The following is a 70,788-nucleotide window of genomic DNA, read 5'->3' as shown; positions in this document are numbered from 1 at the left end:
GGGTGGTTTAGGATTTTCATTCTCACACACGGTGCACAAAGCAGGACTCAATCCTGGGTGTAAACTAAACAAGCTGCCCATGGATTCTGGCAGCCAGAATGAGCCATTTGGTGTGAGAGCCCAGACCTGCCCCTGTCCCAGAGGGAGGGGTGTCATCTGTGACAGGCTGGAACACTGACTTATCAGCTCTTAACTCCCAACCTTTCATCAACTCTTATTATCAGTGCCTGTGAACATAGTTTAAACCATACTGGACTGGACCAAAGGTCCATCTAGCTCTCTGTTTTGTCCTCTGACAGTAGCCAATACTAGGTGCTCCTAGAGGTATTCAACAAGGCACCACTGGGAGTTGAACCCAGGATCTCCTGTTTACAAGACAGGTGCTTTAGCCAGCTAAGCCATGGTGCCTGCCTGTGGCTAAGGGACACTCTCTGCCCACACCTGACTCTCTGCCATCCCCAGTGGGGACTGACAAGCTTTCCATGTGTTTGGATTCTGCAAAGCAGAGAAGCAAGTGAGGTTTTCCTTGCAAGCTGTATGTGAGTGAATCTTTGGCCAGGTCTGCACTACAAAGTTATTTCAGCATCATTATATTGCTCAGTTGTGTGAAAAACACACAATGCTCCCTCGGTCGGCACTCTTCTCCTGTGTCCCAACCCACAGCCCCTCCTATTCCCAGTGCCCCTCAATCCCAACCTCGACGAGAGGCCTAGAGCTTTTTGCAGCCAACTTAAAATGACAAATTGTCAGTGTAAATGCTGCTGGTCATTATATCACCATAAGTGGCCACCTCCAGTATCCCACAATGCCCGCTGTGAACTCGCCTGCCCTGCATTCCTGCTACAGAGGCTGGGCCCCTCCCCTTTCATAGCTCCAGAAAGTTCTGACAGCTGAGCCGCTAGCTACACCAGGATTAGGTTGATATAACTGCATTGCTTGGGGGGGAGGGGTTACATTTTTTACACCTCTAAGTAATGTAGTTACACCGACCTAATTTTGTAGCGTAGACCTGTACAAACAATCACTCACACACCTTGGGAGTAAACCTTCCCCTGCTCCTCTGCTTTACAGAATCCAAACACGAGCAAAGCTTGTCAGGGCTCAGTGGGGATTGGCAGAGAGTCAGGTGTGGGCAGACATGATGCTTTTAAGTAACAGCAGGCACCAGGGCTTAGCTGGTTACAGCACCTGTTTTGTGAACAGGAGATCCTGGGTTCAACTCCTAGTGGTGCAGCGAGGAGTGGCTTTTGGTGTACCTGGTGTTGGCTACTGTCAGAAGACAAGATTCAGAGCTAGATGGACGTTTGCTCTAGCCCAGTGTGGTTTTTCTTATGGTTTAAATTACACTCGCAGGCACTGACAATAGAGTTACTGAAAGTTTGGGTGTTAAGAGCTGGTAGGTCAGTGGTCCAGTCCCCTCAATGCGGTTTCACCATTTCCACTCGCTAAACTCCCTCCCACCCTTCTGGGCTCCTAGAGCAGGGGACTGAGCCTGAGCCCAGACACGGACACTGCAACTTTACTCCAGCCCAAGCCGCATGGCCCTGATTAATCCGACACGGGCCAGCCGAGGGTGTTTCATTGCACTGGAGACTCCCAAGGACTATCCCAGGAACCGTGTACAATGCAGGCTTCTCCGAGATAGCACAACGACAATGGACACTGCTTGACTCACATCGTAGCAAAGGAGCTTCCTAGCAAGTCAGAGGAAACTATGAAAGAGGGGAAGAGACATCATGATTTGGCCTCTCTCCGCCACAATTCAGTAGCTGGAAACACACCTGGAGGACAAAGACTGAACTGAACTGATTCAGAAATCAGAATAGAATAATAACAATAATACTTTCAAACCAAAGACCCCAACCAGACTAGTATTGGTTTTTCAGCAGAAAATTTTCAGTTTGGGGAATTTTGTTTTCTCAGTCAGACCTTGCCAAGGGAAGCAGGGAGAAAATGTTGGAGTTGCCTTCTTCAGAACAGCTTGGCCTAGACACTAGCTCTGGTTCACTGCTCTGGTCTTGCTCGGGTTGAGGGTATTTTAATAATTTGGGCAGGTCCCAGGGTGTTTGGGGGAGATGATGAGGATGTTACCTTTTGAGATAAAAACTAAGAAATACAGCACTAGAGAATTTTTTTTTAAGAAATCTGGGATTTAGACATTTTATTTAAAGCAAAGGAGTTCTGAGTTTCTGTTTGCAAGAAGCAACATTGTTTGATCTGTCATTGTACCAAAGGGGAGATGATTGTCTACAAAGGAGGGGTGATGACTAAATGCATCCAATGAGAATGGGATTCGAACCCATGCGTGCAGAACACAATAGATTAGCAGTCCATCACCTTAACCACTCGGCCACCTCATCTGAGCTAGCAAAAAAGAGACAGGAGGAGAAATCTTAGGCCAGCAGAGCTAGGGACAATAAGGAGTTTTTAAATACTAAGCGGAAGCAGAGGCTGAATGAGCTCCCCCCTCACATCTAGTGAGGAGATGGGGGAAAGACTTCAGGAACAGACCGTGTTTGCACAGACACACCTACTCTGCCTAGATATGCAGCATGATGGGGCCGCTTTCCCAAAATGACCAGTTTTGGCTGGTGGTGGGTTACAAATCACTTTAGGATTGAGTGGAATGAAATGTTATTATCCTTCCTGCATGAGTGAAGGGCAGCAGAACATACCTAGTCCGTCCTGATAGAGGGCTGGGTGGGTGGGTGGGTGAGGAATAGCTTTTATTGGACTTTATAGAAGTGATTGAGGACATCACCCTAAACCAGGGGTCCCCAAACATTTCACACTGTGCCCTCTTAGCCATGGCTGTGGCCCCTCGGAAGCCGCGGTCAAGAACCGGGGCTGGTAATGGGGCTGTTGCTTGCTGGGGAGAGGGGTGCAGACAGGGGTAAGGGGGTCGAGGCCGAGCAGGGAGCCAGAGCCCCAGGCTGAGGGTGGGGGTTGGGGAAGACCTGGGGCAGAGTGGGGCTGAGTGCTGCTACCTCCATGGGGGCTGGCTCAGGCCCTGAGGTGCCCCCATGAATGTTCCTCTGTGTCCCCCTAGGAGTCATGCCCCACATTTTGGGGACCACTGAACCCTACTCACTAAGCAGGGGCTAGTGATGCCAAAGCCCAGGGAAAGGGAGAACAAGTGCGGGGCCCCCAGCACTGGAACCATGTGAAGGGGCTGCAGGAGAGGGGCAATGGCTGGTGGCCCAGGGAGTTAAGGGCGGAGGGGGCAGGAGTTAGGGGTGAAGGAGGTGCAAGGGTTGGGAGTGCAGGAGCTAGCAGTAAAGGGGGAGTGGGGATCGTCCAGGGGCAATGGGGAAGTGACAAAATACAAGCTTTGCCCAGGGCACCATTTTCCCTAATGCTGGTCTGAGCAAACAATTGGAAATGACCCTTCAGTGAGACCAGAACCATCATGTAGAAAAGCTCCTTTGTTAAGTGGTGGTGGCTGAGGGCTTAGGGAGATGGGTTAGAAAACAACAGGCATCTTTCTGTAGTGGTTTGATTCTTGCCTGCTAGGCAAGGCTGGTGTGTGGTGTCTCCATGGCTGCACTTTCAGTGTCTGATCATCCACAGTGCCCCAGGGAGCCAAGTCTAGACATATTCAGAGGCTCTATGCCAGGGTTTCTCAAACTTTCTTTCATTGCAACCCCCTTCTGCCAAAAAAAACTTACTACATGGCCCTGGAAAGAGGGACCAAGCCCCTCCCCACTGAGCAGAGGCAGAGGAAACAAAGCCTGAGCCCTGCCCCAGTTAGGGGAAGGCAAAACCAGAGCTTGAGGGATTCAGCCCTGGGTGGTGGGGCTCAGACTTTTGGTTTCAGCCCCAGGCACCAACAAGTCTAATGCCAGCCCTGGCGACCCCATTAAAACAGGCTCACATCCCACTTTGGGGTCCTGACCCACAGTTTGAGAACCACTGCTCTATGCTGATGGGAGAGAGTTTTCCTGTGGGTGCAGTTAATCCACTTCCCAAGAGGTGGCAGCTATGTCAGTGGGAGAAGCTATATTGGTGGGTGTGCAAGCTGTGGTGTTTACCACATTTAAGAAGTTTAATCAAACCCCATTTTTAAAACCACCTGTGGTCTGGGAATGGCAAAGGACCTCGATGAAGCAGGATTTGTCCTTCAAAGTCCTGGACATCACGATTCTATACTTTTGCTGTCATGGGGGTATAGCTCAGTGTTACAGTGCTTGACTACAGTTCACGTAGTCCTCAGTTCAAACCCCAGTGTTCTCTTATAACCCTCTTTCTTTTTTTTCCTGTCTAGCCGGCTTGCTGCGTAGAACGAACGCTCCTTGAGTGGGGTGATCCACAGGGAGTAGCTCAAACCTCCAAAGTGCCTGGGCAGGGGCAGGACATTAGCGCAGCAAGGGAGGGGTGTGGCAGTGACATCACAAAGGCCTTTTAGACTAACAGATTCTTTGCTGCTTCTACAGAACCAGACTAACACGGCTCTGATACTTGACTCAAGGAGCGTTCGTTCTAGAAAGCAAGTCGGCTAGACAGGAAAACATCAGACGCTGCTCCCAATGCTACACTCAGTTTTTCAGAAATTAGTCAACTTTATGGCCAGAAGAGACCATTAGAGCATCTAATCTGACCCCCTGCATATCACAGGCCTCCTGTATGACACAAGAGCTACTTTTGGGGCAAACACATTCCAGAAAGGCATCTAGTCTTCATGAAATGACATCAGGAGATGGCGAATCCACCACTTTCCTTGGGAGATTGTTCCTGTGGTGAATCATCCTCGCTGTTGAATATTTGTGCCTTAGTTGTAATATGAATTTGTCTCTTTTCACCTTCCAGCCATTGGGGCTTGTTATGCCTTTCTCTGCTTTAATACCCAATCTTTTCTCTCCATTAAGGCCCTTCAACACCCCCCAGTACCCAGTGCCCAGACCCCACAGCCGGGGCCCCAGACACCCCCACAGCCCCAGCCAGGGTCCTGCCAGATCTTCCCTGGCCCCCAGTCCCCAGAGTCCCTGGCCAGGGCCCCAGACACCCCCAGAGCCCCACCAGCCCCAGGGAGAGCTGGACACGGGCGAAGGGGAGAGAAAATGGGGCACAATCGGGGGGGGGGGACAGGGAACTTCTCAGGGGTGGGGGGAGGGGGGGTCACCCTGGGGGCTGCTCGTGGCTCTCTAGGGAGAAAGGGGGCAGGGCGGGGGGGGCGGGGTGTCCCCACGGGGGGGGCAGCGGTAAATCCGAGGGGATCTCAGCCCCCCCCTTTCTCTCCCCGCCCCTCGGGGGTCACCGGCTCCTCCCCCCCCCCCTTTCCCACGGAGGGGCCGGGCATGGGGGGGTTAATGAAGGTCTCTCCCGCCGCGATCTGCGCATGCCCAGAGCCCCAGCGCCACAAACCCTTCTCCGGCCCGGGAGAGGCTCCAACGGCGCCGCACGAGCCAGACAGAACCGCAGCGCCCCGCGCGCGTCCGCGCTCCCGTTCCGGCTCCCTCTCCGACGTCACTTCCGCTCCACTGAGAGCCCGGAACTACATCTCCCAGCCTGCCCCGGGGGCGCGTCCGCCCTCTCTAGCCCGGGTGACGGAGGGGTCAGGAGCTGGAACTGCGCATGCTCCGTGCGAGCCCCACTGGGGGCGGGAGAACAAAGCTGCTGCTGCCGCCTCCGCATGAGCCGGTGAGTGAGAGACCCCGGGGGGGGCGGGCACGTGACTCTGCCCCGGGGAACCTGGGAGAAGCCTCGGAGCCGCCTCGGCCCCGGGAGCCGCATCTGGGATGGGGGGGGCGGGGAGTTAATTGGCTCCTGTCCCTGTTGGCGCCTCTCGCCCCCGGTACAGAGTCTCTCCGGTTCTGCCCCGTTTCTCTCTCGGGGTCTCGCTCGGGCTGTAACATCCGGGGAGATTCGCCCCCCCCCCGGGGGCAGATTAACTTTTTGTGTCCCTGGGGCAATGGGTCGGTTTGCAGAGCGAGGGGCCGGCTGGGGGCGAGGACGCGCAGGGCAGTGAGCGGCCCCGCTCAGCCCAGCACAGGGGCACTGGTTGCAAACCCAACATTGCTGGATGCACCTGCCCCCCCCCCGCCCTGTGCTGCCAGCCTGCCCCTCCCCCACTGCCCCAGCGCCCCCTCCCCATGATCCGCTCTCTCGGCTCCCCTGTCCCCCCCCCCCGGGTCTCCCCCCCCCCCCGTTTTACCTGCAGCGATTTGTCCTTGTCCGGGTGGGAAATTGTTGCCCTGGGTCAGTCCCCAGCACGTGGCTGCCCCTGGCGTGGGGGGGGGGGTGAGATGCCGGTTCTCTGCCAGGGCGGGAGGGGCACGTGTCCCCCGTGGGGGCTGCCCGGACCCCGGTTTCCCAGTTACTGCCCCTAACTACCACCACAGCCACCTGCCCATCCCCCACTGCTGCCCCCTTCCCTCCTCCAGGGACCTGCCAGCTCCCCCCCCCCCCTTTGCCCTCTTAAAGCAGCTCCTCACAGGGCTCCCTGCTGCCTGTGGGGGTGGGAGGAACCATCACTTTCTGTATATGTATTGGATAGTAATATAAAATCCAGTCCAACAGCCCCCCTTTTCCCTCTAGTTATGTAGCAGTAATATAAAATCCCCTCAGATCTCGATGGTGTTCATAGACTATCAGGATTGGAAGGGACCCTCAGGAGGTATCTAGTCCAACCCCCTGTGCAAAGCAAGAACAATCCCCAACTAAATCCTCCAACAGATTTTTACCCCAGTTCCCTAAATGGCCCCCTCAAGGATTGAACTCACAACCCTGGGTTTAGCAGGGCAGTGCTCCAACCACTGAGCTATCCCTCCCCCCTCTCATGTTATCACTTGCGTAGTTTCTGATATGTATTCTCTGCAAATCTAAAAATTATCCTAAGCCCCACTTTTTCTCTAATTGTCTATTTCTAAATGACTATGGCCTGAGATTTTTCCCTGTCTCTCTAATTATAAAATACTAAGAAAATCTCAGATTTACACCTTTTCTCAGATTCCTGAACATGGATATAAAATGTTGGCAAATGTTGCCCATTTTCTCTCTATTCAGTTATCAGATATTGATGTGAAACACTCAGATTTTACCTCGTATCAACAACTGAGATAAAATCCTTCTGATTTTCCACTTTCCTCTCTAAACGTATTTAATACCCATCAAATCCAGAGGCCTCCCCCTGTTTGGGGGATCAGTGGTTCCCAGCTGGTAACAGGAGAGTTGGCTGGACCCTTTTCTTTTCTCCAGCTGGCACTGGGTGAGGAGGTCACTCTGAGTGCAGCGTCGGTCCAGAAGTGTCCCAAAGCCCATGACAAATGGCCTCTGGGAGGGGTTGCTTCCCGCAGTGCGAAGATGTAGCTAGTGACAGGGCATGGACCTTTCTTACCCTCCAGGCCTTCCATTCTCCTGTTAAAGCAGCACCCCCCAGGGATCCCTCTGCCCGTGTGACTGGCCAGCAGGAGGCAGTGATAACTTTCTATCCACTTAGCAGACACAGTGTGGTAACACTGTTGCTGGGGTAGGGGATGGGGTGTCTGTGTGGGGAGATTGGAGCTGAAGGGGCATTGTGGGAGGGGGAGGCCTCTGGGTGACTGGGCAGGGGGTACCCTACTCAAATTGGTGGGTTCTGGAGGTTTGGGGGGGGAGGGGTTCTGATGTGCCCAGCCCTGAGGCTGTGGGTCCTGGAGGTGGGTATCGCTGGGGACACGTTGGTGCAGAACAGTGAGGGTGGGCGTCTCTTGGGGAGGCGGGGCAGGGGGCTGGAGGGAGCCTGGTGCTGTGCCAGGGGCTTAGTCGTGCCCAATGCACAGAACTGGGTGGGGGAGTCCCAGGCGCTAGGTCGGGATGCCAGGCAAGCAGAGGGAGGGTCCCGTTGTAAAGCATCAGGGGGTCCCAGGCAAACGGCCTGGCAGGTCCTGCTGGAGGACAGGTGGGGGTCCTAGGCAGGCAGTAGGGGAATCCTGGGCAGGCAGTGAGGGACTGAATTCCGAGCGAGGGGTCCCCTGGGGGGGTGGTCCCAGGCTGTTGGGGGCTCTTGGTGGGGGGGGCCTTTAGGATTCCCAGCCTGCCAGTGATGGTCTGGTGGGGGTTCTCTGGCCAGTGGGGTGCTGAGGGGTAGCTGGAGTTCCTGTTCAGGGATTTTGGTGGTTGGGTCCCAGGGAATATCTGGTGGGACTCTGGCTGCAGGGTCTGGGCTCTGGGTACTGGGGGTGTCTGGGGGGCCCTGGATGGAGGCTCTGGGGGCTGCTACTAACCATGCTCCTTCTCTCTGATCAGCTTGTGCCAGAATCCTGACTCCAAGCACATCCCAGCATTCCCCAGCCAGGCCCAGTCACCATGATAACTTTCTAGCCACTTATCAAACATCTTGAAAACTCCAGGACCTTCCAGTTCCATTGGGAAAATTTGTGCCCTGAGTCCTTATACTAGATCTTGAGGGTGCGGCAGGTGGGAAGGGGGCTAGAAATGCCACACAATGGTCTCTTCCACAGCGTTCTGGACTCATTCATTCTGAAATCTGGTTTCATTGAGACCATTGTTAATCCAGAGTCACTGCATGGAAAGACAAGGAGTGACTCCAGATGGACAGTGGGGCAAATGAGATCAGCAGTTCTCCCTGTGAGGAGGGGCTCTCATTAGCTGCTCTCCCCAGAGAGCTAAAGGAGGGAAGCTGCTCAAACGCTCTGTCCCTCTCTGCCCGGGATATTGGGGTTCAGCTTCCTGGGTCAGATGCTGCAGCCTCCATTGTGATCTGGGAGACCAGGCTTAGCAGCTGCTGCTCCCCCAGCAGGGGCTCTGTGCTGGGATGTGACCTTAACTAAAGCTGCTTCTCTGCCTGGCCCAGGGGATGACTTTCTCCAGCTGGTCCTAGCCCCTTGGGGCAGCCCTGGGCCCTGTTAATACAAATTCTACCACAGACTCCAGGTAACTGAAAGTCCTCTGGGAAAGTGCTGGGGACTAGCAAGAAAGTGACTCTGCACAAACAGCCTCTCCTCCCATTAGCAATTGCCAGGAGCAAATCCAGCCATGGGAGAGCAAAGCCCCCAGGAATGGGAGTGTCCCAGCCAGAGGGGCAGGGAGAGAGGACAGGGGAAGGAGAGACTGAAATGGGCAGTGGGAGAAATGAGTGGGGGGGAGAGATTTCCAGCTCTCTAGTCCACCCAGACACATGTATTGCAGCATCCCTGGGCAGAACCACTTTCCAGTGATCAAGAAAAGGATCAGACAGAGGAAAAGCTGGTTCTTGACTCCATATTCCCCCTGCTGGGGTGTGACTGCCGAGGGGTCAGTGTCCGAGGGAATCCCCCACAGTGACTCCTTTGGTTCTGCTCTTTTCTAGCCTTGTGTTCAGAGACTTAGTTATGCGATCGGGGGAGGGAGAAGGGAGGTTAAAAATCTCTCTGTGGGCTTAGCCTGGCAGGAGGGGCCAGCTCCACACTGTAATAAAGAGATTGAGCATTTTCCCAGGATGGCAGAATCTAGGATGTCTGTCTGCAGGGAAAGGGCCTTGGGGAATCATCCTGTGAAATTAACTAAAGCCTGTTCTGTAACCCCCACAACTGCCCTTCTCACCCTCCCACGCTGCAGAATGACGTCCGTGTTTCACTCCAGCTCATCCCATCCTGCCATCGGACAGGGGAGAGAAATGGCTGCAGAGGAGACTGTTCAGGTAGGGATTGTCGGGGGGTTGCTGGTGGGTTCCTGCAGGAGGGAGAGGGACAGCAAATACACCGGAGATGGGAAGATTTGCACAGTCTGGTTTGGAGCCGGGCAGGAAATGCACAGGGTGGGGAAGGGAGGAGGACAGCTTGTGACATTCCTGCTGGGGGGAGTTTAATGAGTGGCCCATATTCTAGGAACAAACCCATGAGATTAGGAGGTGGAAATACCCTAATTTGTGAAACAGAAAATAACCCTCCTACATCGGGCTAGGAAAACTGACCAGACTCCCAGTGCTGGAGCCTGACCTGACTAACCAGTGGCTGCTGTGAGATATGAAGGGGACACCCACTAGTGAGGTTTAGGGGAGATTCCCCTCCTTTCGTATCCAGCTCTGCACAATGAGGAGGGTGTTGGGCTTCCTACCGGAGATCTCTCCCTGGTCCCTGCTAGGGGCTCCATCTCCTTTATCCGTCTGTGGCTAGTAGGAGTGTGATGGATCTGCTGGGAGAGAAAAGGGACTCTCTATTCGTCCCCTTAACCTGGTGTTTCCAGGATGCTCTGAGTGGGGTGGAGGTGGGACTCTGACTGTGATCCACCCAGAGCTTGCATTTGATTGGCTTCTCTCCCCCACAAATAGTGGGGCTGTGAGTGGGGCATCAGGTACTGAGTGTTGGACCCTTGCTCTTTCAGGGGCCAGTGACCTTCGAGGAGGTGGCTGTGTATTTCTCCAGGGAAGAGTGGGCTCTGCTGGACCCTGCTCAGAGAGCCCTCTACAGAGACGTCATGCAGGAGAACTATGAGAATGTGACCTCGCTGGGTAAGGGTTCCTGTCCCCTCAGTTCTTGGAAGGGGAAATGAAGAGATACGGTTCATGCCAGCCCCACAATGCTACCTCTACACTGTCCTGTCTCTGCATCACCCCAATATGCCAGTGACCCACACACTGCCACAGACCCTCCCCTGCTGCAGAACACAGGAACAATATTGCACCGTGTCAAATATCTCCTGTTTGCATAAGTAAACTTCTTTGAGATGGGGTGACCAGACCTGCACGCAGTGTTATGCTCCTACAAAGCACATGGGATCTTTATAGAGGAAGGTAAACACACACACACACACACACACCTCTCTCTCTCTCTCTCTCTCTCCCTCCCTCCCTCTGCCAGAGCAGTTCATAGTTACCAGTCTGTTGTAGCTCGATTCAATCTAATGGCCAATTACACTGAGCACAAGTGTGGGGCTGGGCTCTTGTCGGTCGCAATCCAATGCTCCGGGAGTGTGGCAAGATGAACCCAAAGTCCCATGGCCAAGCACCCTGGTTCTTATAGGGTTTTTTCCTTTGTTGAAGTCTATGGATTTTGCTGTATCAGTTTGTGATCGGTTACTTCTTAACTGGTGTAAACATTCCAGTGCACCTCTGAGAGGGTCAGCCTGTCCTTTGTTCTGATTTAATCAATTGTCCTCAGGGGTGCCAGCCTTGACCTCAGGGTCATCAATCTGCCCTTCGTTATGGATGCGCGTTGTTGATTCTTTGATGTCCTTTAAGTCTCTTGACTCCTTCTTCCTTGACTCTGGCTATAACAATGGCCTTTACATCTTCTCTTTTCCTGATGCATACATCCTCATTCACACAAACCCACTGAGAATACAAACAGTAGTGTTTTATATCGAGCAAAAAGGCATTGCAAATGAAACCTTGCCTTCAATGTTTCTCTAATCTACTTAACATAGACACAATAGAGAATCCTATCTCTTATTTACTAAACCTTAAAACAAAGACATGTAGATTTAACTAGAGTGCCTAATTTGTAATACATAGAGGAAACCATAGTAGACAGTGTAACTTATCCTAAAACAAAAGGTGACCATAATCAGTCAGAAGGATTGTTCTGGTCTGTCATTCCTTTCTGCTATTCAAACAGGGTGGCTGACAGGATGAAATCAAATCATACATTAAATTCTCACAGTACATTATAAAATCCAGCTCCTACAGCCGTATTCGAGATGTGGGTGCACCATAGATTTATATACAGGCAATATGATATTTTTTGTCTTTTCTATCCCTTGCTTAATGATTCCAACATTCCGTTCGCTTTTTGACTGCCGCTGCACATTGCGTGGATGTTTTCAGAGAACTATCCATGACTCCAAGATCTCTCTCTTGAGTGGAAACAGCTAATTTACACCTCATCATTTTGTATGTATAGTTGGGATTATGTTTTCCAATGGGCTGCACTATGTGCTATCCTGACATCTAGTACTGCTGAGATCCTGCATTCAGTACTATCCCTGCCCTTCCTGTTCCCTTTCTCCACTGAACCCCACCAGCCCATGCTTCCTGTTTCCAGCTTCCCCAGGACTGTCTCATTGTCTCTGGACCTCGCTGTCAGCAAGAAGCAGTGGCAGGGAGACTTGCCCTCTCTCTGGAGTCTTGGATTTCTGGGACATGGATTTACTTTCTCTGTGTTTTGGGAGCCTCTTTGAAATTGAGTGTCTGTGACATTAACCACAGTGCAATCTGGAGTGTTGAACAGCTGTGTCCCCTCAGTTTCCCAAGCTGGGGTGACTTTTACACTGATTTACTGTGAGAGCAGCCGCTCCTGGGCAGGTAACACACAGTCTCCAGCATGTAACTCGCTCCCAGCTACACAGTATTGAGTGCTGCTAGTCAGCGACTCATGAGTTACAGTGCAGCACAGGAAAACCCCAGAAAAGTCTCTGTTCCCAGACTTGCCCCAGAAATGTGCATCTTTCCCTGTCCAGCACACCACTGAACAAGGCAAGCTCATATGACGTCTGTCATTTCATCAGTGGAAACTGACATGCACCAGCCTTGTTATCCCATGTAGATGAGGGGACTCACCCCTGCGGCACCCCTTGCTGGTGACTTCTGGGAATTAGCTCATTCCAGCTCCAGCGCACCCTCTGCAGGCTGGTGATCCGCCTGTCCTCTGGCCCCCCATGTCCCTCCCTGGACCTGGTGCTCCTTTTACCTGGGGTGCTGCCCTCTGGCAGTAACCCCTCAGTCTTAGGGTCTCCCCTCCCCAGGGAACTCCCACCCTCTATTCCCACCTCGGCTCAGTATAAGGCCAGTCATCGTCTAGCCCCACACCCTGGGGCAGGCTGCAGTATCAGCCACTCATCACTGGCAAGGAGGGTTTGGACCTGCTGCCTTTGCCTACCGCTGGGCTGCCCTCTGCAACCCCCCAGTACCTATTGCCTTCTGCTAGGCCACAGCCTGGGGCTTTCCAGGCTGGAGCTCCCCAGCTCCTCTGCCTTTCCCCAGCCCTGCTCCACTCCGGTACCCTGTGTCCAGCTCCCTGCAGCCAGGCCCATCTCCCTCTACAAACAGAGAGAGACTCTATCTGCCCCTGGCTTCTCTGCCTTTATAGGGCCAGCTGAGTCTGTTTGGGGCCTGGCCCCAGCTGCAGCCACTTCCCCCAATCAGCCCAGCCTAAAAGCTGCTTTCTCCAGCCACAGGCCCCTCCCAGGGCTGTTTTTAACCCTTCAGAGCAGGAGCGGGGGTCCACCCGGCTACATCCCAAATGCAGTTTCCAACACACTTTAATCCAAACACACTAGTTGGATAAAACAATAAAACAAGATTGTTAATTACCAAAAAAAAAAGATTTTAAGTGACTACAGGTAACGAGGCATAAAAGTCAGAATTGTTTACAAAAGAAATGCAGATAAAACACAAATATATTTGTTAGTCTCTAAGGTGCCACAAGTACTCCTGTTCTTTTTACAAACTAACATGTAGGTCAGGGGTAGGTAAACTACGGCCCGCAAGCCACACCCAGCCTGCTCGGCGCCTGAGCTCCCGGATGGGGAGGCTCCCCTCTCCCTCCCCTCCCCTCCTGTTCCCTTGCCTCTGCTGTCCCACTGCAGACTCAACATGCCGCACCACCAGCGCTCTGGCCCACCACTCCTGGGCAGTGTTGCAGCGGTGGGGCTGCGAGCTCCTACTGCTCTGAGTGGCATGGTAAGGGGGCTGGTCTGCGCGCTCCTGAGGGACCTCGTATCTAGCTCCGGCGAGCCGCGTGGCTGTGGTAAGGGGGCCAGGGGGTTGGATAAGGGGCAGAGAGTCCTGGGGGGCAGTCAGGGGACAGGGAGCAGGGGACGATTGGGCGGGCGGTCAGGGGATGGGGAACAGGGGGGTTGGATAGGCATAGGAGTCCCGGGGTCTGTCAGGGGGCAGGGGTGTGGATATGGGTTCATATCCAGGACCCCACCCCCTACCCAACCCCGCTGCTACCTGTCCCTTGACTGCTCTGACCTCTATCCACCCCCCTGCCCACTGACAGACCCTTGGGACTCCCACACCGATCCAACCGCCGTCCCCCCAGAACCTCCGCCCCATCCAACTGTCCCCTGACTGCCCCCTGGGACTCCCTGCCCCTTATCCAACGCCCCCACCTCCTTACCATGCCGCTCAGAGCAGCGTGTCTGGCAGCCACGTGGGCCACGCAGAGCCAGACACACTGCCCAGCAGGAGCGCACAGCCCCGCCCCGCAGGAGCGCTGCCCACGCGGTGGTGTGGCTGCGGGGGAGGGGCTAGCCTCCCCAGCCAGGAGCTCAGGGACCGGGCAGGACGGTCCTGTCGGCTGGATGTGGCCCGTGGGCCGTAATTTGCCCATCCTTGATCAAGGGCATAAACCTATTGAGTCAGCAAGACATGCAGGGGTATGTCTGTGTGCTGAGACCTCCGAGGCTTTTCCATGCCCTGTGCTGTGAAGCTTGTGTTTGGGACACAGGTAGTACAAGCCACATGGCAAAAGGAATATTAAGGGGAGCTGCATCATCTCCATTTTGTCTTCAATCCCTCTTCCTACCTCTGGAGCAACTTCTCTACAAATTGAAGCCTGGAACAAAGGACTGAAAGACCCATCGAACATGTGGATGTGTTCCAGACGGACTTTCAAGCCAGCAGCTCAACAATACTGCTAATAACCTGATATATAGATTTTGGAATGCATCTCACTGCTTTTATTTAACAACTTTTTTTGTGTCATGTCCTGTCTTGTCTTTCCATGCTAAAGGATTGGCTGGCAGTGTGGTCTTTTGGGTAAGATCCAAACCTATAGTGATCTTGTAATGTGGCTGACCTTTTGGGGTCAGAAAAACATTTTGTATATGAGCAGAGTTTTTAAATAACCTCTCACTGTACTGGACCTAGGTGCTGATTGGGAGTCGGAGAACTGGAATGCAATAAAGGGGGCCGTGTGATTTCTTTTTTCAGCTTCTCGATAACCCGTGTGTGGGATCAGAAGCACAGTTTGTGACTGGTCGTTGAGTTTAACTTCAGTGTTAACCACCAGTTTTGGGAGCATCTGCTCTCCCTTTTTCATCCTGCCCTGACCCTGGCATTTTCAGTGTGGACTGCCCCAGGCACACCCGTCACACTAAGCACTGAAGTTAAATTAATAGAATGTTTTTTATGACAAAGTTATGAAATCAAGTGACCTCCTTTGTTTTCTTTCATCTGAGCAGGGTTTCCAATTTCCCAACCTGATGTGATCTCCCAGCTGGAACAAGGGGAAGAGCCATGGGTCCCAGACCTCCAGGGTTCAGAGGAAAAAGAGATCCTGAGAGCTCCCTGCACAGGTGAGGCAATATTAAACCAACTGAGAATCTGTAAGTGCCTGAAGGAAACATCTGGGATGCCCTACAATGCCCTTGGAAGGTCTCTCAGTTCAATATTGTCCCTAGCAGGGGTCGTATCCTTAGGGTAAATATAGCTCATGGCTTCCTGTAGACACTAGCAGACACCAGGCAGTAGCTTCCTCCCTTCCCCCTGTGAATTTGGATGGGATGTGAAGCCTGAATTGATCCCCTCCTCTCTCCTGTTTGGGGAAGAACTTGGGGGAGTTCAGTTCCTGATTTTTATTTGACGTCTCTCCAGTACTTGTATTGGTTTGGCCTTCCCCTTTCCATCCCTGTTTGAGGTTTCTGTCTCTATCACAGCAGGTGACGCAATGGTATGTGAGAAAGAGGAGCAGAATTCTCAGCAGGAAAATGTTGAGCAAGTGGATAAACACAGAGCATTATCACAAAGATCGAAAAGGAATGTGTCCTGGAGTCATAAGCAGGAAAAATCCCATGACATTCAGCACAGACCAGAAGGAGAGCAGGGAAACCAGCCAGGGGAGAAAGTGGGTAAATGTATTTCCTGTAAGGAAACTCAGAAGGACCTCAAGGAAACCACAACACAACAGGAAATCCTCAGCAGAAAGAGAAAAAATACATGCACTGAGTTTGGGGAAAACGTATGTGATTGCTCCATCCTTATAAAGCATCACAGAATCCACACAGGGAAGAGGCCCTATGAATGCAGTGAGTGTGGAAAATGCTTCCTTAGCAGCTCAGCCCTTTCTCAACATCAGAATCCACACAGGGGAGAGGCCCTATGAATGCAGTGAATGTGGGGAAAAATTCACTCGCAGCTCAGTCCTTATTAGACACCAGAGAATCCACACAGGGGAGAGGCCCTATGAATGCAGTGTGTGTGGAAAATGCTTCACTTGCAGCTCAGGCCTTTATCAACATCGGAGAATCCACACAGGGGAGAGGTCCTATGAATGCAGTGAGTGTGGAAAATGCTTCACTGACAGCTCATCCCTTTCTCAACATCAGAGAATCCACACAGGGGAGAGGCCCTATGAATGCAGTGAATGTGGGGTAAAATTCAGTCGCCGTTCACACCTTATTACACATCAGAGAATCCACACAGGGGAGAGGCCCTATGAATGCAGTGAGTGTGGAAAATGCTTCACTAACAGTTCAGCCCTTTCTCAACATCAGAGAATCCACACAGGGGAGAGGCCCTATGAATGCAGTGTGTGTGGAAAATGCTTCACTTGCAGCTCAGGCCTTTATCAACATCGGAGAATCCACACAGGGGAGAGGCCCTATGAATGCAGTGAGTGTGGAAAATGCTTCACTGACAGCTCATCCCTTTTTCAACATCAGAGAATCCACACAGGGGAGAGGCCCTATGAATGCAGTGAATGTGGGGGAAAATTCAGTCGCAGTTCACACCTTATTACACATCAGAGAATCCACACAGGGGAGAGGCCCTATGAATGCAGTGAGTGTGGAAAATGCTTCACTAACAGTTCAGCCCTTTCTCAACATCAGAGAATCCACACAGGGGAGAGGCCCTATGAATGCAGTGAGTGTGGGAAAACCTTTATTACCAGCTCAGACCTTATTAGGCATCAGAGAATCCATACAGGGAAGAGGCCCTATGAATGCAGTGAGTGCGGAAAAAACTTCACTCGCAGCTCAAGCCTTTCTAAACATCAGAGAATCCACACCGGTGGGAGACCCTATAAATGCAGTGAGTGCGGGAAAACCTTCTGTGAGCACTTAGCCCATGTTAGTCATCAGAGAATCTGCAAGGGAGATCAACAACATAAACACCTCTAGGGCTATCAATACTTTTTTTTCTCTAATAATTTTCCTGATTCCCACATAGGATGTGAGGTTGGATGGACCTTTACTATCTGCCAACAGTGGCCAATGCTAGGTGCCCCAGAGGGACTGAATCTAACAGGTAATGAGCAAGTGATCTCTCTCCTGCCATCCATCTCCACCCTCTGACCAACAGAGGCTAGGGACACCATTCCTTACCCATCCTGGCTAATAGCCATTCATGGGCTTAACCTCCATTAATTTATCTGCAAAAAGAACAAGGAGTTCTTGTGGCACCTTAGAAACTAACAAATTTATTTGAGCATAAGCTTTTCTGGGCTAAAACCAACTTCACTGGATGCATGCAGTGGAAAATACAGCCGGAAAATACACACACACACTCAGAGAGGACATGAAAAATTGGGTGTTGCCATACACACTATAACGAGAGTGATCACTTAAGGTGAGCTATTATCAGCAGGAGAAAAAAACCTTTTGTAGAGGTTTTCGTGGCCTTTGAGAAAGCAAGATAGAGCTTTGGAAGACCCAGTAGGGTTTGTGGCCCAGGAATTGTTCTCAGATTCCACTGAGACTTCAACTCAGATTGCAGGATTCAAAGTCCTGAGTGCTGGCCCTTACACCATGGGACCAGCAGAGCACCTGTTGATTACTGTAGACTTCCAGCAGGGAGGACTCTGTGGGCAGGGGCGGCTCTAGGCATTTTGCTGCCCCAAGCACGGCAGACAGGTTGCCTTCGGCAGCTTGCCTGCGGGAGGTCCGCCGAAGTCGCAGGACCAGCGGACCCTTCGCAGGCATGCCGCCGAAGGCAGCCTTCCTGCCGCCCTCGCGGTGACCGGCAGAGCACCCCCCGCGGCTTGCTGTCCCAAGCATGTGCTTGGCGTGCCGGGGCCTGGAGCCGCCCCTGTGTCTGGGGACAATTTTTTCTGGCAGGGAGGACTCAGTGGGAACATGCCTCTCTGGCCAGCCCTGCATTTGCTGAAAAAGTCAGCACACAGCACTTTGCTGCAGGCCCAGAGGCCTTTCTTCCTCCAGACTGTGAGGCCAGTGGACAGGTGAGGCAGTAGCACCTCCAGTCCCAGGCAGTAAAGGGCCCTTCCTGGGAAAGGCCATGTCCTGAAAAGGAAAAACTAAAGTCAAGGAGAGTCCTTCTAAAACTCTTTTGGTATGTCACAGGGGGAAAGTGTTTCTTTGCCTCACCAGGGACTTGAACCCTGGATCCTCAAATTAGAAGGCTGATGCGCTGCCAAATGAGCTAGCCAGGCTCACACTCTACAAAAAGCAAATTTTGTACAGAAGAGAAACTAGTCAAGAAAAATGAGGGCAGGAAACTATACAGAAAACCTGCTACTCTGGCTCTCTTAGCAGTCCTAGCCCCGCCTGCTCCTCCATCTGGTGCCCTGAGGCCGTATTCTTTTTTTTGTTAAATATCAAATCCAGGAGAAAACACGGTTATACAAAGCAAAACGAAATCACAAACAGAAATGTCATTGGAAATACAGAAATAAAAAAGGAAAATGCAATTCCCATCACTTTATCATATCTGGGCCATTCCTGTATCGAGAGCACCCGCGAAGGTCCCTGTGTGCTTACGAGAAACGTGAAGGAACTCATACCACAGCCTGAACATGCAACTCAACTGTTCCCAGGTGCCACAGTAAAACCCTTTCCCTGTTGTGAAGTTGCACTCCATAGGATTTTATTAAAGTATGCTAATGAGTGTGAATATAAAGTGACTGGACTATGCTTCATTCAAAAGGTCTCTTGTAAGGTATCATTACAAAGCTTATAATCTACGGTGTGTGTTCATCCTATTGTATGAACCGATCATTCTTGGATCTGAAACTAGAAATATGAACTATAACTCTGAGGTCCTGTTGTAATGATGCAAAGTGTGGGCCATTAATAGTGGTTTGGACTCTTGATGGCTCCCATTAACCAGGACAATTGACTGGAGATGGCTCTGTCCTGCACCATCTGTGAGTCAGGCCAGGAAGAATGAAGGCTTGGGGGGGGGTGTGTCTCACGGGACATGTGACCATGTCACCTGGTACAGGAATCCATCTTAAACCTGGGGCTCTTCCCCAGGAGAGAGACAAAAGATTCCTGCCTTGTACCAAAGCTCTATAAGAGGGTGGAACTGAACAAACATGCTGCAGTCATGAGACATCCCCTAGCTACCACCTGAGCTGGAACAAGGGCTATAGCAGGTGAAAAGATTGGGCCCAGACAAGAAATAAGTCTTGTCTTTGCAGATGGGACCTTTCCCTCCAGTGCTGGAGGATTTGCCCTTCTCATCTACCCTTGTCCCAAGCAGCACAGCAGGTAGGAATCTTAAATGTGCAGAGGAGACTTAGGAGCAGAAACCCCCCCCAGACCTTCCATGCAGTTGGCACTTGCCCCTCACTGAGCAGGATTGAAACTCCTGCAGGGCAGGAGCAAAGCAGCAGGGCGAAAAGAACCTGGAGATGCTAGGATTGAACCCAGGACCTCTGGGCATGTGCTCTACCACTGAGCTACATCCCCAGATGGGCCATTTGTGCTATAGGTTACATTCAGAGCCCTCCTGTTTCCAGAGCACCTAGTGGCCTAAAAGCAGCATGAGGGACACATTCCCTGCTCTGAGGCCAAATCTGCTGTCCTGGAAGTTGCTGGTTCTTAGGGGTCACTCTGCTGCAAGGCCAGATTCGATGTGTGGGGCAGAGAGAGTGGGTGCCCTGGGCTCAGGGTGCAGAGATACACTCAGCCCTCTCCCCTGCATTGGGTGGGGGGTGCTGCCACCCCCTCCTGGAATGTAATGGGAGGGGAGCGGCGCTGTGAGTCGCTCAACAGCTGACCCCGGTGGCAGAAGTGCTGTGGGGAGCTCCAGGTGTTTCTAGGGTCTGCTCTTTCCACCTGCCTGTAAAGTCCAGCTTTCCCCAGCACATTCACTGCGGTGCAATTGGGTCACTGTTTCCATGGCTGAACAGCAAAGAATCACTCCCAGTTTCCCTTCTATCTGCGGCAGGATTAGCCTTGTCAGTGATTAATGAGGTGGATCTTGTTGTAGATTGTTATTCATTCCCACCTTGACAATTCACACCGTCCCTTTCCCATGCAGATTCCCAGCACCTCGGTGATCCTGGTAGCAGGGGTTGGGTACTGAGATTTTCAGGGTCCTTTTTCCCCTCCACCTGGAGTGAACTCAGCTTTTCCCCCATCCCAGACAATCCATGAAATAACAACAGGGGCATAAAGAAAAGGGGAGGGAACATCTCACGGCCAGGGCTGGATGTGCCCAGGGCCCCCTGCTTGTCCATTGTTTCCCTGGAATTTGGCCTCCTGCTTTGCACAAGGGACAGCTCAGCTCAGCATCAATTAGGTGACTCTGGGAAGTTCGGGGTCCCCGGGCTCCCAAAGGAGGGGGAAGCAAGTCACCCCTGGAGCAGGTTAAAGCTGCAGAATGACAGTGGGGTTGCTGCCCCTGTGAACAGCTGCTGTAGCACCGCCTGGGCAGGACAGAGAGAGCCAGTTATAACCCCACCCCCCACCAGCCTGTATCGGGGGATGGGAGCACTCACACCTTGGGGACCCACACACCAGAGATCTACTGGGAGGGAGAGTGGCACCCACACACCCAGGATCTTGTAGGGGTGGACAAGGGCATCCACACTCCGGGATCCTCTGCAGAGGGACGGACACCCACACACCCAGGATTCTGTATGGGGGGCAGAGGTACCTGGACACCTGGACGCGGGATGGCGGCACCAAAACATCTGGGATCTTACCTGGGAGGACAGCGGCGCCTGCAGCTCGACATGAGATGGGGGCGGGGGAAGCAGGAGCATTTCCCAGTTCCAGGCTGTCCCCGTCTGGCCAAGGCACAGAGCTCACAAGCAGAGTTTAAAGCTCCAGCTGCCAGGCTATAACACAAGCCAGGCCCCATGGCTGGTGCCTGTGATCCCAGCGCCTGGGGAGGCTGAGGCTGGCGGATCGCTTGAGCTCAGGAGTTCTGGGTTGTAGGGGGCTGTGCCGATCAGGTGTCCGCACTAAGTTCAGCATCAATATGGTGATCGCGGGGAAGCTTGGGGTCCCTGGGTTGCCTAAGGAGGGGTGAACCGGCGCAGGTCAAAACTCCCATGCTGGTCAGTAGTGGGGTTGCACCTGTGATTAGCCACTGCTGCATAGCCTGGGCAAGATAGTGAGACACGGTCTCTTTTTATACAGACACCCCCCGCAGAGCCTGGATGGGGGGATGGGAGCACCCACACGCTGGGGATTCTGAATTGGGAGGAGGGACACCCCTCTGCAACACTTGAAAAAAGGAACAGCGACACCCACACACCACAGAGCCTGGATGGGGGCAGGGGAACCACACATGGGAGCTAGTTCATGGGGTGGGGGACACACCCATATGCTCCGTTGCACCATTCTTAATGAGAAGAACGGGGGCATCCGCACAACCCGGATCCTTAACGAGCTGGGGGACACCCACACACTCCATTAACCAGGAGGGACAGGGGCACCAGACACCCCCCGTAGCATGGAGAACACCCACATCCACCGGATCCCTCATGGGGGGTAAGACAGAGGGGATTATAATGGGGCCCAGCGCACCCACGCACCAGGGATTGTTAAGGGTTGAATGGACAGGGACACCCACACACACTGAGATCACGTCCTTGGAGGAACGCAAACCCTCCACAGAAGGACCTGGTCTGTTCCATGATGGCAGCCCAGCCTGGGTGAGTCAAAGTCTCTTTTTATACAGGCACGCCCCAGAGATCCTGACTAGGGGGAGAGAGACACCCACCCACCAGAGATCCTTAATGGTCTAGGGTGCACCCACACACCAGGGATTCTTATGGGCGGGAAGAATGGAGACAGCCAGACACACTGATATCACTTCCTCCAAGGAGCCTGGGCCAGACAGGGAGACACAGTCCCCCTTTACAGATCTGCCAGACAACCTTCCTCCCACCCCCTCCACAGAATGTTCTTATCTGGAGGTGAAGCCAGGGAAATCACATGGAGGATTCTTATCTGGGGAACTGTGGGGACCCACTTACCACCAGAGATTCTTAAGGGCAGGAGGAACAGGAACTCCCACCTCTGCAGCATGGGGGTGGGTCGCCTGCTGGGATCATCTGGGCATATTTCACCTCGTCAGTTCCCTGCCATTGCCTTGGGGGCCCCTTGTTCGCTGCCTCTGGCACCCAGTTTAGCCTCCTTCCTGAGAGCTGAAACGCTTTGATCTATCTAAGCTCTGTGGGATCAATATGTGTCATGGTGTAATTCTGTGTTATTCGGGGGTCAGACTAGCTGAGCTAATGGACCCTTCTGCCCTTAAACGCCATGAAAACATTTCCCTGGCTTCTCCTTGCGCCTGACAGACACCACGGTGAGGGGCCCAATAGAAGATCCTGGACACAGCGCTCTGGCTCTTACTTTACTTGGGGACGTCAGCGCTTTCCTAGCAAAGCTGCTGCTAAAGCGCTGGATTTGGGGAACGGTTCGGCTCCGATTCAGAGATCTGCCTGCGGGGTGTGAACCTGCCACGAGGAGCGGGAAACGCAACCAGCAACGGGAGGCGTTGGCTGAGCTCTAGGCTGCCCCCGTGTGGCCAACGCTTAGAACTGAGCAGCAGAGTTTAAAGCTGGCGCTGGGAGGGACCTGAACACGCGGGGCACGAAGGCTCCTGCGTGTAACGCTTGTTGGGTGGGCAGCTGAGTGTAGCTGATTGCCAGAGTTCAGGGCTGCACCCCGGGGTGCTGAGCAGGTGTCTGTGCTCAGATTAGTCTCGCTATGCTGGTTTCTGGGAAGTTTAGGGTCACCAGTTCCCCCTCGGGAGAGGGGAACCAGGTCAGCCCAGGAAGGGAGGCTGGCAAAACTCTGGTACCCATTGGGCAGTGGGACTGCCCCTGTGAAGAGCCGCTGCAGTATATGTTAAAGAAAGTGTAGATTCAAATGAAGTAAAAATCTTAAGCGAATCCACAGGTTCCATAGAGTCTCTATGGATAGAAATTTCATGCTCTAGTAAAAATATAACATTAGGGATCTATTATCGACCACCTGACCAGGACAGTAATAGTGATGATGAAATGCTAAGGGAAATTAGAGAGGCTATCAAAATTAAGAACCCAATAATAGTGGGGGATTTCAATTATCCCCATATTGACTGGGAACATTTCACTTCGGGACGAAATGCAGAGATAAAATTTCTCGATACTTTAAATGACTGCTTCATGGAGCAGCTGGTACGGGAACCCACAAGGGGAGAGGCGACTCTAGATTTAATCCTGAGTGGAGCGCAGGAGTTGGTCCAAGAGGTAACTATAGCAGGACCGCTTGGAAATAGTGACCATAATACAATAGCATTCAACATCCCTGTGGTGGGAAGAACACCTCAACTGCCCAACACTGTGGCCTTTAATTTCAAAAGGGGGAACTATACAAAAATGAGGGGGTTAGTTAGACAAAAGTTAAAAGGTACAGTGACTAAAGTGAAATCCCTGCAAGTTGCGTGGGCCCTTTTTAAAGACACCATAATAGAGGCCCAACTTCAATGTATACCCCAAATTAAGAAAAACAGTAAAAGAACTAAAAAAGAGCCACCATGGCTTAACAACCATGTAAAAGAAGCAGTGAGAGATAAAAAGACTTCCTTTAAAAAGTGGAAGTCAAATCCTAGTGAGGCAAATAGAAAGGAGCACAAACACTGCCAACTTAAGTGCAAGAGTGTAATAAGAAAAGCCAAAGAGGAGTTTGAAGAACGGCTAGGCAAAAACTCCAAAGGTAATAACAAAATGTTTTTTAAGTACATCAGAAACAGGAAGCCTGCTAAACAACCAGTGGGGCCCCTTGATGATCAAAATTCAAAAGGAGCGCTTAAAGATGATAAAGTCATAGCGGAGAAACTAAATGGATTCTTTGCTTCAGTCTTCACGGCTGAGGATGTTAGGGAGATTCCCAAACCTGAGCTGGCTTTTGTAGGTGACAAACTGAGGAACTGTCACAGATTGACGTGTCACTAGAGGAGGTTTTGGAATTAATTGATAAACTCAACATTAACAAGTCACCGGGACCAGATGGCATTCACCCAAGAGTTCTGAAAGAACTCAAATGTGAAGTTGCGGAACTATTAACCAAGGTTTGTAACCTGTCCTTTAAATCGGCTTCGGAACCCAATGACTGGAAGTTAGCTAATGTAACGCCAATATTTAAAAAAGGCTCTAGGGGTGATCCCAGCAATTACAGACCGGTAAGTCTAACGTCGGTACCGGGCAAATTAGTTGAAACAATAGTAAAGAATAAAATTGTCAGACACATAGAAAAACATAAACTCTTGAGCAATAGTCAACATGGTTTCTGTAAAGGGAAATCGTGTCTTACTAATCTATTAGAGTTCTTTGAAGGGGTCAACAAACATGTGGACAAGGGGGATCCGGTGGACATAGTGTACTTAGATTTCCAGAAAGCCTTTGACAAGGTCCCTCACCAAAGGCTCTTATGTAAATTAAGCTGTCATGGGATAAAAGGAAAGGTCCTTTCATGGATTGAGAACTGGTTAAAGGACAGGGAACAAAGGGTAGGAATTAATGGTAAATTCTCAGAATGGAGAGGGGTAACTAGTGGTGTTCCCCAAGGGTCAGTCCTAGGACCAATCCTATTCAATTTATTCATAAATGATCTGGAGAAAGGGGTAAACAGTGAGGTGGCAAAGTCTGCAGATGATACTAAACTACTCAAGATAGTTAAGACCAAAGCAGATTGTGAAGAACTTCAAAAAGATCTCACAAAACTAAGTGATTGGGCAACAAAATGGCAAATGAAATTTAATGTGGATAAATGTAAAGTAATGCACGTTGGAAAAAATAACCCCAACTATACATACAAGATGATGGGGGCTAATTTAGCTACAACTAATCAGGAAAAAGATCTTGGAGTTATCATGGATAGTTCTCTGAAGATGTCCACGCAGTGTGCAGAGGCGGTCAAAAAAGCAAACAGGATGTTAGGAATCATTAAAAAGGGGATAGAGAATAAGACTGAGAATATATTATTGCCCTTATATAAATCCATGGTACGCCCACATCTCGAATACTGTGTACAGATGTGGTCTCCTCACCTCAAAAAAGATATTCTAGCACTAGAAAAGGTTCAGAAAAGAGCAACTAAAATGATTAGGGGTTTAGAGAGGGTCCCATATGAGGAAAGATTAAAGAGGCTAGGACTCTTCAGTTTGGAAAAGAGAAGACTAAGGGGGGACATGATAGAGGTATATAAAATCATGAGTGATGTTGAGAAAGTGGATAAGGAAAAGTTATTTACTTATTCCCATAATACAAGAACTAGGGGTCACCAAATGAAATTAATAGGTAGCAGGTTTAAAACAAATAAAAGGAAGTTCTTCTTCACGCAGCGCACAGTCAACTTGTGGAACTCCTTACCTGAGGAGGTTGTGAAGGCTAGGACTATAACAATGTTTAAAAGGGGACTGGATAAATTCATGGTGGCTAAGTCCATAAATGGCTATTAGCCAGGATGGGTAAGAATGGTGTCCCTAGCCTCTGTTCGTCAGAGGATGGAGATGGATGGCAGGAGAGAGATCACTTGATCATTGCCTGTTAGGTTCACTCCCTCAGGGGCACCTGGCATTGGCCACTGTTGGTAGACAGATACTGGGCTAGATGGACCTTTGGTCTGACCCGGTACGGCCTTTCTTATGTTCTTATGTTCTTATGCAGCCCCGCCAGGGGGAGCCGGTCTCTCTTTATGCAGCCTCACCCATTGCTCAGGACGAGGGTTGTGCTCAAAGATCTGTGCCCCGTGTTTTCACCTCCATGTGAAGCACACAGTGCAAATAACCCTCAGTGCATCAGCTCAGTTCCAGGCTCCACTTCCACCCACTCAGAGCGCAGAGCTCCCAGGCTGAGCCTGAAGTTGGAAGCGGGAGACCCTGTAACCAGCCGGGCCCTGTGGCTGGTGCCTGTGATCCCAGCTCCTGGGGAGGCTGAGGCCGGCGGATCACTTGAGCTCAGGAGTTCTGGGCTGCAGGGGGCTGTGCCGATCGGGTGTCCGCACTAAGTTCAGCATCAATATGGTGATCCCGGGGAAGCTTGGGGTTCCCAGGTTGCCTAAGGAGGGGTGAACCGGCCCAGGTTGAAAACAGAGCAGGTCAAATCTCCCATGCCGATCAGTAGTGGGATCGCACCTGTGAATAGCCCCTGCAGTGTAGCCTGGACAAGACAGTGAGTCTGCATGTGGATTTTACAGTATGTTGGAAATAGGTTGGGTTGCTTGCCGAAATGATCACTTGTGGCTGGTGTTGGATTCCCAGTCTCCATGTTACAGGGGCAGGAGAAATAAAGGGTTGTTATCCTTGCTGTGTGAATCGAGGGCAGCACAACTGTGCTTGGCAGACCCCGACTGAGGGACTCACCCTCAATTCAATAGCACTTGCTAGGCAGGGGACAGGGGTTCCAAAGCCAAGTGGGCCGGGGCCTGGGTCCCAACACTAAAATGTAGGTGTCAGACCAACGTTAGGACAGGGTGGCTGTGGAGGGATGAGTGAGTCCCTAGACACCATAGTGAGTACGGTGCCTTCTTATTTTCCCCCTTTTCCACCCAGGATGGCAGGTGAACTCTACAGAGGCACCTCGGGGCTTGCACTGACTAAGGACAACAGCTGTGAGTGGGGTACAGAGAGGGGATGGCTCATGTTAAAGGACTTTTGGTTGCTGGACTTACAAACCGTAGGGAGAAGGACACTGCCCAGCTTATTTGGGGGATGGGACTTTCCCTTGTGGTTTATGTTTATGTGTTGGGGCTGCTGACATGACTTCTGCTAACCCTGGGCTTACATTGCAGTGTAGACATACCCTGAGAGGGCATCTATACTGTGATAAAATCCCGCTGGCCCGGCTGGCCTGGATGATCTGATTTGGGCTCCTGGGGCTCAGACTGGAGCCCAGGCTCGGAGACCCTCACCCCTCGTGGGGTCTCGGAGGCTGGGCTCAAGCCCAAGTGTCTACCCTGTAATTTTATAACCCTGCACCACAAGCCCCACAAGCCTGAATCAACTGACCCAGGGTTTGAGACTAGTGACTTGGGTGTGTTAATGGCAGTGTAGACATAATGCTAGGCTGTGTCCACACTGCAATGAAACACCCACGGCTGTCCCGTGCCAGTGCAGGCTCCCAGGCTAGGGCCATGGGATGGTAAATTTGCACTGTAGACATCTCGACTCAGGTTCAATACCGGGCTCTGGACCCCACAAGGTTGGTAGGGAGTTTAGCAAGCAAAAAAGGTAAAATGGCAGCGGAGTATTACCCTGGACTCAATGGCATTTCTCCACTGGTCTGTCTGCTTTGGGGCAGGGACAATAACACGTCCTGCTCCATTCGTTATTTCAAAGGGCGGTTTAGGATTTTCATTCTCACACACGGTGCACAAAGCAGGACTCAACCCTCGGTGTAAACTAAATGAGTCACTCACAGATTCTGGCAGCCACAATGAGCATTTGGTGTGAGAGCCCAGACCTGCCCCTGTCCCAGAGGAAGGGGGTCATTGTGACAGGCTGGACCACTGACCTATCAGCTCTTAACTCCCAAACTTTCAGTAATTCTGTTATCAGTGGCTGTGAGTATAATTTAAACAGCCACACTGGGCTGCACCAAAGGCCCATTTAGTTTTCTGACAGTAGCCAATACCAGGTGCTCCAAGATGTACTCAACAAGGCACCACTGGGAGTTGAACCCAGGCTCTCCTATTTACAAGACAGGTGCTTTAGCCAGCTAAGCCAATGTGCTTGCTTGTGGCTAAAACCCAGTGTCTGCCCACACCTGACTCCCTGCCATCCCCACTGGGGCCTGAAAAGCTTTGCGTGTGTTGGATTCTGCAAAGCAGAGGAGCAGGTGAGGTTTTCCTTGCAAGGTGTGTGTGTGTGTGTGTGTGTGTGTGTGTGTGTGTGTGTGTGTGTGTGTGTGTGTGTGTGTAAATCTTTGGCCAGGTCTGCACTACAAAGTTATTTCAGCCCTCGCTCGGCAGCTTGTGGCTGGTGCACACACTGCAATGCCACGTCTGGTGACAAAATTGCCCTGTTTTGGTGACAAAATAAAACCACCTCGACGAGAGGCCTAGAGCTTTGTGCAGCAAACTTAAAGTGACAAATTGTCAGTGTAAATGCTGCTGGTCATTATATCACCATAACTGGTCTCCACCAGTATCCCACAATGCCCGCCATGAACTCGCCTGCCCTGCATTCCTGCTACAGAGGCCGGACCTCTCCCCTTTCATAGCTCCAGAAAGTTCTGACAGCTGAATGCTATCTACACTGGGATTAGGTTGATAGAACTGCATTGCCAGCCTGGTGTAATTACATCAACCTAATTTTGCAGCGTAGACCTGTCCAAAGAATCACACACACACCTGGGGAGCAAAACTTCACCTGCTCCTCTGCTTTACAGAATCCAAACACGAGCAACACTTGTCAGGGCCCAGTGGTCCCAGTGGGCGCTGTGATCCCCCGGGTGACCCTGTTACTGCAAAGTCCTGCTCTCTGGTCACACTCTCCCAGGGGTTAATCGCCCCTTCGTTTTATTGCTCCCCAGTCACTTACTGCAGGAAGCGCCGTCCACAGGGTGCAGTAGATCCCACTGCTACCACCAGATGTCACGGAGTGTAGGGGAGTCAGGCCCTGCACCCCCGGGCTCACTGCCAATTCACAAGGACTCTCAGCCAGCCAGTAAAGCAGAAGGTTTATTTAGACGACAGGAACACAGTCCAACACAGGCCTTGCAGGCACAGATAACAGGATCCCCCCTGTTAGGTCCATCTTGGGGCCCCGGAGCGCCACAGCCCCCCTTGGGGATCAGAGCCCTCTCTCTCTGCCTCCCCTCTTTTCCCTAGCCAGCTCCCGTCCGCCCAACCCCCTCCGGCCCCTCCTCTCTGCCCAGCTTCTTTCCTGGGCCAGGAGGTCACCTGACCCCTTTGTCTCCAACACCTTTAGATGCACCTTTGCAGGGGAGGTGCTCGGGCCATCAGTTGCCAGGAGACAGAGTGTCAGGCATTCGGTTGCGCAGGCCTTCTGCTTTGCTAGATACTTAGAGGCCTGCACCCAGCATTCCCAGCCCCCAGTACGAACAGTCCCACTTCGTCACACCGTCAAGAGGAGGTTTTGAGAGGAAAAAAGGTGCTGCTGAGCTGGTAGGGGAGGGCAAAGTCCCAGGCGGGTGTTGTGTGAGGAGCTGTGTAGGCCCGAAAAGGCGTGGTGCTGGGCAAGGGCAGGTGAGGAGGGCCAGGGCTTTTCCCAGGGCTGTTGCTGCGGCCAAAGCCTTTGGGAAGCAGAAGAGGGCCAGGGGTGCTGTTGCCTGCTGGGGCCCATGCGACGGTGTAGGTGTACGCTGACCGTAGCTGGTCTGCGGGAGCTGGGGCCACTCACTGTACCCCTTTCCTCGTTAGTATAGTGGTGAGTATCCCCACCTGTCACGCGGGAGACCGGGGTCGATTCCCCGACGGGGAGGATGACCCCTTTTCAAGGGGGGAACAAAGAAATCCCTGGCCTGCCCACCACATGCCTTGCATTCTCCTTCTATGGCCACTTCCCTTCGCACCCCGAACTGATGACTTTCACCTCCAGAGAGACAATTACCTCACAAGGACATGCTGGCCCTAGCCAAAGCCTCTCCCTGGCCTTCCGCCCCCGGGCCCAGCTTCGGGGCCTGCACGTGGGGGCACGTTTCAGAGCGGCAAAGGGAAATAGGCTGGCCAGGGGCATGAGGACAATGGCCCAGACGAACGGGGAGGAACTTGGTCCAGGGGTGGAGGAAGACAGAAAAAGCGGCAGGCATGGGATTGGCTTCCTCTATTTTTTCCTTTGCTCAGCATTTGACCTGTGACTGTAATGGGGAAACTTGAGAAATACCCGTGCCCGCCGATGAGGTAGGTGGCCATCCCGAGAGCGCAGACCTGAGCATTTTGCAATGAGCTGCTGCCTGCACCCCCAGCGCCTGGCCGTGATCGTATAGTGGTTAGTACTCTGCGCCGTGGCCGCAGCAACCTCGGTTCGAATCCGGGTCACGGCATTAATTTTTGGTGGGGAGGGGCTATCCTGCAGCACGCCTCGTGGCTCAGTCTGATGGCGTCCGTTTGTAAAGAAAGCCATCAGCCGGTCCACTCAGCACTGCTATTATAAGTCCTGTGCACTAACCCATTGCACCTCTGGTGCCCACCTGAGGGTCTTGTCTCCTTGATTCATGGATGGATTAGCGGAGTGGGGGGGTTCCATTAGCTAAAACAAATCCATATTAAAGGCTGCAGGATGGCAGCAGCAGAGGTGAGGAGCCTCCTTCCATGTGATAGAGCTGGTTCCCCCTTCCGTTGCTCAGGGGAAGGTTGGTGCTTTGAGCCCACCCGGTGCTGGAACATCCCATGGGTGAGATTAACAAGACTCTTGAGAAGAGAAGAGAAGGGAGGGGAAGTCTTTTCTATCCCTGCCTAGCTCCATTGGTCTCCTGTGGCCCTTTCGGCTCTCTGCTCCCCTGTTGAGGCTGTGTCCCATGGCGTGTGTGGGGGAGAGGGGGAGGGTTGGATGGGGCTCAAGGGGAGAAAGTTGTGTGTGACAGTGTGGGGGGGGAGGGTGTGTTCCTTAGGATAGAAATGATAGAAAACACAGGGGCAGTGACAGTGAAGCCCCGTGTCTGAGTGTTATGACCCTGTGTGGTGCTGCCGTTCACCACATGCCTCAGCTACTGAGTGTCCCTCTTAGAGACGCCGAGGACCGGAACTGATTTCAGCTGCTGGACAGCTCTGCTAGGTCTTTTTTCATTTGTACAGGAAAAAGCTGAGTGTTTAAATTCATTTCAAGCCCCCTGCCCCCATTCGGCAAACTCCTGAACATACTGGAGATGGGTCTGGAAATCGATTTTCATTCGAAAAGTTTTTAAAGGGAATCACTTGGATGGGAACTAGGAACCTATTACCCTGCAAAGAAACATTCACCCACTGAGCTATACTTGCAACAAAGAGTGTCATGCATACCCCACAGCAGGAACAGCTTTGAACCTGGGGGTGAGTAAACTTTATCTCTATACAAACACCACAGCTTACAACCTCCCCACCCCCGCTCTTTGTCACCAGAGCACAACAACAACTCTCCTTGGGGCACACACAGCTCCCCAGCTCCCTGCCCGTCAGTCTCTCCAGCATTGCTCCAATCCCTTAAAGCAGGGTCTCAACCACAATTTACCTTAGGGCCAGTGCCAGTCCTCCAGTCCTTCCAGTGGGCCAATAATGTCACTCATACCGCCCAGACCCTGCCCCCCAAAACTCCACCCTCCACTTGCCTACGGCTCTGGGAGGGAGTTTGGGTGTGGGGAGGTCTAGGGTGCAGGCCCTGGGCTGGGGATTGGGGTGCAGGGTCTGGGAGGGAGTTTGGGTACAGAAGGGGTGAGAGACTGGTCTCTGGGAGGGAGTTTGGGTTGGGGAGGGGTTCTGGGGTGCAGGCTCTGAGATGGAGTTTGGGTGCTGGGTGCAGGCTCTGGGCTGGGGCAGGGGGTGTGTGGAGGGGGGTGCAGGCTCTGGGAGGGAGTTTGGGGGCCGGGGAGGTGTGAGAAGGGGGGGAAGGCTCTGGAAAGGAGTTTGGGAGTGGGAAGGGGTATGTGGGGAGGGGGTGAGGGTGCAGGCTCTGGGAGGGGGTAAGGGGTGCAGCGCTTACCTGGGGCTCTAAGGCAGGGCGGGCTGAGGGGCCTCCGTGTGCTGCTGCCCCCAGACACCGCCCCTGCATCATCTCATTGGCTGCAGGGGTGCTCGGGGTGGGGGCAGCGCGCAGAAGCACAGCCCCACCCCGCCCTGCCATGCGGAGGGGCCGGCAGCCACTGGAGCGAGCAGACAGATGCTGCTCAGCTCCGCTGCACTGCTGGGGCCCCTGGGTGGGGGAGCGCCTGGGGGTGGCCGGTGTGGCCAAGGGAGTGACCCGGTCCCAAAACTGCTGGAGCCCCACGGGCAAGACCTGGGAACCAGGACTGCCAGCCAAACACCTTTAAGAGGAGGCATCACTCTCCCTGTCAAAAACTGATCTTCCTCCTTCAGTTCAGCGACAGCCTGAATTGTGCCTTATCCCGCCAGAGCCGGAGGATTGAAAGCAGCAACATCAAACCCCTGTGTAGCTCGCAGGAATGGACATAAACACTCCCTGGTATCTGAGGAGATGTTCAGCTTTGCCCTTGGTCAACTACAAGGCTAAAGGGAAAGGAGGTGGCGCCAGGTATAAAGAGTGAAACACGACACATCATAGTTATGTCCAAGGTGGCTGCAAAATCTTTTTATGTACTTCCTGTTATCAGCAGTGTATTGTTTTCTCTGGAGTCTAGACCTTGGCCAAGAAATTTGTATCTTGATAAAATAATCGACTGCCTCTCGTGAAGGCAGTGGACTTGACACCCACTGGGGTGTCCCTACACAGGTACAAGTACTAACAACAGTGGCTGCCTTTTAGCCATAGATTTTAATCAGGGCAATAAATACAACCCCCTGTTAAATAATTTCTCAGCCCGAGTCCTTCACCCACATACCCTAGAGCATTGGGCCACCATGTGGACGTTTCATTTCTGACCTCAGTTTCACACAGAGACAAAATTTCCTTTGCACAGATCCATGAACAGAAAAATCTTCCTGTGTCTCTTGTCTGAGCCAGGGCATTCGATTCCAGTGACCCCTTCTCTCCTGCAATGGCGATGGTCAGACAGAGGGGACGTGGCACCTGCATCCCTGCCAGGGAGATGTTGACTCGGCTCTTTCTTTCTGCTGCTGTTGTTAGTCCATGAAACATCAAGGGTGGAATGCAAGGCTGAGTTCACGCACCAGCCCTCAGTGCCCCAGAGAAATCCTGCCCCCTGCTATTGGAACGATGTGCTGGAGATTTGACTAGGAAAGGGACTGTCTGAATTGTCAGAGTGGGGAATGAACAACAATCTACAGCAATGTCATTAACACAAACTCACTCTGATCATGCTCCAACCAGAAGGGAAATGGGCAGGAATTCTCCCTGTTCAGCCAAGGACACACTTACACTGATGCGCAGCTGTGAGTGTGTTGGGGAAGCTGGTCTGAGCAAACAATTTGAAGTGACAATTCAATGAGAACAGAATTATCATGTAGTGAAACAGATGCATGGCAAGTAGTTGTGGCCCAGTGGTTAAGGCGATGGACTAGAAATCCATTGGGGTCTCCCTGCGTAAGTTCAAATCCTGCCAACTACGCAAGCACTGTTGTGTTGCTTTTATTGTAGTCTTAGTATGTGAGCATCCACAGTGTGAACTGGAGCCAGATCTAGTTTCACTCTGTCTACAGTTAAAACACTGCTATGGCACTTTGGAGTAAACAGTGACTGGAGGGTTTTTCCCATCTTTGTAATAGCTACATGGACAGAACAATTCTTCCTTTTCTTTAGCACTATCTAACCAGTGTTTAGGTCACCTTAACTCTATGGGTTTGCGGGGGGTCACACGCTGAGAGACGTCGCTCTTCCAGTTCAGTGCCCAGCGTACACCAGCCCTTAGATCCCTCTGGGTATTTCAATGCAGGCACTGACCTGTGAGAGGAAAACATCAGCTCACAAACACAGAGACTGAATTCCCCACATTTAATCTCGCTGCACTTTCCAGAAAGTCACAAAATTCAATTCATTCTTGCTAGGAGAGAGAAAAAATAAGTGACACTAAGTTTTTGGCTTGGTTAAATAAAATTAAGTGTTTAATTAATATAGTAAAAATCTGTACTGATTCCTCTAACTAACACCACACCGTGAAATAGGAACAGAGACAAATCTTGTCAGTGACGACTAATTTCACAAATGATCTTCCCTTATTAATTTCCACGCTGCCCCCATTGGATGTCTGGGCATCTCCAGTGTCATTGCTCTGCATTCACCTTCTCCTTAGACTTGTTCTCGGACATTCACCTTCCTCTGCAGCGTGGGGCTCGGGTCACTTGCTGGAGGATTCCCTGCACCTTGAGGTCTTTAAGCCACGATTTGAGGCCTTCAATAACTCAGACATAGGTTAGGGGTTTGTTACAGGAGTTTGTGGGTGAGATTCTGTGGCCTGCATTGTGCAGAAGGTCAGACTAGATGATCATAATGGTTCCTTCTGACCTTAAGTCTATGAATCTATTCCCAAATTTGGAAAATGGTGCAGTTCAGAATGTGAATAGTGACCCCATCTCCTTCCTGCACCTGCTCTACATTGCTCCACAGCATCTTCTCCCGTGCAGAGTCATCCCAGCACGGCAGTGCAGCCGCCCAGGGTTCAGCAGGGGCCCCTGGCAAGGACCGTGGGTGCAGCTAACAGCCCGGTGTGCCTGGCCGTGAGGCAGCTGTAAAAAAGCAACCCCCCTCCCCAGAAGTACAGAGACTGAATTCCCCAACTTTAACATCATGACCCCCTGTAGAAAGCCAGATGTGTCAGTTGTATTTTCACAGGGAGATGCAAAAATCAAGTGACACCAATTTTTAAGTTGAGTAAATAAAGTTGAGGAGATAGTTATTAACCTCACAAAAATACACTAAAGATCCCTCAACATAACACGTGAAGGTGAAATATGAACAGAGACAAACCTTGTCAGCAAAGGCTCATTTCCCAACCAATCCTCAAAATGACCTGTGCTCTAGAGAGGAGGTAATAAGTGAAGGGGGCATTTTTGACTCCTTAGTGTCCCTGGGCTGGAATTCTACATTCCACAGAGCCAAATGAGGGGGTGGTGCCACTTGGTTAATGAAAACTAGTGCTCCAGGTGAGGCTTGAACTCACAACCTCAGCATAGCTCCTCTCAGCACTGCTCTATAAGTACTGTGCACTAACCAATTGTGCTACTGGAGCACCTGTTAATTGCTATTCTCCCACTTCCCTAGGTTGATAAAGCCAAGGAGTGACCCCAAAATATTCTCAATGGGGTTGAGAGCAGGTAGTGACAAGTGTTGTACTTGTTCGGGTGGATTCTTCTTAAGGGTTCCAGGCACCATTTGGCCCTTTTGTTCTTTCCTGTGTAATAACAGAGCTGGTTAAGACTCAATGGAGAGTCTTGCTGCAGACCAACAGATCTGAAATCACTGAGAACCAGCTCTAAGCATTAGTCCTGCTTTGGGACAGTGTCTCTCATGCAACAAACTGCCCAGTCTGCGCTAGCAGTGAGGCTCCCTCACTAACAGCTGAAATCAGGGAGAGCTGTGTGAAGTGCAGGGCCCCAGGGGTGCCTGAACAGGGGGGAACAACACCCCAGGACATTAAAAAATGGGAGGGCTCTGCCTTGCCACTTTGTAATGACCGTAAGGGCGAGTGAGGGTGGGAGGGGGCAGAGAGCAGTGAGCGGGAAGTGGGGTCTGGGGGGAAGAGGCAGCGTAGGAGCGGGTCCTTGGGGAGAAGGGTGGGGCAGGGGCGTGGCCTCAAGTGGAAGGGGTGGGGCTACTGTTCGTGCTCTGGTGGCCGCTACTTTTAGGCAGGGCTACCCGGGGGTGGTGACAAATGGGGCAATTTGCCCCAGGCCCTGACCCCGCAGGGCCCCCGCGACCCCTGGCCGAGAATCCCTTCCCTGGCTAGAGGCACCTTTTTAATTTTTACTCACCCGGCAGCAGTCTGGGTCTTCGGTGCTGCCGAAGACGCGGAGCGAGTGAAGGACCCGCTGCCACTGAAGACTCGGACGCCGCCCAGTGAGTACAAGCGCCGCAGCAGGTGGGGCCTTTTTTTGTGTCCGCTCCCCGACTTTGCCCCAGGCCCCGGATCCTCTGGGTGGCCCTGCTTTTAGGGAGCCTGTTCCGCTCCTGGTGGGACCACAAGACGTCCCAGAGCAGAGAGGGTGGCCAGCAGAGCGGTGACAGGGGGGAAAGGCAAGTGGCCGGCAATGTGGCCAGACAGCGGAGGGAGAAAGGGTCTTTCCCCCCAGGAGGTGAGAGGTGAACTCTGGGTTTTCACTGACCCAGGAAAGCAGCTGGGGGTGAGGTGCAGTGAAGGGAGTGGCACATCCAAAAAGCTTCTGGTGTCTGGATTTAGGAGCCCGAGGCAAAAGGCCACTGCCCAGAGCGCTGTGGGTGGGTGTTTTGCTCATAGTGTTGTGTTATGAATCCTGATTGTGGTGTTTTCCCAAGTTAATACAAGGTGATTTTCCTCCTTTTTCTTAAAGTTTCTTTTCTACACTCAGTGGTTGTGAGTGGTGAAAGTATCTCCTCTTAGAGGCACCCAGTGGCCAGGGTTAGTTTCCCCAGGTTACTGGGTGGGGGCTTAAGCAGATTGTGGGTTGTATTGTTGAAGAGGAGCCCCAAGCACCCAAACAGGGAATTGTAACTTCAACTTTCAGAGTAAGAGCCAGAGGTGCTGCCAGCTGAGCTAGTCAGGCCGCCTAAAGGTATTAACGCCTTTCACCGCAAGAGCAAACATCGGGTACTTCTGTGCTTCTCAGCAGCTGGGAAAAAGCCTCTTGTGGAAAATATCTCCTGCCCCACTGCCAAAAGGAGCCCCTTGAGTGAGAATGGTCAGAGGCCCCACCTGCTTTCCAACCACCTTGTGATGCTGGCTGCAGAACGAATGCTGGTCTGTGAGTGGCCTTCAGTAGGGGTTTTGGCATGGCAGGGAGCAGGGAGCAGGCTGGCCGGGTGTCTCTGTGGCTGTCTGCTGGCCACGCATAGGCATGGTCCTCCCGTCCTCTTGCCCTGCCCTCAGCTGCTCTGTGGCTTTTAAGCCTTCCCTTGGAGCTGTCAGCACCAGCCGCCTCTGCTCCAGGTGCCCAGAGCAGGAAAGATGTGTTGGGTTCCAGCCTGGGACTCTTCCTCCCTCCTGCCTAGCCCTGACTATGAAGCCTGGCCCTGGCACTGCTTCCTTTAAATGCCATGTGGGCAAGAGGAAGAGTGTGGCAGCTGCAGGGACCAAAGTTGTGGACATCAGGTGAAGCAGTGAGAAACAACCATATGGTCAACCCACAGGACTCTCTAGCCAGACTGTTAAGTTCTAGGACCCCAACCTATCGCGGCCAATCCATTGAACCGGCCGGACCAAAGACCTATCTCCAGTGGGCATCAGTCACCCAGCAGGAGGGAAAAAACTCACCCTAGTTGACCCTGAGAGAGGGTAGCCAAGCACATTGAGCTCCAGGGCTTTGCAGCAAAATCATATATCACCAGGAGGTCTCACGGAGAGTTGAACTCAGATTCCAGTATTCAGAGTCCTGCCCATTACACCTTGGGACCTGCTGCCATTTACTTTTTTTAGGCTTCTGTGACTCTCAGCTGGCTGGCTTCCACTCTGCACTTGTTGCTTCCCACCAGCGGCTTCCTCTCGCAGGACTCCCTCTCCTCCTCCAGCGACTATAGTCCTGCACTACCGGATCCGCAGGTCCTGCCCTGAGTCCCCACATCCCCCTGCTTTGTCTCCGTTCCCTGCAGGCTGCAAAAATGTCTTCACTCGATGCTCCTGCTCATGTCGGCCAGCTGCAGCCTCATCTCCTGGAACTCGGGCAGCTGTCGCTTGATCCGGTCGTACAGTCACACGCTGACTGGCTCCCCTGCCTGGATGCTCTTGTGGAAATCCCACAGGAGACACTGCAGGACTTGGCACTGTTGGTTTCTTTAATGTTGTGATGTTTCCCCAGCCCTCGGAACAAAGCCGCCAACTCCTCCCTCACTGACTCCCATCAATCCCCCTGGTTACCACAGAACCCTCTGATGCTTTCCTGTTCTGCCAACACCACCAGGCCTCGCCCCCCTGCTCCTTTATCTTGCAAGCTCTGGATGTTCAGCTTCCAATATCCTCTGCCCTGGGTCAGGGAATTGCCCACATTGAGCACACGGCTAGAGCTGCATGATCCGAACAGTCCATAGGCACCACTCTGCACTGGGCTGTCGACGTGCTCTCCTACATGTAAATCTGGTCAGTGCGACTCCTGGCCTGTCCCCGCAGAAAGGTGTAACCCCTCTGTGGCTGGTGTGAGCTCGGGTCAGAGGAATAGGAGGCTACCACCCGCCCTCCACTGGTTCCGCTATGGAGAAACACGTCCTCTAAGCCAACCTCACTACAGACCTGCGCCAGGTAGTGCTCATCATAGAAGAGTTTCCTCTGATGGTCAGGAAAACAGGACCAGCAGTCCTCAGGCCGGCTGTCACAATTGAAATCCCGCCCTGATGCCAAACACTGTGCGGTCCAGAGGAAGGGAGCCAGTTCCTTCATAGGACTTTCCTTTCACGCCTTAACTGGGAACCATACCCACTAATATAGCCGTAGCCAGTGCCATGGAGCACAAAGCCCACCAGTAATCACCTCCCTGGTCCGAGCTCCAGCCCCTTGTGTACTCACACCATGAATGTGAAGAACAAGACCCCAGCCCCATCATTCTTCGCTGGCCCGGAGGACCAGAGGGGTGGGCTCTTCCTCCAATCACCCTCTGCCCATCAAGCTACCCTAGAGTTGTTAATGTGCATTTCCTGAACACCCACCTTATCCAAGTCCAGCTGCTCCAAGGCACTGAACATCAAGTGCCTCCTCCTGGGCCCCCAAACCCCTGCCACCTTCCACAGGGCCACTTTCACAGATGCCCCTTCCCTGGTACTGCCCTCACTCAGCTGCACAGAGGAGTTTTCATCCCCTATTCCTGCCTGCCACTGCCCAGCAGCCCCCCATAGCGTCAGTGACATGGATCCTTTCGCACTCTAGAGAGAGGAGCAGAACCAGGGCTATGGCTGATCCATGGGGCACCAGGTGAGTGGCAGAGGCTACAGGTGCTGAGACTTTGCCTGACCCCTCAGGGACACAGTGTGAGGTGGTGTCCCAGGGATCTCTATGAAAGGAGCAGAACAGGTTTTACATGGGGTGGGGAGAGAATTGAGAGTGTCTCAGGGGGTTGTACAGAGGTGTTGCCCGGGTGAGAGACTGGCTAAAACACAGGCCTCGCTGTGAGCAGGATTCAAACCTGCACAGGGGAACCCTATTAGATTTCAATTCTAACGCCTTAACCACTCGGCCATCACAGCTGTGAGTACAAAACTCCCCCACTGCCAGAGAAATTGGTAAATAATCACAATGGCCAGGCTTGAAGTCATCTGCACTACAGAATTCCCACAGCAAACCTGGCTCCCAAAGCACAGGGGGGATTGGGGGTTTGTTCTCTTTGCTTAGCCATGTGCAGTAGCTCATGCTTCAATGCGTCTGTTAGTCTATAAGGTGCCACAGGACTCTTTGCTGCTTTTACAGATCCAGACTAACACAGCTACCCCTCTGATACTCCTAGTGACACTCTCCAATGGATCCCCATCCTCCACCCACCGTGAGGTAGGTAGGAGCGGATCATTATTATCCCTACTGGAAAGAGGGAGAAGCTAAGGCTGCGAATGGAGAATTGACTTGTCTTAGGTTACACAGCCAGCCAGTGGCGGAGTTGGGAATAGGACCCAAGAGCCCTGATTTTCAAACTAACCATCAGATCTTGAATTTCACACATTGAATGACCTGAATAAAGTGCTCTCAGATGAGCTCAAGACCAACAACAGTGCACAGTAATTATTCAGCAAGTATTTGAGGAGAACTGCAATGTTAGAGAGAATCATGAACTGCTCAGAGACTATTAATGCAGCAAAATTTGTCAAACATATAACAGGTTATGACTTATTTCCTTGGTCTTAAAAGAGAACAACAAGGACCTGAGTCTCCTCCCTGTCAATAACCCCCTGCTCAGCCAATCAGGGTAGAAACTGAGGACGGGAGGCTGAGGGTTCTCACCAGAGAGCCCAAAGGATGGCCCAGGTCACTGGTGGGGATCACTGCCCGAGCACTATTTCAGCCCCATATTTTTGGTTGGACCTTCCAGAGTGGGAGCTGCAGAGCGCTCCCCTGCAACACACACACACACACACCTCACTCCTGGTGTTGGGAGGGGAACAGATGCAAGGACAAAAGAAGCAAGAGACAAAGAGAAAGGAGGAAGGGATGGATGGACGAAAAGGTGAAACCAAAAGGACAAACCCTAATGACCCCAGTGATTCTAAGGGACAAAATCCCAGGTGCGGAATAAAATTCTGCCTCCTTAAGTTCGTGTTTTCCATGCCTAGAATTCAACTGTCACCAGATGGATCAGACTGAACAGGTTTCAAACCTCGAGGAGGCTCTTACCTTCTAAACTGGGACGGCTGTTTTCTAGTAAAATCACTGAAAGGGAAGGAGAAAACTCGAAAGAGGCTCCCCCTGGCACTCACGTCTGTGAACCCAAATAATCTCTCAGTCCTCAAAGAGAGACCTGGAGAAGGAGACTTGCTGAAGCAAAGTCACAGGGGTCTTTGAGGTTTCCCTGGCCTCTCGCCCCTGTCCTGCCTGGCTGATGTCAGCATCTCTCTGTGAGGTCACCACCTCCCCACCACCTTTGACCAATAGTCTGAGGTCCTGCAAAAGGCCTTTGTGATGTCACTGCCACACCCCTCCCCTGCTGTGCTAATGTCCTGCCCCTTGCCAGGCACTTTGGAGGTTTGAGCTACTCCCTGTGGATCACCCCACTCAAGGAGCATTCGTTCTAGGAAGCAAGCCGGCTAGACAGGAAAACATCAGACGCTGCTCCCAATGCTACACTCATTTTTTCAGAAATTAGTCAACTTTATGGCCAGAAGAGACCATTAGAGCATCTAATCTGACCCCCTGCATATCACAGGCCTCCTGTATGACACAATAGCTACTTTTGGGATTAACACATTCCAGAAAGTCATCTAGTCTTCATAAAATGACATCAAGAGATGGCGAATCCACCACATTCCTTGGTAGCTTGTTCCTGTGGTGAATCATCTTCGCTGTTGAATATTTGTGTCTTATTTGTAATATGAATTTGTCTCTTTTCACCTTCCAGCCACTGGGTCTTGTTATGCCTTTCTCTGCTGGATTAAAGAGCCCTTTTTATAACCAATCTTTTCTCTCCATTAAGGCCTTTCAAGACTTCAGTGAAGTCACCTTTCAATCTTCTTTTGATAAGCGAAATAGGTTGAGCTCGTTCAATAGCTCACTAGAAGGCATTTTTTCCAACCCTCAGAACATTTGTCATCAGACTCCTGAACTGCAGCTGGATGTGGTTCTTGTTTTTCTGCACAACATAGCTCCTGGAGAAGAGGGATCTGCAAATGTACATTCGTATGATACCTTTGTTTAATTGATGAAAACATAAACTAGACACTTAAAGGACTGGAACTGATTTCAGCTGATGGACAGCTTTGCTAGGTTTTTATGCATTTGGACAGCGAAATGTTGAGCGTTTACATTCATATCAAGCACTCCCGTCTAGAGGAGCCCCTGAACATAATAGAGAATGGAAATGAAAATGTTTTCCTTTTTTTTAAAAAAAGAAAGAAGGTTATAAGAGAACACGGGGGTTTGAACTGAGAATTACTTGAGTTGCAATCAAGCACTCTACCACTGAGCTATACCCCCATGACAACAGGAGTATGGAATCGTGATCTCCAGGACTTTGAAGGACAAACCCTGATTCATCAAGCTCCTTTGCCATTCCCAGACCACAGGTGGTTTTAAAAATGGGGTTTGATTAAACTTCTTAAATGTGGCAAACACCACAGCTTGCGCACCCACCGATATAGCTTCTCCCACTGACATAGCTGCCACCTCTTGGGAAGTGGATTAACTGCACCCACAGGAAAACTCTCTCCCCTCAGCAAAGAGCAGTGGTTCTCAAACTGTGAGTCAGGACCCCAAAGTGGGATGTGACCCTGTTTTAATGGGGTCACCAGGGCTGGCATTAGACTTGTTGGTGCCCGGGGCTGAAGCCAAATGTCTGAGCCCCACCACCCAGGGCTGAATCCCTCAAGCTCTGGTTTTGCCCTCCCCTAACTGGGGCAGGGCTCAGGCTTTGTCTCCCCTGCCTCTGCCCAGTGGGGAGGGGTTTGGTCCCTCTTTCCAGGGCCATGTAGTAAGTTTTTTTTTTTTGGCAGAAAGGGGGCTGTAGTGAAAGGAAGTTTGAGAAACCCTGGCATAGAGCCTCTGAATATGTCTAGACTTGGCTCCCTGTGGTAGATCAAACACTGTGGCACCATGGAGACACCACACACCAGCCTTGTCTAGCAGGCAAGAATCAAACCTCCACAGAAAGACCCCTGTTGCTTTCTAACCCATCTTCCTAAGCCCTCAGCCACCACCTCTTAACACAAGAGCTTTTCTACACGATGGTTCTGGTCTCACTGAAGGGTCATTTCCAATTGTTTGCTCAGACCAGCATTAGGGAAAATGGTGCCCTGGGCAAAGCTTGTACTTTGGCACTTCCCCATTGCCCCTGGATGATCCCCACTCCCCCTTTACCGCTAGCTCCTGCACTCCCAACCCTTGCACCTCCTTCACCCCTAACTCCTGCCCCCTCCTGTGCCCCCTTTGCCCTTAACTCCCTGGGCCACCAGCCATTGCCCCTCTCCTGCAGCCCCTTCACATGGTTCCAGTGCTGGGGGCCCCGCACTTGTTCTCCCTTTCCCTGGGCTTTGGCATCACTAGCCCCTGATTAGCGAGTAGGGTTCAGTGGTTCCCAAAATGTGGGGCATGACTCCTAGGGGGACACAGAGGAACATTCATGGGGGCACCTCAGGGCCTGAGCCAGCCCCCATGGAGGGAGTAGCACTCAGCCCCACTCTGCCCCAGCTCTTCCCCAACCCCTCCCTCAGCCTGGGCCTCTGGCTCCCAGCTCGGCCTCGACCTCCTTACCCCTGTCCGCACCCCTCTTCCCAGCAAGCAACAGCCCCACTCCCAGCCCCGGTTCTTGACCGTGGCTTCCGAGGGGCCACAGCCATGGCTAAGAGGGCACAGTGTGAAATGTTTGGGGACCACTGGGTTAGGGTGACGTTCTCAATCACTTCTACAAAGTCCAGTAAAAGCTATTCCTCACCCACCCACCCCTCCATCAGGACTGACTAGGTATGTTCTGCTGCCCTTCACTCATACAGGACGGATAATAACATTTCATTCCATTCAATCCTAAAGTGATTTGTAACCCACCACCAGCCAAAACTGGTCATTTTGGGAAAGCGGCCCCATCATGCTGCATAGCTAGGCAGAGTAGGTGTGTCCATGCAAACACGGTCTGTTCCTGAAGTCTTTCCCCCAGCTCTTCACTAGATGTGAGGGGGGAGCTCATTCAGCCCCTGCTTTCACTTAGTATTTAAAAACTCCTTATTGTCCCTATCTCTGCTGGCCTTAGATTTCTCCTCCTGTCTCTTTCTTAACAGGTCAGATGAGGTGGCCGAGTGGTTAAGGTGATGGACTGCTAATCCATTGTGCTCTGCACGCATGGGTTCAAATCCCATCCTCATCGGGTGCATTTAGTCTTCATCCCCCCCTTTATAGACAACCCTCTCCCCCTTTCGTACAATGACAGATCAAACAATGTTGCTTCTTGCAAACAAAAACCTTCTCAGAAACTCAGAACTCCCTTGCTTTAAATAAAATGTCTAAATCCCAGATTTCTTAAAAAACAGGTGGCAAGGTTGTAGAAATGTTGGTGGTGCCCAGAACCCCCCCAAACTCTGCCCCCACCTGCCTAAGGCTCTGGGCGGGGTTTTGGGGGGAGGTCTGGGGTGCAGGTCCTGGGCTGGGGATTAGGGTGCAGGAGGGGTGCAGGGTGCAGGCTCTGTGAGGGAGTTTGGGTGCTGGATGCAGCTCCGGGCTGGGGCAGGGTGTGGGTGTGCAGGAGGGAGTGAGGGGTGCAGGCTTTGGGACGGAGTTTGGGTGCAGGCTCTGGGCTGGGGGTGGGGGTGTAGAAAGGGGGAGGTGGTGCACGCTCTGGGAGGGAGTTTGGGGATAGGAGGGAGTGCAGGATGAGGGCTGTGGGGCTGAGGATGAGGGTTTCATGCTGTGGTGGGGCACAGGGCTAGGGCAGAGGGGTGGGGTGAGGGGTGTGGGGCTGAGGATGAGGGGTTCATGCTGTGGTGGGGCACAGGGCTAGGGCAGAGGGGTGGGGTGAGGGCTGTGGGGCTGAGGATGAGGGGTTCATGCTGTGGGGGGGGGTCAGGGCTGGGGATGAGGGGTTCATGATGTGGGGGGGGCTCAGGGCTGGGGCAGAGGATTAGGGTGTGGGGGGATGGAGACTCTGGCTGGGGCTTGGGGATGAGGGGTTCATGATGCAGAAGGAGGCTCAGGGCTAGGGCAGAGGTTTGGGGTGTGGGGTGAGGGCTCATGATGTGGGGGGACACAGGGCTGGGGCTGAGGATCAGGGTGCGGGGGGGTGAGGGCTCTGGCTGGGGTTGAGGATCAGGGTGCGGGGAAATTAGGATCAGGGTGCAGGGGGATGAGGGCTCTGGCTGGGGATGAGGGTTTGGAGCATTGGGGAGGCTCAGGGCGAGGGCAGGGTAAGGGCAGCCTGCCTTGCCGTTAGTGGCGGGCAGGCGCTAGGACCCTCCGGCAGCACAGAGCAGGCAGGGGAGAGGCGCGCGCTGCTTTCTGTCAGGCAGGGACGCGGCGGGGGGGGAAGGGACACGCGGGGGGGGTGGCAGGCGGAGGCTGGGACCTGCTCCAGGCAGGGACGCAGCGGGGGGGGGGGAGAGGTCCGCGGGGGCCGGGGCCTGATCCAGGCAGGGCTGGGGGAGAGACCCAGCTCCAAATATTGCTGGAGCAGGGCACCCGGCATGAATATTCCTGGAGCCCAGGCACCGCACACAGATATAACCTGCCGCCCATGGTTGGGAGGGAGTTTAGCAAGTGGAAATGGTAAAACCGCATTGAGGGGAGTGGACCACTGACCTATCAGCTCTTAACTCCCAAACTTTCAGTAACTCTATTATCAGTGCCAGTGAGTGTATAGGTCCATCTAGCTCTGAATCTTGTCTTCTGACAGTAGCCAACACCAGGTGCCCCAAAAGCCACTCCTTAAGGGACCACTGGGAGTTGAACCCAGGATCTCTTGTTTAGAAAACAAGGGCTTTAGCCAGCTAAGCCATGGTACCTGCCATTACTTAAAGCAGCGTGTTTGCCCATACCTGACTCTCTGCCAATCCCCACTGGGCCCTGACAAGTGTTGCTCGTGTTTGGCTTCTGTAAAGCAGAGGAGCAGGTAACGTTTTGCTCCCAAGGTGTGTGTGTGATTCTTTGGACAGGTCTACACTACAAAATTAGGTTGGTGTAATTACATTACTTAGGCTGGCAATGCAGTTCTATCAACCTAATCCCGGTGTAGATAGCGGCTCAGCTGTCAGAACTTTCTGGAGCTATGAAAGAGAAGGGTCCCAATCTCTGTAGCAGGAATGCAGGGCAGGCGAGTTCATGGCAGGCATGGTGGGATACTGGTGGAGACCAGTTATGGTGATGTAATGACCAGCAGCATTTACACTGACAATTTGTCAGTTTAAGTTTGCTGCACAAAGCTCTAGGCCTCTCGTCGAGGTGGTTTTATTTTGTTACCAAAACAGGGCAATTTTGTCGCCAGACGTGGCATTGCAGTGTGTGCACCAGCCAAAAGCTGCTGACCGAGGGAGCGTTGTGTGTTTTTCACACACCTGAGCAATATAATGATGCCGAAATAACTTTGTAGTGCAGACCTGGCCAAAGATTCACACACACACACACACACACACGCACACACACACACACAGCTTGCAAGGAAAACCTCACCTGCTCCTCTGCTTTGCAGAATCCAACACAAGCAAAGGTTTTCAGGCCCCAGTGGGGATGGCAGGGAGTCAGGTGTGGGCAGACACTGTGTTTTAGCCACATGCAGGCACCATAGCTTAGCTGGCTAAAGCACCTGTCTTATAAACAGGAGAGCCTGGGTTTGACTCCCTGTAGTGCCTTGTTGATTAACCTTTGGGGCACCTGGTATTTGCTACTGTCAGAGGATAAAACACAGAGCTAGATGGGCCTTTGGTCCAGCCTAGTATGGCTGTTTAAATTACAGGCACTGATAACAGAATTACTGAAAGTTTGGGAGTGAAGAGCTGATAGGTCAGTGGTCCAGCCTGTCACAGATGACCCCCCTCCCTCTGGGGCAGGTCTGGGCTCTCACACCAAATGGCTCATTGTAGCTGCCAGAACCTTTGGGCAGCTCATTTAGTTTCCAGCTCGTTTAGTTTACGACAAAGGTTGAGTCCTGCTTTGTGCACCGTGTGTGAGAATGAAAATCCTAAACCTCCCTTTGAAATAACAAATGCAGCAGGACGTGTTATTGTCCCTGCCCCAAAGCAGACAGACCAATGGAGAAATGCCATTGAGTCCAGGGTAATACTCCACTGCCATTTTACCTTTTTTCCCTGCTAAACTCCCTCCCAACCTTGAGGGCTCCCAGAGCCCAATATTGAGCTTGAACTGAGATGTCTACAGTGCAAATTTACCACCCCACGGCCCTAGCCTGGGAGCCTGCACTGGCACTTGGCTTTGGAACCCATGTCCCCTGCCTAGCAAGTGCTATTGAATTGAGGGTGAGTCCCTCAATCGGGCTCTGCCAAGCACAGTTGTGCTGCCCTCAATTCACACAACAAGGATAACAACCCTTTATTTCTCCTGCCCCTATAACATGGAGACTGGGAATCCAACACCAGCCACAAGTGATCATTTCGGCAAGCAACCCAACATATTTCCAACATACTGTAAAATCCACATGCAGACTCATACAGGAAACCTTGCAAGAAAATCTTCCTGAGGGGGTCTGAAGCACCTGCTGCTGGAGGGAAGGAGGGAGCTGTGGGTTGGGATTGAGGGACACTGGGAATAGGAGGGGGCTGTGAGTTGGGACAGAGGAGAAGGGTGAAGAGGAGCAGGCTCTGGTTGGGACTGAGGAGCAGTGAGCATAGGAGGGACTGAGGGTTGGGATTGAGGGGCACTGGGAAAAGAGGGGACATGAGTTTAGGCAGAAGAGCATCTTCATTTGGGGATCCAGCAGGAAAGGGGAAGGCAGGTGATTCTACTTCCTTAGGGACATTCTGTGTGTTTGTCTGTGTGTGTGTGTGCAGGGGAGAAACATGCTTTATGCCCAGAGGCCTTTATTCCTCCAGGATGCAAGGACAGAGGGGCTGTCAGGAAGTTGCCCCTTCAAACCCACACACAAAAAGGCCCTTCTGAGAAAAGGGAAAATCCTGAAGAGAAAAAGTAACATCAAAGAGGATGTGAGAAAGACAGTTTAAGACCTTTGTGAGTAACTTATCACCTGACCAGGAACTTGAACCCTGGACCCTCAGATTAAAAGTCTGATGCTCTGCCAACTGAGCTAGCCAGGCTCATAAAGCAAAAGAGCAAGTTGGTGCAGAGGAGAAACTAGTCAAGAAAACAAGAGCGGGAAACAATAGGAGAAACCTGCTGCTCTCTCTGGCCCTACGAGTTTATATCGAATTTAGCAGCGTTGAATCACATTAACCCTGCACCCATCCACACAACGGAGCCCTTTATATCAATATAAAGGGCTCTTAATACCAGTATCTGTACTCCTCCCCAACGAGGGGAGTAGCGCTGAAATCGGTATTGCTATTTCGGATTAGGGTTAGTGTGGCCACAATTCAATGGTATTGGCCTCCAGGTGCCATCCCACAGTACACCATTGTGACCGCTCTGGACAGCAATCTGAACTCGGATGCACTAGCCAGGATGACAGGAAAAGCCCCGCGAACTTTTGAATTTCATTTCCTGTTTGCCCAGCATGGAGCGCCGATCAGCACAGGTGACCATGCAGTCCCAGAATCAAAAAAGAGCTCCAGCATGGACCGTACGGGAGATACTGCAGCTGATCTCTGTATGGGGAGATGAATCTGTTCTATCAGAAATCCGTTCCAATAGACGAAATGCCAAAGCATTTGAAAAAATCTCCAAGGCCATGATAGACAGAGGCCACAGCAGGGACTCAACACAGTGCTGAAACTTAAGGAGCTGAGACAAGCATACCAGAAAGCCAAAGCATGAAATGGACGTTCATGGAGGGAGGGGTGACTGACGTCTGTACCTATCCCACAGTTCCCGCACTCTCCGAAAACCATTTGAATTCTTGGCTGAGTTCCCAAAGCCTGAAGGGTCAAAAACATTGTCGCGGGTGGTTCAGGGTATATGTCATCGCCCCCTATTCCCCCGTGAAAGCAATGTCACCGTATGTCTACTGGATGCTGCTGGCAGACATGGTGCTGCAGCGCTACACAGCAGCATCTCCTTCACTTCCCTTCCCTTGCGGACGGCACATGGTACAGTAGGACTGGTATCCGTCATCGTCGTCCCGTGAGTGCTCCTGGCTGGCCTTGGTGAGGTCGCCCGGGGGTGCCTGGGCAAAAACGGGAATGACTCCCAGGTCATTCTCTTCTTTAAGCTTTGTCTAAAGGAGATTCAGTCCTGCCTGGAATATCATAGCAGCTGGAGGCTGCCTGCCCCTCCCGCTTTGAGCTCTACTTGCAGAGGCAATAAAGTCAGTGTTGTTTCAAATTCATGCATTCTTTATTACTTCATCACACAAATGGGGGATAACTGCCACAGTAGCCCAGGAGGGGTGGAGGAGGAGGGAAGCAACGGGTGGGGTTGTTTCAGGGGCACCCCCTAGAATGGCATGCAGTTCATCATTACTGTGGGATGTCTGGGGCTCTGACCCGGAGCGGCCATTTGCCTCTTTGGTTCTTTAGTAGGCTTGTCTGATAGTCTAGACAGGACTGACTCTCCCTTTAGACAAAACATAAAGAAGGGAATGACCTAGGGAGTCATTCCCATTTTTGCCCATGCGCCCCCAGCCGACCTCACCGAGGCCGGCCAGGAGCACCCATGACAGCAGCAGATGGTACAGTATAACTTGCAAAGCAGCAGACGGGACGGTATGGCTGGTAACCATCTTTGCTAACTTGCAAAAGGCAAGGGGATGCTGCTGTGTAGCGCTGCAGTACCGTGTCTGTCAGCACCATCCACTAGAGATACGGTGACAGTACAAAAAGGCTGAACGGGCTCCATGGTTGCCGTGCTATGGCGTCTGCCCGGTCAATCCAGGGAAAAGGGCGCAAAATGATTTTCTGCCGTTGCTTTCACGGAGGGAGGATTGACTGACGACATTTGCCCAGAATCACCCACGACACTGTTTTTGCCCCATCAGTCATTCGGATCTCAACCCAGAATTCCAATGGGCGGGAGAGACTGCGGGAACTATGGGATAGCTATGGGATAGCTACCCACAGTGCAACGCTCTGGAAATCAAAACTAGCCTCAGTACATGGACGCACACCACCGAATTAATGTGCTTAGTGGGGCTGCGTGCACTCGACTTTATACAATCTGTTTCCAAAAACCGGTTTCTGTAAAATCGGAATAATCCCATAGTGTAGACATACCCTGTGGTTAACAACTTTGGTGGCTAATTGAAAGGCTGATTGTTCAAACCCAAGTGAAGATGGAGGTGGTTTTTTTTTTTTAGTGATGAGAATCCAGTACATTTTAACAGGCAGAAAATCTCCTCAATGCTGGTCTAGCCTCATTGGACAAGCATAAGTGGCACTTTTGTCAGATGCAGTGGTGGTATAGTGGTGAGCCTAGCTGTCTTCTAAGCAGTTGATCTGGGTTTGATTCCCAGACAATGCAGGGATGTTATGTTTTCTCCCTTGGGAATTGGTTTAATTTCAGTCACATTGTATCAGTTTAGCAATGGAATGAGAGAATCAATGTCCTGCAGGTCATTCAACACACAATGGAGGAAGAAAGGGGCAGGACTATACAATGAGCTGTTGGAGTTATCCTGGTATTACAACGTTTGGTTTATTTTTTTAAAAAACTTCCTTTACTTCCCTCTCCCTTTTAGACTCAGAGCCTTTAAGGTCAGAAGGGACCAGTGTGATCATCTAGTCCGACCTGCTGCACCTTGCAGGCCCAAAGTCCCCACCCACCCACTCCTGTAATAGACCCGGGAGGGGAGGCAGCTCTGTGCACTGCCCCTACCCCAGGCAGCACATGGACAAGCTCTGCTCCCCTCCCCAATGGGTGTGCAGAGATGTGCCAGCAGCACTGAGGTGACTCCCTGTGCACTCTGCCTCCATCCATCCGTGCCGCTCCCAGAAATGGCCGGCATGTCCCAGCATCCCCTGGGGCGGAGGGAGTGTCTCCATTCATTGCCCCTGCCCCGAGTACCAACTCCACAGCCCCCATTGGCCAGGAACTGCAGCCAATGGGAGCTCTGGGAGCGGTGCCTGCAGGCAGCGGCGCACAGAGACCCCCTGGCACAGCCCACCTGGGAGCTGCTGCCGCAGGGTTGTGTGTACTGGTCACTTTGGGAGCTGCACTGCCCGGGGTAAGCGCCACTCCTCCTGCACCCCAACCCCCTCCCCCAGCGCAGAGCCAGCATCCCGCACCCAAATTTCCTCCCATAGCTTTGCTTGTTTTCCTTTCACCCAGAACTGTCCTTCTCCTGGGCTGCAAGTAGCCATCCCTGGGAAGCCAAGAGGCAGGCACAGGATTCTACCTCCCAGTAGCCAACCGCACCTCCCCAGGCTTTGCAGAACGAATGGTGACACTCTACTAACCCCACTTAGCTGCACTGAGGCGCTTAGTTTCTGCCCTGCCTTCCTCAGCTCGACTTTCCTGTTTTGCCCCATTCCTGCCTCACTCCCTCCTTTGGCAACTCACGCAAAGGAGGCCAGCAGGAAGAGCCAGCCGCCATAGGCCAACCTCCAAGGGCAGAGGAGACCAAGCCACAAGGCTTCAAAAGGTGACCAGCCAAGATCCTCTAGCTTTCCCCTGCTGATGCCAAGGTTTTTTCCTCAGCTCATTTCACCACCTTCTGCCATGCAGGGGTTGGGGTTATCGCAGGTGTTACCCAAAATTGGGCCAGTTAGTAAGCGTAGGGAGGACTAATGACCCACCAGAGTTTGGCAGAAAGCAGCACATTTATTATACTGACAGCTAACCTCAAAATAAGCGGGGGGTGGGGAGGGGTCACACTCGCATACTCACGCTCCCAGGACAGGCACAGCACTGGAGATGTCAGGATTCTGCAAGGTAAGTGTCCCACAGCGCAGCTATGGACGGTGCGATGAAGGTAACTCTTCCTGAGGCACAATGAAATACAATGCAGAGAACCACTGGCCAGGCGGTCCTGGCAAAGGGCATTCACTGGAGGTACAAGCTTGTGAGTGCTCTCCTGAGCACAGGGCCCCTTCCCCTTTTAAGGGCCTGCACCTCATGGCCTGCGACTAGAGATGACTTGGCTGCATCTGGTTGGTCACACTCCACTTTGGGCAGTGTCCATGCTCTGGGTGTGTGAGCGCTGCCTAATTAGAGTCCCAGACACCTTGTCTACCTGGGAGCTCTTCTGCTCTTCAACCAGAACATTCATCCCATGAGCATTCCAGGGGGGAGCGGGAAAGGGGAAGCCACTTCACAGGCATTCAGAGAGGGAGAGGAGACAAAAGCTGGAGCAGGGGAAGTATAACAGACCTTCTGAGCATAGAAATCACTGTTGCTTCTACATCAGCAGGAGCTCGGAAAATTAAGCCATCATGTTTCTACCTGGCTTTGAACCAGGGACCTTTCGCGTGTTAAGCAAATGTGATAACCACTACACTACAGAAACTCTGTTAGAGGACTTTGCCCCTCCCTTCATAAGAACGTAAGAATGGCCATACTGGGTCAGACCAAAGGTCCATCCAACCCTGCATCCTGTCTGCCAACAGTGGCCAATGCCAGGTGCCCCAGAGGGACTGAACATAACAGGTAATGAGCAAGTGATCTCTCTCCTGCCATCCATCTCCACCCTCTGACAAACAGAGGCTAGGGACACCATTCCTTACCCAGCCTGGCTAATAGCCATTCATGGACTTAACCTCCATTCATTTATCTGCAAAAAGAAAGACGAGTACTTGTGGCACCTTAGAAACTAACAAATTTATTTGAGCATAAGCTTTTGTGGGCTAAAACCCACTTCATCGGATGCATGCAGTGGAAAATGCAACAGGAAGATATATATATATATACACAAGTATCAGAGGGGTAGCCGTGTTAGTCTGGATCTGTAATGTACGCCATCATCACCATTACACCAGTGTAATGTACACCATCGTGTGCCGGCGATGCCCCTCTGCTGTGTGCATGGGCCGGGCTGGACAATCTCTAAGGAGGGGGATGAATGGACACAAATCAGATGTTGGGAATGGCGGTGTGCGGGGGCCTCTGGGAGAGCACTTCAGCCTCCCTGGCTGCACGGTGGCGGGTCTTGGGGTGGCCATCCTGCGGCAGGGGGGCTTCGGGACCGGACTTCGGGGGGGGGCTGCTGGGCTTCGGTTCATCTGCGGGTTTGGCACCATCACCTGAGGATTAAACAAAGACTGTGAAGGGCTTGCCAACTACAGAACCAGTTTCTCCTCCCTTGGTTTTCACACCTCAACTGCTAGAACAGGGCCTCATCCTCCCTGATTGAACTAACCTCGTTATCTCTAGCTTGCTTCTTGCTTGCATATATATACCTGCCCCTGGAAATTTCCACTACTTGCATCTGACAAAGTGGGTATTCACCCATGAAAGCTCATACTGGAAAATGTCTGTTAGTCTATAAGGTGCCACAGGATTCTTTGCTGCTTATATATACACAGAGAACATGAAAAAATGGGTGTTGCCATACACACTATAACGAGAGTGAACAGTTAAGGCGAGCTATTATCAGCAGGAGGAAAAACCTTTTGTAGTGATAATTGGGATGGCCCATTTCCAACAGTTGACAGGAAGGTGTGAGTAATGGTAGGGGGACAAATAAACATGGGGAAATAGTTTGACTTTGTGTAATGACCCATCCACTCCCAGTCTTTATTCAAGCCTAATTTAATGGTGTCCAGTTTGCAAATTAATTCCAATTCAGCAATCTCTCGTGGGAGTCTGTTTTTGAAGGTTATTTGTTGTAATATTACAACTTTTAGGTCTGTAAATGAGTGACCAGAGAAACTGAAGTGTTCTCCAACTGGTTTTTTAATATTATAATTCTTGACATGTGATTTGTGTCCATTTATTGTTTTACGTAGAGACTGTCTGGTTTGGCCAATGTACGTGGCAGAGGGGCATTGCTGGCACATAATAGCATATATCACATTGGTAGATGTGCAGGTGAATGAGCCTCTGATAGTGTGGCTGATGTGATTAGGTCCTATGATAGTGTCCCCTGAATAGATATGTGGACAGAGTTGGCAATGGGCTTTGTTGCAAGGATGGGTTCCTGGGTTAGTGTTTTTGTTGTGTGGTTGCTGGTAAGTATTTGCTTCAGGTTGTGGGGCTGTCTGTAAGCAAGGACTGGCCTGTCTCCCAAGGTCTGTGAGAGTGAGGGATCGTCCTTCAGGATAGGTTGTAGATCCTTGACGATGTGCTGGAGAGGTTTTAGTTGGGGGCTGAAGGTGACGGCTAGTGGGTTCTGTTACTTTCTTTGTTGGGCCTGTTCTGTAGTAGGTGGCTTCTGGGTACTCTTCTGGCTCTGTCAATCTGTTTCTTCACTTCAGCACGTGGGTATTGTAGTTGTAAGAATGCTTGATAGAGATCTTGTAGGTGTTTGTCTCTGTGTGAGGGGTTGGAGCAAATGCGGTTGTATTTTAGAGCTTGGCTGTAGAAAATGGATTGTGTGGTGTGCTCTGGTGAAAGCTGGAGGCATGTAGGTAAGTATAACGGTCAGTAGGTTTCCGGTATAGGGTGGTGTTTATGTGACCATCGCTTATTAGCACCGTAGTGTCCAGGAAGTGGATCTCTGGTGTGGACTGGTGCAGGCTGAGGTTGATGGTGGGATGGAAATTGTTGAACTCATGGTGGAATTCCTCAAGGGTTTTCTTTTCCATGGGTCCAGATGATGAAGATGTCATCAGTGTAGCGCAAGTAGAGTAGGGGCGTTAGGGGACCGGAGCTGAGGAAGCGTTGTTCTAAGTCAGCCATAAAAATGTTGGCATAGTGTGGAGCTATGCGTGTACCCATAGCAGTGCAGCTGACTTGAAGGTATACATTGTCCCCAAATCTGAAATAGTTATGGGCCAGACAATCCTGCTGTCAGGGTGCCATTGCCTGAGATGATGGGGCATCCAGGATTTCCAGGTTTATGGATCTTGGGTAGCAGATAGAATAACCCTGCTGCTTTTTTGGCCTGCTGCTTCTCTGTCTGGGAGGTTTTTGTCAGCCCTGGCACACAAAAAGGGTATCATTGCGAGCGCCCACGAAGGCGAGATGAATTTTTGCCTGCCTTGCTCAGCTTGACTTGTTTCCTCACCCCATTCCTGCCTTAGATCCTGGGTTACCTGGTGGCTGAAGATGGTCCATTGTCTCAAGCGGTGCCAGAGCCTGACACAGTGCCCCCAGCAGCCTTTGCTCTGCACATGCCGGCCGTGCACATTTGCAAATACGTTAAAGCTCCTGTCAGTAAGTTCTGGGGACAGTTGCTCACCTTCAGAGGAAGCTCCCTAAAATTGGCCTGTCTCACCCAGTGGTACATTGACCTCTGTTCAGACTGAGCCTAAGGAGGCCCCCAGACCTCTGCTGAGGATAAGCCTGTGCAGGTCAGCCCTGCACTTGCTCAGCAAGTTGTCATGCAGCAGTTTGCTGCAGCTCCCAGAGGCCTTTCTTAATCCAGACTGAGGCACCAGTGGGCATGTGAGGAAGTTTCCCCCTCAGTCCCAGGCAGTACATGGCCCTTCCTAGTGAAAAGAAGGTGATGTCAAACAACATCCTGGAGAGATGCCTTCTTTAATTTTGATGGGAATGGTTCTCTTTTCACCTGATCAGGGACTCAAACCTTGGACCCTCAGACTAAAAGTCTGATGCTTTACTAACTGAGCTAGCCAGGCTCACACTTACAAAAAACAAATTTCATGCATCAGAGAAACTAGTCATGAAAATGGGGGCCAGAAACAATACAGAAAACCTGCTACTCTCGCTCTCTTAGCAGTCCTGGCCCCAGCCTGCTCCTCCATCCGGCGCCCTGAGGCCTTATTCTTTTTTTAGTTAAATATCAAATCCAGGAGAAAACACAGTTATACAAAGCAAAACGAAATCACAAACAGAAATATCATTGGAAATACAAAAATAAAAAAGGAAAATGCAATTCCCATCACTTTATCGTGTCGGGGCCATTCCTGTATCAAGAGCACCCGCTAAGGTCCCTGTGTGCTTACGAGAAACCTGGAGGAACTCATACCACAGCCTGAACATGAAACTCAACTGCTCCCAGGTGCCGTAGTAAAACCCTTTCCCTGCTGTGACCTTGCACTCCATAGGATTTTATGAAAATATGCTAATGAGTGTGAATATAATAGGAGTACTTCTGCCATCCGAAGAAGTGAGCTGTAGCCCACGAAAGCTTATGCTGAAATAAATTTGTTAGTCTCTAAGGTGCCACAAGTACTCCTGTTCTTTTTGCGGAAACAGACTAACATGGCTGCTACTCTGAAACCTGTGAATATAATGTAACTGGAACATGCTTCCTGCAAAAGGTCTCTTGTACAGTATCATTACAAAGCTTATTGCCTATTGTGTGTGTTCATCCTATTTGGTATGAACCGATCATTCTTGGATCTGAAACTAGAAATATGAACTAGAACTCTGAGGTCCTGTTGTAATGATGCAAAGTGTGGGCCATTAATAGTGGTTTGGACTCTTGATGGCTCCCATTAACCAGGACAATTGACTGGAGATGGCTCTGTCCTGCACCATCTGTGAGTCAGGCCAGGAAGAATGAAGGCTTGGGGGATCTCACTGGACATGTGACCTGGTACAGGAATCCATCTTAAACCTGGGGCTTTTCCCCAGGAGAGAGACAAAAGATTCCTGCCTTGTACCAAATCTGTATAAGGGGGTGGAACAGAAGAAAGGTGGCTGCAGTCATGAGAAATCCCCTAGCTACCACCTGAGCTGGAACAAGGACTATACTAGGTGAAAAGATTGGGCCCAGACAAGAAATAAGTCTAGTCTGCAAAAGAAGCTTATTGGAACATCTCTGACGGTGAGATTGTATCTGTATTGAGTTTTGTACTGTATTAGGCTTAGACTTGCATGTTTTTGGTTTATTTTGCTCTATGGAGAATACAAACTGCACAGAGAAGGAAAAGTCTCTGTGTGTTAGATGGGTGGGAGGGTGTCTAAAAAACACTTTCCTCTACTTTCTTTTCTCTGAATTCCTTTAGAAAATCCAAAGCAGGAAACAGAACCATTGTCTTCTCTGAGGCTTGAGCTCCAATACCTTTAAATTATGAGACTGACATGCTGGCAACTGTGCTAAGAAGGCCCAGTGAAATGTTTAGGCTCAGTACATATAGGATCCTCCTACAGCAGTGACTGGGGCAGGGAAGGAGCCAGGGGTGTGCTGGAAAAAGCAGGGAGATCTGGTGATCACAGACCTGTCCTGGCGGCTTTCACAGGAGCAAATAAATCAATTCTCCCTGCCAGTGAATAATGTATTGGAGCTAACAGCAGCACAGGGTGGATGTTTCCAAGCTGTGCACCCACTGCCACATGTTAGAACTCAATCTCCTTTCCCTAGCAGGGCACTTTCCCTGTGCATTGGGCAAAGCAAGTCGGGGAAGCTACATGGGTAACAAAAACCAGTGCTTCAGACAAGGCTTTTCAGAGAAAGCTGGGGAGCAGGCAGTTATCAGTCTCTGGGGTTCACACCTTTGCCTGGTAATTGAAAGGCTGATGCATCAAACCTAACTCAAGATGAGGCTTTTCAGTGATGAGACTCCAGGACATTTTAACAGGAAGAAAATCTCCTCTATTCTGGTTTAGTCCCATTTGACACCTGCCCATCTTCTCCCCCTCGCCTCCCCGCCCTGCCCCACCCCGTCTCTTTCCTTCCCCATTGGGGCCATGCAGAGAGGAGGCCTAGTCAGTCTCTGTCACAGAGAGTCTGTATCCCATAAAGGGAGGGAGGGGTCGCTCTAAAACACTGATAATGGGGAGGGGAGGGGTGTGTGTGGTTATGGGGAGAATGGATGGAGAACTAACAGTGGGACCCAGAGAGATTCCCCCAGATTGGGGAGATCCCCTGCTGCCCCCCATCAGCCAGCTGTGCGAAGAACAACTTGGGATTGCTTGGGGAAGCCACCTTTAAAAACACAAGTGTAACATGCTAGTTACATTTTAATAAGACCAAAGCCTCCTCAAACCCAGGGTCACAATCACTGGAATGGCTTTGCCTTGATATTTTAAACCAGCCGCAGACACATAGCGAGTCAAATTACAGTTTCCGTTCGGAGTCAGTGCACACACAAGAATCCGGAGGCTTTTAATTCCTTAGGTTCTGCTGCCATTTCATTTCTGTCCTGTTCCAAGATTTATTGTGCAAAGCAACGTTAGGCCCTTGGGAGTTTCCCCCTGGTCTTGCCTGCTGCCCCTGGGCAATTTAAAAGAGCCCGAGGACCCCTGCCACCACCACCACCAGCACAAGGGGGCTAAGGCGGTGTCCTGCCCACCCTCGCTCCATGTGGCACGTCACTCCCGGGAGCGGCTGGCACGTCCCTGAGGCCCCTGGGGTGGAGGATGGGGGGGTCTCCACATGCTGCCTCCGCCCTGAGAGCCAACTCTGACAACAGTGTCAATGGGAGCTGCAGGGGTGGAGTCTGCGGGCAGCCGTGCTCAGAGACGCCTCCTGCCCTCCCACTTAGGGGCTGCTGCCAGAGGGGGGTGCGGGTTGCTTTCGGGAGATGCCCGAGGTAAATGCTGCACCCCTCTCCTGCACCCCCTCTCCTGCACCCCCAACCCAGACCCCACACCTGCACCCAAACTCTCTCCAAGACCCTGCCCCCCACACACCCTGCTGCAGCACAACCCCCTGACTGAGCTCAGACCCTGCACCCAAACTCTCTCCCAGAGTCCAATCCCTCTCCCTCCCACACCCAAACTCCCCCCCCCCCGAGAGCCTTACACAGCTGTGGGATGGGGCAGGACTTGGTCCCATTCTGGGAATGACCAAAAATTATACAAACCTGCCTCCCCTGTGCAGCCCAACCTTCTGCTGATGCACCTCAGCCCACACCCGTGCAGGGTTTGAAGCTTCCATTGCTTAAATTCCAGGACACTGAGGGATTTCAGCTCCCCTTTGCCCAGAGTGAACCTTCACCCCACTCCCAGCCAGGTTCTTGTCCATGGGATCACTGTAGGGGGGCTGGGTCCCTCGGTGTCTTTTCTCTCTCTACGACAGGCCAGGGTGCAATAAGTGGGGCATCTGAGCATCCAGGACCTTCTGTGGGGCTGCCATTCCCCTGCCCCTTCTGTAGTCTCGTCTGTCATTGACTCCAGCCTTTTTTCTATCCATCGTCAGCACCATCCCAAGCAAGCTGCACTCGCCCCAGAAAGACAGAGAGTCCTGTGGCACCTTACAGACTAACAGGCGTATTGGAGCATAAGCTTTCGTGGGTGAATCTCCACTTCGTCAGATGAATGTCATGGAAATTTCCAGGGGTAGGTATCAATATGCAGGCAAGAATCAGTCTAGAGATAAGGAGGTTAGTTCAATCAGGGAGGATGAGGCCCTCTTCTAGCAGTTGAGGTGTGAGCATCAAGGGAGGAGAAACTGCTTTTGTAGCTGGCTAGCCAGGCACAGAATTCCCACTCCATTCATCTGACCAAGTGGGGATTCACCCACGAAAGCTTATGCTCCTGTACGTCTGTTAGTCTATAAGGTGCCACAGGACTCTGTCTCTTTTTACAGATCCAGACTAACACAGCTACCCCTGTGATACTCAAAAAGACAGTGTCCCCTGGTGGGTGTAAATCACTGACCTCTCTCCTCTCTGAGCACTGACGGCCTCTCCATTTCCTTGCCTCTCAGTCTGTGCAGATGGGACCTTTCCCTCCAGTGCTGGAGGATTCGCCCGTCTCATCTACTCTTGTCCCAAGCAGCACAGCAGGTGGGAATCTTACATGTACCAAGGTGACTTAGGAGCAGAACCCCCCCGCCCCGACCTTTCATGCAATTGACACTTGCCCCTGACTCAGCAGGATTGAAACTCCTGCAGGGAGACTGCTGGGCCACATCCCCTCTGGGCATGAGCAAAACAGCAGGGTGAAAAAAAGAACTTAGAAATGCTGGGGATTGAACCCAGCACCTCATACATGCAAAGCATGTGCTCTACCAATAAGCTACAGGTTACATTCAGAGCTGTCCTATTCCCAGAGCATCCAGTGGTCTAAAAGCAGCATGAGGGACACATTCCCTACTCTGAGAGCCAAACCTGCGGTCCGGGAGGCTGCTGGTTCTTAGGGGTCACTTTTCAGCAGGGCCAGATTCTATGTGTGGGGTAGAGAGAGTGGGTGTCCTGGACTCAGGGTGCAGAGATACACTCAGCCCTCTCCCCTGCATTGGGTGGGGGGTGCTGCCACCTCCTTCTGGAAGGTAATGGGACGGGGAGGGGGCACTGTGAGTCGCTAAACATCTGACCCTGGTGGCAGAAGTGCTGTGGGGAGCTCCAGGTGTTTCTAGGATCTGCTATTGCCACCTGACTGTGAAGTCCAGCTTTCCCCAGCACATTCACTGCGGTGCAATTGGGTCACTGTTTCCATGGCTGAACAGCAAAGAATCACTCCCAGTTTCCCTTCTAGCTGCAGCAGGATTAGCCTGTGTCAGTGGTTAATGAGATGGCTCTAGTTGTAGATTGTTATTCATTCCCCACCTTGACAATTCACACCGTCCCTTTCCCATGCAGATTCCCAGCACCTCAGTGATCCTGGTAGCAGGGGTTGGGGCCTGAGATTTTCAGGGTTCTTTTCCCCTCCACCTGGAGTGAACTCAGCTTTTCCCCCATCCCAGACAATCCATGAAATAACAACAGGGGCATAAAGAAAGAGGGGAGGGAACATCTCACGGCCAGGGCTGGATGTGCCCAGGGCCCCCTGCTTGTCCATTGTTTCCATGGAATTTGGCCCCCTGCTTTGCACAAGGGACAGAGAAAGATCTTGCTGTTCCTGTGTCTGTGCAAGGAAAATTGTGCGTCTGTATGAAAGAGAGGCGGGAAATGGCCCCATGGTGGGACAATATCCTCAGGATTAAGACCTAAGGACTCAGGCTGAGAACTGATAGAACTGCACTTATCTGGGATTTAACAAATTGTCTTCCATGGAGCAGGGCCAGTTCCAGTGTTTTTGCCACCCCAAGTGGAAAAAAAAAATAAAAGAGCTGCAATCAAGGGCAGCTCTACCTCTGCCGCTTTTGGCCTCAAGTCCTTCCCTCTGAGAGGGGCGAATTGCTGCTAAAGCCTCCACTTTCCATGGGCCACCCCAGGGATCTGCTTACTGTGCTGGTGCCTGGAGCCAGCCCTGCCATGGAGACACTAGGAAGATGGGGGAATCAGGAAAATACCATGGATTTGTTTATGTTGTAAGTGAAGAATAACTGAAGCAGTTTTGGTTTAAAGTCACTTTTTCCTGACTGGGAATTGAACCCAGATCTTGGCACTGAAAGTGCCAAATCCTAACCACTAGACCACTAGGGAGGTGACGATGCTGTTTTTCTTCTCACTTATGCTACACTTTCTTAGGCTACTTTCTAGCCAATTTCTGAAGCTGCTCCATTGTCCATTCCCTGAGGGACTAGGAGCAGAGAGTGCAGGAACCCCTGTGCTCAGGGTCACAACCTCAACCTAAGCCACTGAAACAAACTCAAATGATGCTTCCTCCAGCAGGATCACAGAGACACACAAAGAAAACCCAGCAGGAACAATCCTCCTCTGCCTTCATTTACCCCATCACAACCCTCTCAGCAGCTGACTCTTGTGGGAAGGACACTGAGCTGATAGGAGCTCTGGCATAGAGACCAAGGGAGGGGTGTTGCACCCCCTCAGTGGGAGCTGATCACATTCTGACTCTGGAGGAGGAGGGAAAAGCCATGGCCACATGATGGGGCCAATATATACCACAACATGGTTCTTTTATGTGGGATGACTCTGAACATTGACTGATCTCCACTCCCTTGGATTTGAAGAGATGTTTAGTTGGGCACTTGAGAACCTATAAGGCTGAAGCAATTTTATGGATGGTGACACTACGATTGAAGGGTTATTTAATGTTGTAGAAATTGTTAAAAACACTGAGCTTAAACTGGAACTGCCTGTTATTAAAGGCTGGTTTCCCCACCTCAGTTCCATAAGCTCTGCTAGAAACACCCTGGCTTCTCTCCTGCCTCGGTGGGAACCGGAGGGAATCGTCCCCTGCTGTCCTTGGCTCCATGCTGGTTTTTCTGGGGAGGGGACGTGGAACTGATTTGTTTGCTGTTGAGAAGGGAGCCGGGCCAGTTCTCAGGGAACGAGAACTCCCAGCATCTTTCCAGCCCAGCCCAGGCTGCTGCCCTGTCCCAGCCTCTGTTCCCCTGGGAGCCCTGCGTGTTTGACTCTAGAGCAGGCCGGGAGCAGCAGCTGAGGCAGAGGACAGCCTGGACCGGGCAGATAAGAAGGAGTTTAGCCAGCAAAAAAGGTAAAATGGCAGGGGAGTATTACCTTGGACTTGACAGCATTTCTCCATTGGTCTGTCTGCTTTGGGGCAGGGACAATAACACGTCCTGCTGCATTCGTTATTTCAAAGGGCGGTTTAGGATTTTCATTCTCACACACGGTGCACAAAGCAGGACTCAACCTTTGGTGTAAACTAAACAAGCTACTCACAGATTCTGGCAGCCACAATGAGCATTTGGGTGAGAGCTCAGACCTGCCCCTGTCCCAGAGGGAGGGGGTCATCTGTGTGGGGACTGGACCACTGACCTACCCACTCCTAATGCCCAAACTTTCAGTAACTCTGTTATCAGGGCCTGTGAGTGTTATTTAAACCATAAGAAAAACCACACTGGGCTAGACCAAAGGCCCATCTAGCTCTGAATCTTGTCTTCTGACAGTAGCCAATAGCAGGTGCCCCAACAACCAGTCAACAAGGCACCACTGGGAGTTGAACCCAGGATCTCCTGTTTACAAAATAGACGCTTTAGCCAGCTAAACCAAGGTGCCTGTAGGTGGCAAAAACACACTGTCTGCCCTCACCTGACTCCCTGCCATCGCCACCAGGGCCTGACAAGCTTTGCTTGTGTTTGGATTCTGCAAAGCAGAGGAGCAGGTGACGTTTTCCTTGCAAGTTGTGTGTGAGTGAATCTTTGGCCAGGTCTGCACTACAAAGTTATTTCAGCAGAATTATATTGCTCAGGTGTGTGAAAAACACACAACGCCACCTCGGTCAGCAACTTGTGGCTGGTGTACACACTGCAATGCCATGTCTGGTGACAAAACTGCCCTGTTTTGCTGACAAAATAAAACGACTTCGATGAGAGGTCTAGAGCTTTTTGCAGCAAACTTAAAGTAACAGAGTAGACTCTGCTGTTAATTATATCACCATAACTGGCCTCCTCCAGTATCCCACAATGCCCGCCGTGAACTCACCTGCCCTGCATTCCTGCTACAGAGCCATGGGCCCCTCCCCTTTCATCGCTCTGGGAAGTTCTGACAGCTGAGCCTGCTGCTCTGCTCCGGCAGCCAGGAGCAAATCACTGCCGTGGATGCTGCTCCCTCCCGCCCTGCGAACACAGACCAGGGTGGTGGGAACTTCCTTACATTGGGGGAGGCACCGGCATCTGAACTGTGACGCCCCCCATGACACCCCTTCCCTCGAGGAGGCTCTTACCTTCTAAATAGGGACGGCTGTTTTCTAGTAAAATCACTAAAAGGGAAGGAGAAAACTCGACAGAGGTTCCTCCTGGCGCTCACGTCCGTGAACCCGAATACTCCCTCAGTCCTCAAAGAGAGACCTGGAGAAGGAGACTTGCTGAGGCAAACCCACAGCGGTCTCTGAGGTTTCCCTGGCCCCTCGCCCCTCTCCTGCCTGGCTGATGTCAGCATCTCTCTGTGAGGTCACCACCTCCCCACCACCTTTGACCAATAGTCTGAGGTCCTGCAAGAGGCCTTTGTGATGTCACTGCCACACCCCTCCCTTGCTGTGCTAATGTCCTGCCCCTGCCCAGGCACTTTGGAGGTTTGAGCTACTCCCTGTGGATCACCCCACTCAAGGAGCGTTCGTTCTAGGAAGCAAGCCGGCTAGACAGGAAAACATCAGACGCTGCTCCCAATGTTACACTCAATTTTTCAGAAATTAGTCGACTTTATGGCCAGAAGAGACCATTAGAGCATCTAGTCTGACCCCCTGCATATCACAGGCCTCCTGTATGACACAAGAGCTACTTTTGGGGCAAACACATTCCAGAAAGGCATCTAGTCTTCATTAAATGACATCAGGAGATGGCAAATCCACGACTTTCCTTGGCAGCTTGTTCCTGTGGTGAATCATCCTCACTGTTGAATATTTGTGCCTTAGTTGTAATATGAATTTGTCTCTTTTCACCTTCCAGCCATTGGGTCTTGTTATGCCTTTCTCTGCTCGATTAAAGAGCCCTTTAATACCCACTATTTTCTCTCCATTAAGGCACTTCAACACTTCAATGAAGTCACCTTTCAATCTTCTTTTGATAAGCTAGACAGGTTGAGCTCGTTCAATAGCTCCCTAGAAGGCATTTTTCTCCAGCCCTCAGAACACTTCGTGGCTTTTTGCTGCCCCAGCTCCAATTTCACAACATCTTTTTCAAATGAGGACACCAGAACTGGAGGCTATTCCAGTATCAGTCTCACTGATGCCTTGTCACCTCCTGTGATGTTATTGACATAATCTGTAACTGTATAGATCACCGTTGGGTTACAGAGGTCTTTCAGTTACCTGGACTCTGTGGTAGAATTTGTATTAACGGGGCCCAGGGCTGCCCCAAGGGGCTAGTACCAGCTGCAGAAAGTCATCACCTGGGATGGGCAGCTATTGAATAACTAGAGGGAAAAGGGGAACTGTTTGATTGGATTTTATATTACAGTCCAATATATAAACATGGGCAGCAGGGAGCCCCTTGAGGAGCTGCTTTAAGAGGGCAAAGGGGCGGGGGGGAAGCTGGCAGATCCCTGGAGGAGGGAAGGGGGCAGCAGTGGGGGATGGGCTGGTGGCTGTGTTGGTAGTTGGGGGCAGTAACTGGGACTGGGAAACCGGGGTCCGGGCAGCCCCCACGGGGGACACGTGCCCCTCCCGTCGTCCCCCCCGGCAGAGAACCGGCATCTCACCCCCCCCCCCCCCACGCCAGGGGCAGCCACGTGCTGGGGACTGACCCAGGGCAACAATTTCCCACCAGGACAAGGACAAATCGCTGCAGGTAAAACGGGGGGGGGGAACCCCCCATGGGAGAGATTTTAAATGGACATTGGAGACTCGTGGAGAGACCGGGGGGGGGAGGGGAACAGGGGAGCCGAGAGAGCGGATCATGGGGGGGGGGGCGGCGAATCTCCCCGGATGTTACAGCCCGAGCGAGACCCCGAGAGAGAAACGGGGCAGAACCGGAGAGACTCTGTACCGGGGGCGAGAGGCGCCAACAGGGACAGGAGCCAATTAACTCCCCCCCCCCGGGAATTTCCTGGCTGCCCAGAGACAGTTCAACCCCCCCGCGCGTCCCACCGACCCTCCCCCCCCATCCCAGCGGGGCCGAGGCGGCTCCGCGGCTTCTCCCAGGTTCCCCGGGGCAGAGTCACGTGCCCGCCCCCCCCGCCGGGGTCTCTCACTCACCGGCTCACACGGAGGCGGCAGCAGCAGCTTTGTTCTCCCGCCCCCAGCGGGGCTCGCACGGAGCATGCGCAGTTCCAGTTGCTGACCCCTCCCTCACCCAGGCTGGAGAGGCCGGACGCGCCCCCGAGGCAGGCTGGGAGATGTAGTTCCGGACTCTCCCTGGAGCGGAAGTGACGTCAGCGCGGGAGGCGGGTCGCTGCGGTTCTGCCTGGCTCGTGCGGAGCCGTTGGAGCCTCTCGCGGGCCGGAGAAGGGTTTGTGCCGTTGGGACTCTGGGCATGCGCAGATCGTGGCGGGAGAGACCTTCATTAACCCCCCCGTGGGGCTGGGCGGGGGCTGCCGGGCGGGGGGCTGGGAAAGGGGGGGAGGGAGGAGCCGGTGACCCCCGAGGAGCGGGGAGAGAAAGGGGGGGGCTGAGACCCCCTCGGATTTACCGCTGCCCCCCCGTGGGGACCCCCCGCCCCCTTTCTCCCTAGAGAGCCACGAGCAGCCCCAGGGTGACCCCCCCTCCCCCAACCCCTGAGAAGTTCCCTGTCCCCCCCCCCCCGATTGTGCCCCATTTTCTCCCCCCTTCGCCAATGGCCAGTTCAGAGCTCGGGTTTGGGGGGTTTCTCTCTGCTGGCAACGGGGCCAGGGAAGGGCCAGGAAGGGGGGGCGGAGCAAGTGTCCCCCCAGGAGACGGCCCAGCCCCAGGTTTCCCAGTCCAGCTACTTCCCCCCTCCCCCCCCGCCCAACCCAGCAGACCCCCCCCTCCCCCGCGCCTCCTCCATCACCCGCTAGTCACATTCCCAGACCCCACTGCCAGCCCCTCCCCACAGCCAGTGACCTTCTGGCTCCAGCCCCCTCCTTTCCCCTGTGAAAGCCACATCACCCAGGGCTCCCTGCCAGCCATGGGAATGTGAGGCAAGAAGAATCCATCCCATTCGGTTGTTGATTCAATATCACTGTATAATCGCCTCAAATTTCCCCTCTTTTCTCTTAAATGGTTGAATGGTGACACAAAATCTCCCCAAGTATCAGAGGGGTAGCCGTGTTAGTCTGGTTCTGTAGAAGCAGCAAAGAATCCTGTGGCACCTTATAGACTAACAGACGTTTTGCAGCATGAGCTTTCGTGGGTGAATACCCACTTCTTCGGATGCAAGTAGTGGAAATTTCCAGGGGCAGGTAAATATAAGCAAGCAAGAAGCAAGCTAGAGATAACGAGGTTAGATCAATCAGGGAGGATGAGGCCCTGTTCTAGCAGTTGAGGTGTGAAAACCAAGGGAGGAGAAACTGGTTCTGTAATTGGCAAGCCATTCACAGTCTTTGTTTAATCCTGAGCTGATGGTGTCAAATTTGCAGATGAACTGGAGCTCAGCAGTTTCTCTTTGAAGTCTGGTTCTAAAGTTTTTTTGCTGCAGGATGGCCACCTTAAGATCTGCTATAGTGTGGCCAGGAAGGTTGAAGTGTTCTCCTACAGGTTTTTGTATATTGCCATTCCTAATGTCTGATTTGTGTCCATTTATCCTTTTCCTTAGAGACTGTCCAGTTTGGCCGATGTACATAGCAGAGGGGCATTGCTGGCATATGATGGCATATATTACATTGGTGGATGTGCAGGTGAATGAACCGGTGATGGTGTGGCTGATCTGGTTAGGTCCTGTGATGGTGTTGCTGGTGTAGATATGTGGGCAGAGTTGGCATCGAGGTTTGTTGCATGGATTGGTTCCTGAGCTGGAGTTATTATGGTGTGGTGTGCAGTTCCTGGTGAGAATATGCTTCAGGTTGGCAGGTTGTCTGTGGGCGAGGACTGGCCTGCCACCCAAGGCCTGTGAAAGTGTGGGATCATTGTCCAGGATGGGCTGTATTCACCCACAAAAGCTCATGCTGCAAAAACATCTGTTAGTCTATAAGGTGCCACAGGATTCTTTGCTGCTTCTACAAAATCTCCCCAGATGTTGGTGCTTCTCTCTTATGTTGGCAAATATTTAGTTTGTGCCCCATTTTCTCCTCAGTTCTGAAATACTGATATCAAATTCTCAAAAATCTTCCCGCTTTTCTCTCCAGTTGTGTGACTGAGATCAGGGCTCTTATCATACTGAGCATGGCCCTGTTCTGCCAGGCGCTGCAGAGACCCCAGGTGAGATCAGACCCCACTGTTGTGCCAGGTAAAACTGAGCTCTGGACCAAGATCACAGGCCCCCTTGTGCCAGGCAGTGCACGACTATGACCCAAACTGCTGCATCTATTGTGCTGGGCACTTCAGAGACCTCGACTGAGATCTGTGACCCCCGTTGGGGTCTGGCACTGCAGTGATCCCAACCCAGATCATATTGCACCACTGTACTGGGCACTGCACAGACCATGAAAGAGATCCTGGTCCCACATTTTGCCAGATGCTCCAGGTACCCCAAACAAAACCCGGAATCCTGTAATGCCAGGAGTTGCAGAGCCCCAACTGAGATCCAGCCCCCTGTTGGTCAGGGCTCTGCACAGACACTGACCGAGATCAGGATCCCCATTGTGACAGGTGCTGAACAGACACCCAGGGTATCTCTACCCTGCCATTAAAACCCCCAGCTGGCCCATGGCAGCTGCCTCAGGCTCACAGGGCTCAGGCGAAGGGGCTGGTTAATTGCCGGGTAGATGTCTGGGCTCAGGCTGTAGGACCCTGCGAGGTGGGAGGGTGCCAGACCTTGGGCTGCAGCCCCAGCCGGAACATGGACACCACCATTAAACAGCCCCACAGCCTGAGCCGTGTGAGCCCAAGTCAGCGGGCACGGGCCAGCCGCCGCTGTCTGACTGCAGCGTAGACATGCCCACAGGGACAGAGAGGCCTTGCCACAAAAAGCTCAAAGGCTAAATAGGCCAATGTTGGGAGGTGAGTCTCCATTTTACAGATGGGGAAACTGAAGCTCAAAGAGCTGAAGTAATTTGCTCAAGTTTCCATGGAGAATTTGGGGCAAAACTGGGAACTGAACCCAGATTGTTTGAATTCTTGCCTCTCCCCTTAACCCCAAGCCCAGTGTGTGTGTGTACAGCTTGTTTTGGGCTGTGTCTGCCTTGCATTGGCTTCCAAGGGAGGCTGTGGCATTTCCTTCACTGGAGGTTTCTAAGACCAGGTTAGAGATACACCAGTCTGGGAATGTCTAGGGATACTTGGTCCTGCCTCAGCACAGGAGGCTGGAGTAGACGCCCTCTCAAGATCCCTTCCAGGCCTACACTGAAATATTTCTGTTTTGTGCTGTGTCCTGTTCTACGCTGAGCTGTTTTGCATGGTGCCATTTGGAACTGTGATGCACCATGTTGTGTAGCAGTTTTATGGTGCATTGGTTTGCCTTAGCTTGTTTGGTGCCTGTGTTGTGTTAGTTTGAGCTGAGCTCTTTTCCCTTGTGTACTTTTCTCCTAGGATGTGTTAGTTTGCATTGTTTTGCTTTTTCCCCTTTTGTATTGTCATTTTATGCTGTAGAGTGTGGGGTTTTCTTTTTTTTCCCCCTGAATTGCCTGACATTATCTTGTGGTGGGTTTTACTCTGTATGGTGTGTTTTATACGTATCTATTTCATAGCATCATAGAAATGTAGTGCTGGGCAGGAGCTCAAGATGTCATCAAGTCCAGCTCTCTCTGCCGAGGCAGGACCAAGTCTATGTAGATTCCCTCTGACAGAACTTTGTCCTGCTTGTTCTTAAAAACTTCCAGGGAAAGAGACTCCCCAGCCCCCCTTGTAAGACTATTCCAGAGCTGAACTGCCTTAGCTCTGGGGACACCCACACAGATCTGAGTGGTGAGCAGCTCTGGAGAGAGAGGAGACCCCCGTGAGTGGGCAGCTGGGTAAATAGATTAAAGTTGGGAGGAGAAACATTGATGTGTCCAAGGTCACCTAGGCTGTCCGTGACAGAGCTAGAACTAGATCCCAGTTCTAGTGCCACCGTACTGCTGGTTTGGGCACTGAAGGTCTCTGCCACACTGGTGTTTTAGGCACTGGTGCAAACCCTTAGTCTAGACAGAATTTACACTAGTGCACTCGAATTGGCACTGGTGCACCATGTCCCGGTTTGAAGGTTTGGTGTGGGGGTGGGGGAGGGAGGCAGGCAGTGATCTCACTGAGGCCTGGGGCTGGCTGAACAGTGCAGCTGGCAAGGGAGGGGCAGCAGTGAAGTATGAGCCAGGAGCACAGCCCCACAGCACTGGACACTGACTTCTCCTGACCCATGACCCACACACCCAGCTGTGTGCAGGGACTGCCGCTGAGCTGCCCTGCCAAGACAGCCTGTGCATCCATGGACAAACCACCTGTTCCTGCAGCCTAATACAATGGGGTCTGGGACCTTTCCAAGCTGCGGGTGATGGGGCTCTGGAGTTACCAGGGTCTGTTCCTGGCTCTGTCCCTGACCTGCTTGGTGGCCTGGGGGAAGTCACAGCCCCTCTCTGTTTTCCTCCTGCCCATTGTCTACTTGGACTGTGATCTCTTTGGGGGCAAGGACTGTCCCTCTCTGTCTGTGCAGAGCCCAGCACAATGGGGGTGCTGATCTCAGTCAGGGTCTCTGCCATATGCAGCACGATGGGGCCCTGATCTCCATCAGTGTCTGTGCAACGCAAGCCACAGTTGATAGACTCACAGACTTTAAGGGCAGAAGGTAGAGGTGTATTTCAGATGAGGTCTCATCAGTGCCTTGTACAACAGTACTAACCCTTTCATGTGTCTGCTGGAAATACCTCGCCTGATGTATCCTAGGACTGCATTAACCTATTTCACAGCCGCATCACGTTGACAGCTCATAATTATCCTGTGATCAACCAATACACCCAGGTCTTTCTCCTCCTCTGTCACTTCCAGTTGATAAATCCCCAGCTTATTGCAAAATTATGCACTTGGGGACTAACAACTAGAATTTGTGCACTATTAATTTTCATCCCATTTCTATTACTCCAGCTTTCAAGGATGTGCAGATTTTCTTGTATGATTTTCCTGTCCTCCTCCATAGTGGCAATCCCTCCCAGCTTTGTGTCCCACTCCCACTTCTTATGCCAAGATCACTAATAAAAGTGTTGAGTAAGATTGGTCCCAAGACTGATCTGAGGAACTCCACTAGTAACTCCCTCCAGCCTGACAACTCACCGTTCAATATGACCCCCTTGTAGACCCCCCCTTTAACCAATTCTTTATTGACCTTTCGGTTCTCATATTAATCCCCATCTTCTCCAATTTAACGAATAGTTTCCCATGTGGAACTGTATCAAAAGCCTTATTGACGTCCAGATCACGTTTCTCTGGCACCATCTACCGTTTGTAACACCATGTTTTATTTATTTATAGTGCTGAAGGCTGGGAGGAACTGTTAGCAATGGGCTGAGAATGGCCATGTGGAGGTGGGGGAAGAGATGGGAGGCGGGGGGGGGAGGCGGCATTGGAGGTGTATCTGGGCTTGTGTTTTGTAGGAGTCCATGTCTCTGCTCCCTGTGGCCGTGGCGCCTTCCGTACCAAGGCAGCACGTCAGCAGAGCAGACGCACACACCATAGCTCCGCCTGGAACACGCAGCGTTCACTGCCAGACAGGCTGGGCAACTTTTCAGGGACCCAGCTTGATATGCCTGGCTGGGGTGGGTTCAGTTGGGCGGGGGTCTGGGGCTCTGATAGTTTGCGATGTTCCTTTTTGCATAGTCAGTTCTTTCCATTTAATGTTTTACCCCCACCGATGCCTGATGCCGCTCTCTTCTTAACTTGCTTTGGTTATTTCACTTCCAGGTTACCGCCAGTCATAGAATCATAGAATATCAGGGTTGGAAGGGACCTCAGGAGGTATCTAGTCCAGCCCCCTGCAACTAGTCAGATACTAACCCAGACACCAACTCACAAGCATTCAATGAAGTCTAAACACATTCTTACAATTCTAATACCTCTTTTAACAATACTAACATAGGTGAGTCAGACTGATTCCAGCTATGTGTTTGTCCATGTTCAGTTAAGACATGGGGGCTTTTGCAAGAGCTAACACCTCATCTGCCAGTGTCAGAGGCAGGATAGGCAGGGATGGTGTGTCTAGCCTCTTTGCCAGAAGCTGGGAATGGGTGGCAGGGGATGGATCACTTGATGATTTTTCTGTTCTTTCCCTCTGAAGCACCTGGCATTGGCCACTGAGCTAGATGGACCAGTGCTCTGATGCAGTGGGCCATTCTTATGTTCACAGTCTGAGGAATATCTACTCATTTGGACTCGCTGGGAGGCACAGAAAGAAACAAGATGTGCTGAGGCAAGAAGGCCCAGTCTCAGA

At 51.9% G+C, this 70,788-nt stretch overlaps 6 non-coding genes across 6 annotated transcripts; 2 read left to right on the top strand and 4 right to left on the bottom strand.

Annotated features, from left to right (window-relative positions):
* Nucleotides 1-334: 334 nt before the first annotated feature.
* TRNAT-UGU lies at nucleotides 335-408 on the bottom strand. Its single transcript has one exon. It is a non-coding gene; the product is annotated as a tRNA-Thr (tRNA).
* A 1,870-nt stretch (nucleotides 409-2,278) lies between these two features.
* TRNAS-GCU lies at nucleotides 2,279-2,360 on the bottom strand. Its single transcript has one exon. It is a non-coding gene; the product is annotated as a tRNA-Ser (tRNA).
* Nucleotides 2,361-33,199: 30,839 nt separating this feature from the next.
* On the top strand, nucleotides 33,200-33,281 carry TRNAS-AGA. Its single transcript has one exon. It is a non-coding gene; the product is annotated as a tRNA-Ser (tRNA).
* Nucleotides 33,282-34,804: 1,523 nt separating this feature from the next.
* TRNAI-UAU lies at nucleotides 34,805-34,898 on the bottom strand. The gene is made up of 2 exons: nucleotides 34,861-34,898; nucleotides 34,805-34,840 (listed from the first exon to the last, which is right to left on the bottom strand). It is a non-coding gene; the product is annotated as a tRNA-Ile (tRNA).
* Nucleotides 34,899-38,949: 4,051 nt separating this feature from the next.
* Nucleotides 38,950-39,031, bottom strand: TRNAS-UGA. The gene has a single exon. It is a non-coding gene; the product is annotated as a tRNA-Ser (tRNA).
* Nucleotides 39,032-43,259: 4,228 nt separating this feature from the next.
* TRNAS-GCU lies at nucleotides 43,260-43,341 on the top strand. Its single transcript has one exon. It is a non-coding gene; the product is annotated as a tRNA-Ser (tRNA).
* Nucleotides 43,342-70,788: the final 27,447 nt, after the last annotated feature.

This window comes from Mauremys mutica, unplaced genomic scaffold (genome assembly GCF_020497125.1).
Source record: "Mauremys mutica isolate MM-2020 ecotype Southern unplaced genomic scaffold, ASM2049712v1 Super-Scaffold_100466, whole genome shotgun sequence".
Taxonomy (NCBI): domain Eukaryota; kingdom Metazoa; phylum Chordata; order Testudines; family Geoemydidae; genus Mauremys; species Mauremys mutica.
Note: the sequence above shows the minus strand (reverse complement) of the source record. Positions and strands in the feature narration are given on the sequence as shown.